This window comes from Schistocerca nitens, chromosome 5 (assembly GCF_023898315.1).
Source record: "Schistocerca nitens isolate TAMUIC-IGC-003100 chromosome 5, iqSchNite1.1, whole genome shotgun sequence".
NCBI lineage: Eukaryota > Metazoa > Arthropoda > Insecta > Orthoptera > Acrididae > Schistocerca > Schistocerca nitens.
In genome coordinates, this window is record NC_064618.1 from 394506103 (window position 1) to 394578191 (window position 72089).

The window sequence follows — 72089 nt, forward strand, 5'->3', positions numbered from 1 at the left end:
GATGTCCGTTCCTCTTCAGTTGTACTGCCCACTGAACCTATTCCTTATTGCTGTATCTGTAGCCTTAGAGAACTTCAAGCGTATCTCGTCATTCCTTAGTACTTCCGTATCCGCTTCTTTGCCTGCTGATTCTTCGTGACTGTTCTCTTCAACTTACTCTTCATCACTACTACATTGTGATCTGAGTCTATTTCTACTGGGTACGCCTAAAAATCCAGTATCTGGTTTCGGAATCTCTTCTAACCATGATTTAATCTAACTGAAATCTACCCATATCACTCGGCCTTTTCCAAGTATATCTCCTCCTCTTGTGATTCTTGAATATAGTATTCGCTATTACTAGCTGAAAATTATTACATAACTCAATTAGTTTCGTCCTGTATTTCCTTGTCATAAACCCACATTCTCCTGTAATCTTTTCTTCTACTCCTTCCCCTACAACTGCAGTCCTGTCTCCTATGTCATCTAGATTTTCATTTCCCTTTACGTACTGTGTTACCCTTTCAATATCCTCATACACTTTCTCTATCTAATCAATTTCGGCTTGCGGCATCAGCGTGTATACTTGAACTATTGTTGTCGGTGTTAGTCTGCTGTCGATTCTGATGAGAACAACCCTGTCACCGATCTGTTCACACCAACTCACTCTCTGCTCTACCTTCCCATTCATAACAAATATTCTCTCGTTATACTGTTTTCTGCAGCTGTTCATATTATCCTATATCGTTTAACCAGACATCCTTGTCTTCCTTCCATTTCACTTCACTTTATCCCAAGGTACTTAGCGTTTACCTTTTCAGCTTTTGTATCTTCCCTACTACCTTCAAACTTCTGACATTAGACGCCACGACTCGTAGAAAATTATCCTTTCGTTAATTATTCAGTCTTTTTCTCACGATCACCTCCCTCTTGTCAGCCCCTTCCGGAGATCCGCATGGGGGACTGTTCCGGAATCTTTTGCCAATGGAGAAATCATCTTGACACTTTTTCGATTACAGGTCACGTGTCCTGTGGATACACGTTATGTGTCTTTAAAGCAGTGGTTGCCATAGCCTTCTGCATCCAGTGCTGATGATTATTGCTGATTCTTCCGCCTTCTACATCTACATCTACATGACTACTCTGCAATTCACATTTAAGTGCTTGGCAGAGGGTTCATCGAACCACAATCATACTACCTCTCTACCATTCCACTCCCGAACAGCGCGCGGGAAAAACGAACACCTAAACCTTTCTGTTCGAGCTCTGATTTCTCTTATTTTATTTTGACGATCATTCCTACCTATGTAGGTTGGACTGAACAAAATATTTTCGCATTCGGAAGAGAAAGTTGGTGACTGAAATTTCGTAAATAGATCTCGCCGTGACGAAAAACGTCTTTGCTGTAATGACTGCCATCCCAATTCGCGTGTCATATCTGCCACACTCTCTCCCCTATTACGTGATGATACAAAACGAGCTGCCCTTTTTTGCACCATTTAGATGTCCTAGTAAGGATCCCACACCGCGCAGCAATATTCTAACAGAGGACGAACGAGTGTAGTGTAAGCTGTCTCTTTAGTGGACTTGTTACATCTTCTAAGTGTCCTTCCAATGAAACTCAACCTTTTGCTCGCCTTCCCCACAATATTATCTATGTGGTCTTCCCAACTGAAGTTGTTCGTAATTTTAACACCCAGGTACTTAGTTGAATAGACAGCCTTGAGAATTGTACTATTTATCGAGTAATCGAATTCCAACGGATATCTTTTGGAACTCATGTGGATCACCTCACACTTTTCGTTATTTAGCGTCAACTGCCACCTGCCACACCATACAGCAATCTTTTCTAAATCGCTTTGCAACTGATACTGGTCTTCGGATGACCTTACTAGACGGTAAATTACAGCATCATCTGCGAACAACCTAAGAGAACTGCTCAGATTGTCACCCAGGTCATTTATATAGATCAGGAACAGCAGGGGTCCCAGGACGCTTCCCTGGGGAACACCTAATATCACTTCAGTTTTACTCGATGATTTGCCGTCTATTACTACGAACTGCGACCTTCCTGACAGGAAATCACGAATCCAGTCGTACAACTGAGACGATACCCCTTAGGCACGCAACTTGATTAGAAGTCGCTTGTGAGGAACGGTGTCAAAAGCCTTCCGGAAATTCAGAAACACGGAATCAACCTGAGATCCCCTGTCGATAGCGGCCATTACTTCGTGCGAATAAAGAGCTAGCTGCGCTGCACAAGAACGATGTTTTCTGAAACCATGCTGATTACATATCAATAGATCGTTCCCTTCGAGGTGATTCATAATGTTGGAATACAGTATACGCTCCGAAACCCTACTGCAAACCGTCGTCAATGATATAGGTCTGTAGTTAGATTGATTACTCCTACTACCCTTCTTAAACACTGGTGCGACCTGTGCAATTTTCCAATCTGTAGGTACAGAACTATCGATGAGCCAGCGGTTGTATATGAGTGCTAAGTAGGGAACTATTGTATCTGCGTAATCTGAAAGGAACCTAATCGGTATACAATCTGAACCTGAAGACTTGCCCGAATCAAGCGTTTTGAGTTGCTTCACAACCCCTAAGGTATCTACTCATGCTCGCAGCTGTTCGTGTTTCAAATTCTGGAATATTCCATTCGTCTTCCTGAGAGGCCAGACAACCATGTGGTTCCTGAAGAGGGACAGCAGCCTTTTCAGTAGTTGCAGGGGCAACAGTCTGGATGATTGACTGATCTGGCCTTATAACATTAACCAAAACGGCCTTGCTGTGCTGGTACTGCGAACGGCTGAAAGCAAGGGGAAACTACAGCCGTAATTTTTCCCGAGGACATGCAGATTTACTGTATGATTAAATGATGATGGCGTCCTCTTGGGTAAAATATTCCGGAGGTAAAATAGTCCCCCATTCGGATCTCCGGGCGGGGACTACTCAAGAGGACGTCGTTATCAGGAGAAAGAAAACTGGCGTTCTACGGATCGGAGCGTGGAATGTCAGATCCCTTAATCGGGCAGGTAGGTTAGAAAATTTAAAAAGGGAAATGGATAGGTTAAAGTTAGATATAGTGGGAATTAGTGAAGTTCGGTGGCAGGAGGAACAAGACTTTTGGTCAGGTGAATATAGGGTTATAAATACAAAATCAAATAGGGGTAATGCAGGAGTAGGTTTAATAATGAATAAAAAAATAGGAGTGCGGGTTAGCTACTATAAACAGCATAGTGAACGCATTATTGTGGCCAAGATAGACACAAAGCCCATGCCTACTACAGTAGTACAAGTTTATATGCCAACTAGCTCTGCAGATGATGAAGAAATTGATGAAATGTATGACGAGATAAAAGAAATTATTCAGATAGTGAAGGGAGACGAAAATTTAATAGTCATTGGTGACTGGAATTCGAGAGTAGGAAAAGGGAGAGAAGGAAACATAGTAGGTGAATATGGATTGGGGGTAAGAAATGAAAGAGGAAGCCGCCTGGTAGAATTTTGCACAGAGCACAACATAATCATAGCTAACACTTGGTTTAAGAATCATGAAAGAAGGTTGTATACATGGAAGAACCCTGGAGATACTAAAAGGTATCAGATAGATTATATAATGGTAAGACAGAGATTTAGGAACCAGGTTTTAAATTGTAAGACATTTCCAGGGGCAGATGTGGATTCTGACCACAATCTATTGGTTATGAACTGCAGATTGTAACTGAAGTAACTGCAAAAAGGTGGGAATTTAAGGAGATGGGACCTGGATAAACTGAAAGAACCAGAGGTTGTAGAGAGTTTCAGGGAGAGCATAAGGGAACAATTGACAGGAATGGGGGAAAGAAATACAGTAGAAGAAGAATGGGTAGCTCTGAGGGATGAAGTAGTGAAGGCAGCAGAGGATCAAGTAGGTAAAAAGACGAGGGCTAATAGAAATCCTTGGGTAACAGAAGAAATATTGAATTTAATTGATGAAAGGAGAAAATATAAAAATGCAGTAAATGAAACAGGCAAAAAGGAAAAATGAGATTGACAGGAAGTGCAAAATGGCTAAGCAGGTATGGCTAGAGGACAAATGTAAGGATGTAGAGGCTTGTCTCACTAGGGGTTAGATAGATACTGCCCACAGAAAAATTAAAGAGACCTTTGGAGAGAAGAGAACCACTTGTATGAATATCAAGAGCTCAGATGGCAACCCAGTTCTAACCAAAGAAGGGAAGGTGGAAGGAGTAAATAGAGGGTTTATACAAGGGCGATGTACTTGAGGACAATATTATGGAAATGGAAGAGGATGTAGATGAAGACGAAATGGGAGATAAGATACTGCGTGAAGAGTTTGACAGAGCACTGAAAGACCTGAGTCGAAACAAGCCCCGGGAGTAGACAACATTCCATTAGAACTACCGATGGCCTTGGGAGAGCCAGTCATGACAAAACTCTACCATCTGGTGAGCAAGATGTATGAGACAGGCGAAATACCCACAGACTTCAAGAAGAATATAATAATTCCAATCCCAAAGAAAGCAGGTGTTGACAGATGTGAAAATTACCGAACTCTCAGTTTAATACGTCACAGCTGCAAAATACTAACGCGAATTATTTACAGACGAATGGAAAAACTGGTAGAAGCCAACCTCGGGGAAGATCAGTTTGGATTCCGTAGAAATGTTGGAACACGTGATGCAATACTAACCTTACGACTTATCTTAGAAGAAAGAGAAAGAAAAGGCAAACCTACGTTTCTAGCATTTGTAGACTTAGAGAAAGCTTTTGACAACGTCAACTGGAATACTCTCTTTCAAATTCTGAAGGTGGCAGGGGTAAAATACAGGGAGCGAAAGGCTATTTACAATTTGTACAGAAACCAGTTGGCAGTTATAAGAGTCGAGGGGCATGAAAGGGAAGCTGTGGTTGGAAAAGGAGTGAGATAGGTTTGTAGCCTCTCTCCGATGTTATTCAATCTGTATATTGAGCAAGCAGTAAAGGAAACAAAAGAAAAATTCGGAGTAGGTGTTAAAATTCATGGAGAAGAAGTAAAAACTTTGAGGTTCGCCGATGACATTGTAATTCTGTCAGAGACAGCAAAGGACTTGGAAGAGCAGTTGAACAGAATGGACAGTGTCTTGAAAGGAGGATATAAGATGAACATCAACAAAAGCAAAACGAGGATAATGGAATGTAGTCAAATTACATCGGGTGATGCTGAGGGGATTAGATTAGGAAATGAGACACTTAAAGTAGTAAAGGAGTTTTGCTATTTAGGGAGCAAAGTAACTGATGATGGTCGAAGTAGAGAGGATATAAAATGTAGACTGGCAATGGCAAGGAAAGCGTTTCTGAAGAAGAGAAATTTGTTAACATCGAGTATAGATTTAAGTGTCAGGAAGTCGTTTCTGAAAGTATTTGTATTGAGTGTAGCCATGTATGGAACTGAAACATGGACGATAACCAGTTTGGACAAGAAGAGAATAGAAGCTTTCGAAATGTGGTGCTACAGAAGAATGCTGAAGATAAGGTGGGTAGATCACGTAACTAATGAGGAGGCATTGAATAGGATTGGGGAGAAGAGAAGTTTGTGGCACAACTTGACTAGAAGAAGGGATCGGTTGGTAGGACATATTTTGAGGCATCAAGGGATCACAAATTTAGCATTGGAGGGCAGCGTGGAGGGTAAAAATCGTAGAGGGAGACCAAGAGATGAATACACTAAGCAGATTCAGAAGGATGTAGGTTGCAGTAGGTACTGGGAGATGAAGAAGCTTGCACAAGATAGAGTAGCATGGAGAGCTGCATCAAACCAGTCTCAGGACTGAAGACCACAACAACAACTACTTCCCTGGTGAAGGAATTTCGGAAAACTGCGTTCAATAACTCCGCTTTAGCGGCACAGTCGTCGGTAACAGTACCATCGGCACTGCGCAGTGAAGGTATTGACTCCGTCTTGCCGCTTGTGTACTTTACATACGACCAGAATTTCTTCGGATTTTCTGCCAAATTTCGAGACAATGTTTCGCTGTGGAACCTATTAAAGGCATCTTTCATTGAAGTTCGTGCCAAATTTAGCGCGTCTGTAAATTTTAGCCAATCTTCGGGATTTCGCGTTCTTCTGAACTTGGCATGCTTTTTCCGTTGCCTCTGCAACAGCGTTCGGACCTGTTTTGTGTACCACGGGGATCAGTTCCATCTCTTACCAATTTATGAGGTATGAATCTCTCAATTGCTGTTGCTACTATATCTTTGAATTTGAGCCACATCTCGTCTACATTTGCATAGTCAGTTCGGAAGAAATGGAGATTGTCTCTTAGGAAGGCTTCTAGTGACACATTATCCGCTTTTTTAAATAAAATTATTTTGCGTTTGTTTCTGGTGGATTTTGAAGAAACGGTATTGAGCCTAGCTACAACGACCTTGTGATCGCCAATCCCTGTATCAGTCAAGATGCTCTCTATTAGCTCTGGATTGTCAAGTGTGTTTTCGCAAACATTTACAATTCGCGTGGGTTCGTGGACTAACTGCTCGAATGACTTGCGCCGTAGGGTGGTGGGGTTTCGGGTTCCGCTGAATAGGTCAGGAGTTCACTGCACTCAGCTGGCGGCTACACGGGTAGCGGAGGCTGTGTGGCGTGGACTGGGCAGTTTGTTACGAGACTCAAATTTTCTCTGAACTGTTCCGCAACTATATCATCGGAGTCTGGGGGTCGGTAGGAGGAGCCAATTATTAACTTAATTCGGCTGTTAAGTATAATCTCCACCCATACCAATCCGCACGGAGTATCTACTTCGACTTCACTACAAGATAAACCACTACTGACAGACACAAACACTCCACCACCAATTCTGCCTAATCTATCTTTCCTGAACACCGTCTGAGACTTCGTAAAAATTTCTGCAGAACTTATTTCAGGCTTTAGCCAGCTTTCTGTACCTATAGCGATTTCAGCTTCTGTGCTTTCTATTAGCGCTTGAAGCTCAGGGACTTTCTCAGCACAACTACAACAATTTACAACTACAATTCCGACTGTTCCTTGATCCAAGCACGCCCTGTATTTGCCATGCACCCTTTGAGATTGCAGCCCACCCCGTACTTTCCCGAGGCCTTCTAACCTAAAAAACCGCCCAGTCCACGCCATACAGCCTCCGCTACCCGTGTAGCCGCCAGCTGAGTGCAGTGAACTCCTGACCTATTCAGCGGAACCCGAAACCCCACCACCCTATGGCGCAAGTCAGTTTTCCACCCCAAGGACAAGAGAGTGCCCTGAACGTTTATCCGCTTTCTGACCTCTTCGACAGCGTTGAATGAGAGTGACTTCTTGTGCAGGAAGTCTTCGTCCCCCACTGCGGATGATATGTACTCAAAATCTAAGCAGTGACGGGGTTCGAAGCCGGGACCAAGGACTTTATAATTACTAATCAAAGTCGCTACCCTTAGACTACTGTTGCAGAAATTCTTTTGAATACTTCTGGGGCTGGTTACTGGTCGCAGTAATAACCAGACAGTATCACGAATGCAAGGCAGGGATAGGATTTGGCGGTGATCGTCGCTGCCAAGGAATTACTAACCAGTTGTTCCAAAGGAAACACAGAACTATTTGTACTCGGTAGAAATCACAATCAATAGTTCATATTGCTCAGACACAAACAGATATGGAGAACTAGTCTACGTCGTCAGAAACAGAAAAAATGATAAGTAAGGCGAGGAATGATGCGTATTCGGATAACAATATTATAATCTAGATGCTTAAGAAAACAGATGAATTCTATTAAGAAAAGTGGCGATCTAAAGTTAACTGCGTTTGGCACACAGAATTTATAAGAATACTGGCTTACCTAGTAGCAATAGGTCTTCGTCTTCGAATGGCTTGCACTAGCTGTAAGTTGAGCTACGTGCTGGTGGCTGTTTTAGAACTTAAGCGCCAACAGGTGTTTATAACATTGGAAGTTTGAAAACAACAAATGTTTTTCATTTTTTAAAATATTTGGTGGCCCCTGTGCAGAACGACGTTGAGCAGCGGAGGTGTTCAAATTTTCAAAGTGATGTTGTTGTTCTGGTCTTCAGTCAGAAGACGGGTTTGATGCAGCTCTCAATGCTACTCTATTCTGTACAAACCTCTTCATATACAAATAACTGATGCAATCTATATCCTTTTGAATCTGCTTGCCGTGTGCATCTTTTGGCCTCCCTCTGCGATTTTTACCGCTAATATTTCCCTCTAGTACTATATTTGTGAACCCTTGATGTCTCAGAATGTCTCGTATCAACCGGCCCCGACTTCTAGTCAGTCTGTGCCACAAATTTCTTTTCTCCACTGTTCTCTTCAGTACCTCCTCATTAGTTACGTGATCTACGCATCCAGTCTTCAGCATTCTTCTGTTGCACCTCATTTTAAAACCTATCCTCTTATTGTCTAAACTGCTTATCGTCCTTGTTTCTCTCCCACACATGGCAACAATTCCAGAAAAGACTTACTGACATATTCAGTGTTAACAAATTTCTCTGCTTCAGAAACGCTTTTCTTGCCTTCACCAGTCTATATTTTATATCCTCTTTACTTCGGCCGTCATCGTTATTTTGCTGCCAAAACAGCAAAACTTGTCTACTACTTTAAGTGTCTCGCTTCCTAAAGTAATTCCCTCAGCATCACCTGATGTAATTCGATTACATTCCATTATTTTGCTTTGCTTTTGTTGTGCCACAAACTTCTCTTCTCCCCAATCCTATTCAATACCTCCTCATTAGTTACGTGATATACCCACCTTATCTTCAGCATTCTTCTGTAGCACCACATTTCGAAAGCTTCTATTCTCTTCTTGTCCAAACTGGTTATCGTCCATGTTTCAGTTCCATACATGGCTACACTCAATACAAATACTTTCAGAAACGACTTCCTGACACTTAAATCTATACTCGATGTTAACAAATTTCTCTTCTTCAGAAACGATTTCCTTGCCATTGCCAGTCTACATTTTATATCCTCTCTACTTCGACCATCATCAGTTACTTTGCTCCCTAAATAGAAAAACTCCTTTACTACTTTAAGTGTCTCATTTCCAAATCTAATCCCCTCAGCATCACCCGATGTAATTTGACTACATTCCATTATCCTCGTTTTGCTTTTGTTGATGTTCATCTTATATTCTCCTTTGAAGACACGGTCCATTCCGTTCAACTGCTCTTCCTAGTCCTTTGCTGTTTCTGACAGAATTACAGTGTCATCGGCAAACCTCAGAGTTTTTATTCCTTCTCCCTGAACTTTAATTCCTATTCCAAATCTGTCTTTGGTTTCCTAAACTGGTTGCTCAGTGTACCGATTGAATAACATATGGGATAGTCTACAACCCTATCTCATTCCATTCTCAACCACTGCTTCCCTTTCATGCCCACTGACTCTTATAACTGCGATATGGTTACTGTGAAAGTTGTAAGTAGCCTTTCGCACTCCGTATTTTGTCCTTTCTACCTTCAGAATTTCAAAGAGAGTATTTCAGTCAAAATTGCCGAAAGCTTTCTGTAAATATACAAATACTATAAACTTCACTTAAACCATGTTCTAAGAGAAGTCATAGCTTCAGTACTACCTCGCGTTTTCCTACATTTCTCCCGAATCCAAACTGATCTTCTTCGATGTCGGTTTCTACCAAGTTTTCCATTCTTCTGTAAATAATTAGTGTTAGTAATTTGCAACCATGAGTTATCAGACTCATAGTTCGGTATATTCACACCCGTCAGCACCTAATTTCTTGTGTTAATTTACAAATAACATCGATAAAACATTATTATGACATTTGAGTGTAAATCTCTTCCACAAATGTGAACGTTAAAATTAGATAAAAGGTATCTTGTTATACAACATGAGCTGCACGTATTTGTTTGTCAGACCGGTATTCTGATATATAGCTCTCGTCGTGTGTTCATGTTATTAATCCTGGTCATTCGGACGCTGGTAGTGTTATGCAGTGAATAGATAACAAGTCGAGCCACAGTGAAATTTCTTGAAAGCAACTTGTATGAAGTTTTAAAAAATTCAAGTGCAGAAAAACAAAACAAAATTGCGAATGGCGAGAGTGGAGTTACGCTTTTCTCGACTAGCAGTGACGGAAAAACCTGTTGTGATTCCATCTCTTCCTTTGGAGTTGAGTCCATTGGTTGTCAGGGGATCTCCAGTCTACTCGTCTTCCGGCCTTTTTCATTCCAGTGTGGGAGTTACGGTCGACGTCTTTCACAATTTCAGATATGTATGTGGTCTTCCTCCAGCTCTTTTCACAATGTTTCATCCTTCTAGTATTGCTTCTAGGAGCCCCTCAGGCTTCAGTAGGTGATTAATAACCTGACGTCTTCTTTTTGCAGTGGCGTTCTGTAAACTGTTGTTGTCTTCCCCTCTCAAGGACACCACCATTCGTGATCTTATCAGTCTATTTGATTGCCAAGCTGTGCTTTTAGCACCACATCTCCAAGAATTCCGTCTTTTCTTTTCCTCAGTTTCCCGATGCACATGTCACAGCCATATAATGTCACACTCCTTGCACAGAGTGTCAAAAAACTTTTCTTGATTTGTAGGATGCTACTTTCGCAGATTAATATATTAGTTTTTATTACAGGATCTTTTGCTTGGACAATTCTGCTTTCCACTTCTTCGCTGCTTCCATCTCTGCTACGCTTGCTTCAAAAAAGTTAATGTTTCAACATGTTGCAGTACCGTCTCAAATGGATGCTTCCTCTCATTTGTCACAAGTCATTCTCTTTTTTTTATGCTTACTTATTTGTATGTTACATCATTTTTCCATAACTTTATCTATTTGATTTAATGCTTCTTCCAAATACGTAAAAGAGAGATGTAATTAAATTGTTAACCTCATTCTGAAGCAAAATTGTTTTCACTTTACAAGAAACAAAATGTAAAAAAGAATTATATATGCAAAATTCACAGAACCATTAGTAATGTCGCTTTGTCAGTAAAAGCGAAACATGTGTGGTATAACAATTCGTAGATAGTACGTTTAAGGCAGGAAAAGAGCAGATAATAATTTTTAGAACGCTACGTTTCTTAAAATACTGTAAGGCGGCTTATAATGTGGGAATGTGAATTTAGAGACGGCCGAAAGGGGTCTTTTATCAGCATTGTCATCGCTGAGGTAAAGCTACGTTGTGCGAAAAATATAATGGAATTGTTGGTGTTACTTTGTTAGCTGCTACTACAAAGCAGGAAATACACGTTTGTGGCTGAAGCGGTGTCGTTTACCATCAGGTGGGCGCTGAAAGTTCAGAGGTCGTGTTGTTGGTCTCAAATTCCAGGAATATATGTCCTCCCGAGGGTGCCGAGTTTCCCCCGTTTCATTCGTGTTTCACAAATCCCCAAGTACAGTTTCAGAAACAAATTCGTACTGCATTGAGAAACAATATGTTTCAGACAATATGTAACAGCTCGGTGGAGGTAATCCGTTGCATGTGAAGCACCTGAATCATAAAACGTCGGACATCTGATCGGACAAGTGAGTGAGTAGTATTCAAATCCTTGCATCCTTTTGACAATTAAAAAGTATAAGTGAAGAACACGCGTTAACATCGAACTGACAGAATTTTACACCCTTATATGCATCTAACATTGAATTTCTTCCAAAAGCCGTTAATGAATACAATTGAAATGTTACGGCGTCACTAGCAGGACACAAACAGCTGCAGTGTGCAAAGTACAAACTCACACACGCTTTCTGGCATATAATGGAATTAGCTCAGGAGCGGTACCGTATTTACATAAACACAGAAACAACTAGTAACGAGTTTACACGTAAGTTCGTAGCGTTTTGTGACTGTGATAGAAGTTTTGTTTGAAATCAAGTGTAATTTATTCTCGAGCGTGAAAACAGTTTCTCTGTTTCGATTGTTTCAGGAATACTGTTGAAGTGAGCTTGGCGAAAGCAACAATAGCTGTATGAGTGAAACTATATATAACAGACTAGAAGTGATGATATATGATTTAGAACACAAAATTTTCGTTGTTTTCGTACAAAATTAAGACAAAATTTTGTTTCCGTGTTGCATTATCTACAACCTATGTCTTGCATATCTCTAAGTGACTTTTCCAAGTAGTAGTAACTGATAAAAAAAAACTAGACTCCTCCCGAACAGGCCATGAAGGCCCAACGAAGCCGACCGGCCGCCGTGTCATCCTAACCCACAGGCATCACTGGATGCCGATATGGAGGGGCATGTGGTCAGCACACCGCTCTCCTGGCCGTATGTCAGTTTACGAGACCGAAGCCGCTACTTCTCAGTCAAATAATTACTCAGTTTTCCTCACAAGGGGTGACTGCATTCCACTTGCCAACGGCGCTCGGCAGACCGTATGGTCACCCGTCCAAGTTCTAGCTCAGCCCGAAAGCGCTCAACTTCGGTGGTCTGACGAGAACCGGTGTTACCACTGCGGCAACGCCGTTGGGTAAAAAGGATCAAAGAATGAATAAATATTATCATTATCTTTTCTACACCTGAAGAAATACGTAAAGGTGTATCAAAAAGAATCATCTGATTTGGCACGTCTATATATCTGAAACTAATGAGCATGTTCAATTAACTATGTTTTTTGATGACCAGGGAACTCAAAAAGTTTAATTGTTTCGCACCTTTTCATAGGGACCGATCCATGGTTCAGTAATCCTTTGATTTAATATTTCCCGCACTGTTGCTACCTAGCGGGAACCATATAAAACTCGAGGGTTTGCTCGTTCCAACAGTACGTTGTTCACGCACATATCTCAAATAACATAATACTTATGATTTTTGTAAATCAAATGATTCTTTTTTATTGACTTGCAGAGGTAGTATCTTCGTTACTGAAGAAAATCCTTACGACAATTTCTGAATAGAGAACGGAATGATTCTGATCACACAGTGTCACGTGTGCTTGGGCGACGCGGAACGACGCTGCCCAAAATGGTAACATCACTGCAGTCGCAATGCCTTGTTACGACAGCGCTTGACGCTGTGTACTCGTTTACTTCTTCTACTGGTGAACATAAAGTGTCTAGGACGAAAAAATGGCTCTGCGCACTATGGGACTTAACATCGGAGGTCATCAGTCCCCTAGAACTTAGAACTACTTAAACCTAACTAACCTAAGGACATCACACACATCCATGCCCGAGGCACGTTTCAAACCTGCGACCATAGCGGTCGCGCGGCTCCAGACTAAAGCGCCTAGAACCGGTCGGCCACTGAGGCCCGCCTGTCCAAGACGATTACAGTAAATAACGAGAGATCTGGTCAGACGCATAACACCATTATCTGTATACGTACGTAGTCTTTATAGGAAGATGCTATTTACTAAGTTTCAATTTTTTTTTTTCGTTTTGGTTTGAGAGACGCATTTTCTGTCGATTTTAGCAATAGAAATGGTTGATGTTGTTTGCGAACGCCTGGCGACTGGTATATAGGGATGAACAAGTAAACACAGTGATTTTTTCTGAATCTCGCTATAGGGACACTGACTTTCGAGCTTATCCATGAAACCGGGAAATTTAATTCGTATTTGAAAACTTCTCAGGCATGCTTTCGAAGGAAGGCTCTGTTTCAAATTCACATGTGACTGATAGTACCTAATGAGAAAGCTGACTGTCACATATCTGGGCAGTAGAGTAACTGAATGATTTTGGGGTACATACAGTATTTTAAATTTGAGATTTACAAGCGGAAAATGTGTGTCTATAACGCCTTCATATTCCAGTCTGAAACAAACTCCTAATTTTGTATAAAACAAGGGAAAATATTATTGGATAGTCTTCAAGACTGGTAGCAAATGAAATGACTTTGACTCAATGGCCACATTTCGTGAGTTACTGACGTACGGGAATTGGTTGGACAAAAATTTGGAAACACTGCGGGAATTCATGCTTGAACATAAACAAAGATTTGTGATTCTTGTCATTGTCATGAAAGGAGACAGCGATCTTAATTTATTAAGCTATTATAATTTATTAAATTGTACAGAAAAACTTTCAATTCTTAGACCACAATTTACAATAGACAATGGAAAGATGATGACTAGTTTCGGTAGTGTATAACACCATCTTCTGATTGTTCAAATCTAAATGCAGGGGGACAGTAACGGTGGTAGTGAGCCTCATGCAAAACATGCATTCGCATTAAAAAAAAATCACCAGATTAAGATACTATTGACGTTAATAGCATTATCAAGGGCGAGCCAGGTGTAACCCTCGATTTTACGAGACGCAAGTAAAAAAGAAGGTGTGGGGGAGGCGGCAGTTGCGTAAGCAAAGTTGCATAAGCAAAGTTGCATCAGTCATCGATTACATGCATTTGTAAAACAGATAATACAGAATTTTGTCACTGTATCACCTTTTTTTACGCGACATTCGAAATGAGTGGTTTTATATTAAAAAAGGTTAGGTAAATAAGTGCATTTGTCTGGAAGGAAAGCCTGTAATGATGTAATGTGATAATGATGTATATGAGCAGCAGTAATAATTTACATCAAGAGCTATGTTTTGTATTTGAATAGAATATTTGTGCTTTTCTCCTTACATTTGTAATTCATTTTATAATCGTGCTAGTTCGTAAGAACATGCATAATTCCTCACGAAATCTTGTATTGCAAATAAGTCTTCTTGTATTCAACAAAAGTTTAAAAATATATAAGCATTACTGTTGGTATTGATACTTTTATTCATACAGAATCGAGTTATCGATACAATTTTAGGTATTGGTATTGACGGTAAACGTACTCTCGAATCTGATATTTGAACATATCAATGTGATCTACTTCTCCTAATTGCCCGCAAAAGCAATGCAGTGTATAGGACATACCCGGAACATATGTTTTGTATTGTATTCATGATTTACCTGAGTGGTGCAACTGTTACTGAGAATTTTTTCAGGCAGTTATGAAATATATGCCAAAGCTTCTGTGACAGTTGTACCTAGTTAGTTCAATGTTTGTTTGGCAGAATGTATTCTGCGTCGGTTGAATCTGTCATGACTTCATAGAAACAGTTTGATACATGTACAGACTTTGATTTCACTTCAAACAGCAGGAAACTTTGCTCTTTTTGTGGAGGTTCAATTTTCTGTCACCTAAAGTGAACGTTAAGTTTATATCTCTTGCAAACTTGCAGCTGCGATTAAAAAAAGTGCTTCAACGATTTTTAATGATCTAAGTTATCGTAATTTAATCAGATAATTAATAAAATAATTTAATAAAATAAAATAAAACAATAAAAAGTTTCGGACACTTGTAACTCAGTAGCTAACTAAAATCTAACAAATTTAGGTTATATGGTATGAGTTGGTATTCATGTGGTATTTTTAGAACTTAAATTTAATGTAATTTTTATCACGTTTCATATTTTTTTGAGAATTGCAATTTTGAATGGAATAGAAACTATGCAGTATTGTCCAGCATTTGATTTAAAAATAATATTATCTAACTTTTGTGCAGTGTCTTGAATGGAGAGCTGCAGAAAAAAGTAAAAGTTAATAGAAACAGCGCAGCACCCAAGACGGGGTCGTTGTCGATCGCCTGCTGTTTAGATTCACGGCAGCACATCACAACCTACGTATAGTGTGATCTAAAATATTTATTATTTGATTATTTGTCCACGCTTTATACAAGGGGCTCCATAAAATTTAAAACTGAAATCAGTGTGTAATAAAAGGAGGTTCAAACCTATGTAAGTTTAATCTTTATGAATATTGCTTGAAGTTTCTCGTATTGAGAAAATGTATGGAACGAGCGGTATTTAACTAGAAAAACTTCTTGTAGCCCTGATCGCATTAAGTAATATATATTACTGGAAACTGGTTTCAACAGATTAGACTGTTACCTTTGGATCTTAAAAAAAATTTCTGTTTTAAATCGTGTCCCATTACGAGTTAATCACTCGTGGCATTTCATCACGATGTTGAATAATGTGCTATATATTCTCCACCATAATGACGACATGGCATGAATAATACACTCATAATGGAACACGATTTATAACCAAAATTTTTTGAAGGTGAAAATGAGACAGTTTCAACTGTTGAAACCGGCCGTCGATAATAAATATTAATTAATGCGATGTTGGCTGTAATTTTTTTTTTCAAGTTGAGAATACTATGTTATGCCTAACACCTAAATAAGAGATTTTTGAAACTTGTATTATTCGCTTGTTATTGTTTTACACTGCCATCAACAACAAATATTCAGCTTCAACACGAATCGTAGTTCACTGAAATCTGATAGAAAGTTCTTGAGTTATACGGCAGACATAGTCGCATTCGGAAAATAACGCAAACTTCCCCAAATTTTAACTCGAAAACTAGTAAACATTTAAGAGAGAACATTATAAAAGTAGTTTTTTTACAGTAACTGACAAATTAAAAAATACGAGGTAAACTTTCTCATTCTTCGTCCGATTGTAAATGGAATAGCTCGAACTGGTATTAGAGAGTTAACGTCCTTCACTATAAAACAGGAAAAATGACTTAGGTTATGGTGTAGAGAATAAGTTTTATTCAGCTATAGAGAGCAGCACTCGTGGGTGGATCTGCAATACTCGCGATTGAATCTATGAGACATGTTGGGAAAGTAAGTTTACTAGATTATTATGTATTTTTAGAAAAAAAATATATTTCGAAAGAAAAAATTTCAGGGTATTGTTGATATACTCTCCCGCTAGCTCCTTCGTCACTTCAGAACCTGTTTCTGCACCGACTCGTCGATTGAAAATTTACCTTTAGGGAGGTGACAAGACGATAACCTGAAGACACCAAAATTCAGAGGAATACAGGGAATGGTTCATAAAATCTCAAGAAATAGTGTCCAAGAACACCTTGGTGGATAAGGCCATGTGAAGATGGACGTTGTACAACAAATATAGTCCTTTGGTCAACATTCCACTCCTTTTTTTGAGTGCTCCTTTTTAGCTTTCTTAGGGTTTCCCCCTGAGGCAGAAATTGGATCAAAATAATGCCTTTCAATCCCAAAACACTGAGGCCATAATTTTTTCCTGAATCTGTGGTTTTAAATTTTTTGGCAAAGGGTAATTGGTGTGACGTCATTGTCACGAACATCTTTTTGTCTCAGACGTGTAATGAGACACACACGGTTCATCTCCAGTCCACAACAGAGCTGACAAAATCCTCACCTAACAATTCGAGTCGCTCAAGAACCTCGCGGGCGCTACTGACCCGATTTTTCTTGTGCTGCTCTGTTATCTCTTTTCGGACCCATCTTCCGTACAGTTCCCGGTATCGCTGCGTTTTCGTGAGTGTCTCATATAATAGAGTTCTGGTAGGTTGTTTCATCCACTGTAAATTGGCGGTCTTCACGAGCAGTTTCCTAGAATTTTTGCACCAACTCATCAGTCAAAATGGGAGGTCTTCCACTCCTCTGCTCGTAATTAACATTTGTTTTGCATCCACTGAAATTCCTACACCACACAAACACACTCGTTCTGTTCACCACACCTTTCGGTAAACCGTTTTGATTCTCGAAGAACTTTCGTTAGATGGTATTGCTTTCGCGAGTAGGAAGCGAGATCACAGCACATAGCTCGTCTCGTACTTTGCAGGATTTCTTACATTCCCGCAGCTGGACGCCACAATCTGTGTTTACGTACTACAGCGTCCCTGCGATGCTTTCTGTGGTCGGATGATTTCCCCTCCCCCCCCCCCCCTCCTCTAGTCTAGCACTCAGTATTGCCAATCCTACAAAAAAAAAAAAAAAAAAAACTGTATGGTCACAGTACACCTACTTTCTGAACACGCCTCGTAGCATGCGTTTTTATTGATCACGACTGGATGTAATCGCATGTTGATCAGTGCGTGCTGAGTGGTTCTGCTCGCTATCTCCTCCCGCTACACGCGGCGCGCCGCACCGCAAGGGAGAAAGCGGCGTTTCGTGACGTGGCGTGCCCCTAGCGCACGCTTGTCGTGGCGAAGCGTCGCGTGCGCAGCCTCGTTGCCTCTGGTTTTTTTCTCGTTTTGTAGCTGCTTTTCCCTGCTCCGCTATGCGCCCGTCGCTGCGCCCGAAACGAGACAACACTTCTGCTTTTTGTTTTCTGTTCGGTGGAGTTAAAAACGCTACGCGAGGACAAACCGTCCGTTCTCTTTATTTTCGGCAAAGGCAGGTGGCTATAAATCTTTGAGTCTGTCTGTGTATTCTTACAACGATAGACTTATGACCGCTGGAAAATGGCCTCGGGGACCGAAAACGGTCCTGGCATCCGACAGAAAAATAAAAATGCAACTGGTGTGTTTATTCTATTTTAAGTCGCTGAAAATATTTTACCGTGCGGTTGAAATATGGTTGTCTTCTTGCATGTGTTACCTGGTAAACTCGCTTATATGCTGCGCAGATGGTTTTTCCTGCGTTTTGTACACCTTTGGGAAGGACTACCCTTGACAGGTGAAGGGGGCGCCACACAAAGGAAGCTACTCGGGTAGCAGAGTACCTGAGGAGCGCACGTGGGGCTTTTCTAGGCTGGGCGGTAGTTTGAGATACTCTGATGAACGCCCGGCTGTCGAGAAGCAGGAAGAGAAATCAGAATGAGTTCAGAATACTGACACTACGACTGTCAAAATTTTATCAGTCAATTGTCGACGTATTCGTAACAAAGTTACCGAATTTACTGCCCTCCAGAAAAGTTCACGCACTCAAGTTGTCCTTGGGACTGAGAGATCGCTGAAACCCAAAGTAGAAAATTTTGAGATATTTAGTACAGTTATGAAACGTACATCGAAAAGACAGATTAGACGCCATAGGAGGAGAAGTGTTCCTTGCAGATGACAATCTATTGTCTCCATTAAGGTCGACGTTGAGTGCGAGAGTAAAGTGCGATAGTGAAGTAGACCAAACCGAGTTAATTGTTGGGTGTTTTCACCGGCCACCCGATTTCGCTGCGACAGTTCTACAGTTTCTGAAAAAACGTCTATGGTCAGTAGCTCGTAAATACCAAGATCACGAAACTCTAATTGGAGGTGACTTTACACTTCGATGGCGAAAGTCGTGGGATAACTTTATGCAAATATACAGATGAAAGTAGTACCGATTATATTAATGTTGAAATGAGTGTGAAATCTTATGGGACTTAACTGCTAAGGTCATCAGTCCCTGAGTTTACGTACTACAGCGTCCCTACGATGCTTTCTGTGGCCGGGTGATTTCCCCTCCCCTCCCCCCTCGTCTAGCACTCAGTATTTCCAATCCTACAAAAAAAAAAAAAAAACTGTATGGTCACAGTACACCTACTTTCTGAACACGCCTCGTAGCGTTCGTTTTTATTGATCACGACTGGATGTAATCGCATGTTGAAAGTCGTGGGATAACTTTATGCAAATATACAGATGAAAGTAGTACCGATTATATTAATGTTGAAATGAGTGTGAAATCTTATGGGACTTAACTGCTAAGGTCATCAGTCCCTACGATGCTTTCTGTGGTCGGGTGGTCGGGTGTCCTAAGGACACACACGCACAGCCATGCCCGAGGGAGAACTCGAAACTCCGCCGGGACCAGCCGCACAGTCCATGACTGCAGCGCCTGAGACCACTAAGCTAATCCCGCGCGGCCTACGGATTATACAAAGTGCGAGTATAAAAGGACAGTGCATTGATGCAGCTGTGATTTGTACTCAGGTGATTCATATGGAAATGCTTTCGAAGTGATTATGGCCGCACGACGGCAATTAACAGACTTTGAACGCGGAACGATAGTTGAAGCTAGACTCTTGGGACATCCCATTTCAGAAATCGTTAGGGAATTCAGTTTCTGAGACGTAGAATGTCAAGAGTGTGCCGAGACTGCCAATTTTGTTGTATTACGCCTCACTGCGGGCAACGTACTGGCCACTGGTCTTCACTAAACGACCGAGGGCAGCGGCGTTTGCGTAGAGTTGTCAGTGCTAACAGACAAGCAATACTGCGTGAAATAAGGGCTGAATTCAGTGTGTCGACCGAAGTGGCCGAGCGGTTCTAGGTGCTTCAGTCTGGAACCGCGCGACCGCTACCGTCGCAGGTTCGAATCCTGCCTCGGTAATGGATGTGTGTTATGTCCTTAGGTTAGTTAGGTTTAGGTAGTTCTAAGTTCTAGGGGACTGATGACCTCAGAAGTTAAGTGCCATAGTGCTCAGAGCCATTTGAATTCAATGTGGGACGTACAACGAATGTATCAGACAGGACAGTGCGGCGAAACATGGCGTTAGTGGGCTACGGCAGCAGACGACCAACGCGAGTGCCTTTGCTAACTGCACGTTATCGCTTACAGCACCTCTCCTGGGCTCGTCGCTATATCGGTTGGTCCCTGAACGGCTGGACGACTGGACGAATCCCGATTTCAACTGGTAAGAGCTGATGGTAGGATTCTAGTGTGGCGCAGAACCTATTAAGTTGTCAACAAGGCACTGTACACGCTGGTTGTGGCTCCATAATGGTGGGGGCTGTGTATACATGGAGTGTACTGAGTTCCGTGGTCCAACTGAAGCGATCATTGACTGGAAATTGTTACTTTTGGCTGCTTAGAGACCATTTGCAGCCATTCGTGGACTTCATGTCCCAAACAACGGTGGAATTTTTATGAATGACAATGTGGCATTTCAGCGGCCGCCAGTTTTTCGTGATTGGATTCAAGAACTGGACAGTTCAAGCAAATGATTTGTCCATCCAGATCGCTTGACATGAATCTCCTCGACAATTCATGGGACATAATCGAGAGGTCAGTTCGTGCACAAAATCCTGCACCGGTAACACTTTCGCAATTGTGGATGTCTATAGAGGTAACGCGGCTCAATTTTCTGCAGGGGATTTTCAGTGACTTGTTGAGTCCATGCCACGTCGAGTTGCTGCACTACGCCGGGCAGAAAGATGTCCGACACGATATTAGGAGGCTCCCATGACTTTTGTCACCTCTGCGTAATTTACCGAGTATAGACTGGGACTTCTGTGGATTCCTTGCGGGTAGTACCGACAGACAGTCTTGCTAAGTACTTTTGAACACGTTTTTTGAAAACTGCCATGAGCAACTAGTTTGGCAACCCATATGAAATGGAAATATCTTATACCTTGTAGCTACGAACAGGCCGGGCCTTATCAACGGTGGTCATGATGTCATCATAGTGACTATGATTACGAAAGTCAAGAGGGCCAGGAGAGTGATTCTGCTAGAAAGCACAGGTAAGCAGTTTCCAGAATGAGATTTTCACTCTGCAGCGGAGTGCGCGCTGATATGAAACTTCCTGACAGATTAAAACCGTGTGCCGGACCGAGACTCGATAAGCAGTTGCAGTTGTTAGCATCTCACTTAGACAATGAATCGACATATTTAGTTCCAGTATGACGGACATAGAGGAATTATGGGTGAAGTTTAAACAGTCTGTAGATCGTGCTCTGGACAAATATGTGCCTGTAACTGCACTAAGGAAGGAAAAAGCCCGCCGTGGCTTAGCAAAGAAATTCGGAAAATCCTCAAGAAGCAAAGGATGTTCCACACTCCGTTCAAAAGAGAACGCGCATATGACGAAAGGCAAATGTCAGTAGAGATATACGCGAAGCTGGTAACAACTACCAACTTCATACCTTAGCTAAAGATATGGCTGAAAAGCCGAGAAAATTGTTTGTTAAATGCTAAGCGATTCTAAGGCTTCCATCCGGTCATTGGTTGACCAGACTGATGTGGCAGTAGAAGACAACAGAACGAAAGCCGAAATTTTAAATTTCGCGTTTAAGAAACCGTTTACGCCGAGTCCCGTATGGACGAATAGCAATAAGCATTCGTAGAATAGAAGAATAAGAGGTGACAACAAATAAGTCTGCAGGTACGGATGGAATCCCAGTTCGGTTTTACAAGGAGTACTCTATGGCACTGGACCCTTACTTACCTTGCATTTATCGCGAATCTCTCGCCCAGCGCAAAGTCCCAAATGACTGGAAAAAAGTATAGCTGATTCCTGTGAATAAGAAGGCTAAAAGAACTAGCCAGAAAAACCACAGAGGTTGTTTTGCTGCAGAATTCTTGAACATATTCTGAGTTCGAATGTAACAAATTTCCTAAAGACCGCCGGCCGAAGTGGCCGTGCGGTTAAAGACGCTGCAGTCTGGAACCGCAAGACCGCTCCGGTCGCAGGTTCGAATCCTGCCTCGGGCATGGTTGTTTGTGATGTCCTTAGGTTAGTTAGGTTTAACTAGTTCTAAGTTCTAGGGGACTAATGACCTCAGCAGTTGAGTCCCATAGTGCTCAGAGCCATTTGAACCATTTTTTTCCTAAAGACCGAAAAGCTTATATCCACGTGTCAACGCGGTTTTAGAAGGCGTCGCTCGTACGAAACTCAGTTTGCATTTTTCTCATTTGATACACTTCTAACTGTCGACGAAGAGAACAGGCAGATTCTGTATTCCTAGATTTACGAAAAGTATTTGACACGGTGCCCCACTGCAGTCTCTTAACGAAGGCACGAATATATGGAAGACGTTCCCAGATATGTGAGTGGATCGAAGACTTCTTAAGTAATAGGACCCAATATGTTGTCCTTGATGGCTAGTGTTAATCACAGTCAAGGGCATCGTCAGCAGTGCCCCAGAGGAGTATGATAGGACCATTATTATTTCTATATACATTCTAAGGAAAAAAAAACCGACGCGCCCCGAAAGAGTTATTCGTAGGAGACGAAAATCGGTATATGTGATGTACATGTACAGACAAGGAAATGATTACAATTTCAGAGAAATTGGTTGATTCACTCAAGCAAAAGAGCTTCACTAATTGAGCAAGTCAATAACGCGTTGGTCCACCTCTGGCCGTTACGCAAGCAGTTAATCGACTTGGCATTGACAGAGTTGTTGGATGCTCCTGAGGGTTATAGTGGCAAATTCTGCTCAACTGGGGCGTACAGATCGTCAAAATCGCGAGTTAATTGAAGGCCCCGCCCATAGTGCTCCAAAAGTTCTCAGTTGGAGAAAGATCCGGCGACATTGTTGGCCAGGGTAGGGTTTGGAAAACACGAGAAATACCTTTAGAACCTCTCGCCTTGTGTGGGCGGGCTTTACCTTGCTGAAATGTAAGCCCAAGATGGTTTGCCATGAAGGACAACAGAAACAGGCATTGGATATCGTCTACGTACAGCGGTGCTGTAAGGAAGGCGCGGATGACAATCAAAGCGGTCCTGTTATGAAAAGAAATAGCATCCCAGATCATCACTCCTAGATGTTGGGTCACAGCGGGCGACAGTCAGGTTGCTATGCCAACGCTGTCCGTGGTGTCCACAGACATATCTTTGCTAGCCATCGAGACTCGGTTCTAAGTGGGACTCATCACAGAAGACAATTCTGCTCTAGTCAATGAGAGACCAGGTCGAATTCGTGTATGGAGACTCACAGGTAGCGGTTGAATACCAACCTGACTCTCGTCCGCCATACAGTGTGACAACCAAGAATGACTGTCTGTGGTGTCATTTATTTTCATAGCAGGACGCTTTTGGCTGTCACCCGTGGCGCCCTTAGAGCACAGCGGAACTTTGTCGATATTCTACGTCCCGTTTTGTTGTCCTTCATGGCAAGCCAACTGGGGCTTACACGTCTGTAAGATAACGCCCGCCCACTCACAATGGGAGCCCCTAATGCTCGTATTCGTGTTTGTCACTTAGCGAGCAAGATCTACTCAGTAATGAAAGTCTGGAGCAGTGTCTTTCAACCAGCTGTTGACAATATAATGCTCCAGTGGGACAGAATTTGGTACCATGTCCCTCAGGATGATATCCAACAACTCTATCAATATCAAGCTGAATAACTGCTTGCGTAAGGGCTAGAGGTGGACCAACGCATTATTGAACTACTCAATTTGTCGTACCATATATATATATATATATATATATATATATATATATATATATATATATATATATATATATGGTACGACAAATTGAGTAGTTCAATAATTAGAAAGGACCTTAAACAAGAAAGTATGAGAGAAGAAATTGAAAAAAAGAGATTAAGATGGTATGGGCATGTTAAAGGGATGCATGGATTGGAAAAGACCTAGAGGACGCCCAAGAACACGGTGAAAAATGGGAGTGTGAATATCTGTGGAAACGAGAGATGTGACCTGGCAGCAAGTGGAGGAGGAAAAGTGGTGGGAGGACCGAGCCAAATGGAGAGGACTCTTCAGCACCCAGACCCGGCAGTAGCTGGAGCGGGATCCGGAGATATATATATATATATATATATATATATATATATGTCACCCGTGGCGCCCTTACAGCACAGCGGAACTTTGTCGATATTCTACGTCCCGTTTTGTTGTCCTTCATGGCAAGCCAACTGGGGCTTACACGCCTGTAAGATAACGCCCGCCCACTCACAATGGGAGCCCCTAATGCTCGTATTCGTGTTTGTCACTTAGCGAGCAAGATCTACTCAGTAATGAAAGTCTGGAGCAGTGTCTTTCAACCAGCTGTTGACAATATATATATATATATATATCTCCGGATCCCGCTCCAGCTACTGCCGGGTCTGGGTGCTGAAGAGTCCTCTCCATTTGGCTCGGTCCTCCCACCACTTTTCCTCCTCCACTTGCTGCCAGGTCACATCTCTCGTTTCCACAGATATTCACACTCCCATTTTTCACCGTGTTCTTGGGCGTCCTCTAGGTCTTTTCCAATCCATGCATCCCTTTAACATGCCCATACCATCTTAATCTCTTTTTTTCAATTTCTTCTCTCATACTTTCTTGTTTAAGGTCCTTTCTAATCTTTACATTCCTTACTCTGTCCATTCTTGTTTTTCCCTTAACTGCTCTGAGAAATTTCATTTCCCCTGCTTGCAGTCTGCTCCAGTCCCTTTCTGTCATTTTCCATGTTTCTCCGCCATAGGTGACAACAGGGAAGTTGATACCCATTTGTGGTGTCACCGCCAGACACCACACTTGCTAGGTGGTAGCTTAAATCGGCCGCGGTCCATTAGTACATGTCGGACCCGCGTGTCGCCACTGTCAGGATCGCAGATCGAGCGCCACCACAAGGCAGGTCTCGAGAGACGTACTAGCACTCGCCCCAGTTGTACGACGACATTGCTAGCGACTACACTGATCGAAGCCTTTCTCTCATTTGCCGAGAGACAGAATAGCCTTCAGCTAAGTTAATGGCTACGACCTAGCAAGGCGCCATTTGTACCATTGCATGTATCTCAAGATAATCTCACTTGTATCACCAAGAATGCTGTATACCAAAGGACGATATAAAAGTTAAGTGTTCTAGTAGCTACGTTCTTTTCTTTATCACATTCATTACGAATCCTGTTCCAGACTTCGCGCCAGTCGGCGTGTGTGTACGTGTGCCCTCTCGGCTACCCGTCACTGTGGACTGGCTGCCTTAACAGTCCACTACACCTTTCTTTTATGAAATTGTAATCTTTTTCTTGTCTGTACATGTACATCACGTCTACTGATTTCCATCCCATTCGGATAATTCCGTCGTGCCGCGTCTTTTTTTATCTTAGGGAGTATATCTAGCGAAGAATGCATCAACGTAAAATTAGAGATATAGTTCATACGGATGCTTACTAGCAGTCTTCTCCCGTGCCCCATTTTCTACTGGAACAGGAAATGGGCCAGCTTAAAATGGTAGACCATACACGGAAAAGTGGCTTTCGGAGTATACATGCCAATGTAGATGTAAGATTTTATACACCAGCGGTTCCATATAGCCCTAAAGGCAAGAAATCCATAAAAGTGAAACTTTTCTGTCGCGTTGAAGCAACTCCCTCTTTCGGAGGAAAGAAGCGTCACCAAAAACTGTAGCAACACATTTCAAATGAATACCAGGTGACGTGTACCATGCTAGAGGCGTGGCAGAAATAAGGCATTACTGGTTGATTTTACACTTTCCCTAGAAGCGCACAGTGAGCTGATTGAATCGTAGACGTGCTCACTCCCGGTCTCAAAGTTTGCCTGCTGCTGTGCTTAGTAATTGGGCTTTCTCACCAACGACTGAGGTGGAAAGTGTACCTACTACATCTGAAGAATTACTGCTTCGCTCCGGCTTCGTGGTCGCTGGTTTGTGTCTTAACAGTCGGTTTTTGTGCTTTTTATACACAGTGAAATTTGGGTTCTCTCTTGCAACACTACCTCTCTTTTAGTGACAACCGCTATTTTGGTCTTAGTTTCCCAATGTGGACCATCATTCACGTTGCCAATACAAGCTCAACCCTATTCGTAAAAGACAAACAGAATTTTGATTTTAGCATTGATTGTTTCATGCAAGTTTTATTTCTGTATTTATTTACCAACGAGACATTAATATTAAAATTGTGTACTCCCGTTTATAGGCCCATATGTTAAAACTTGAACGAATTTAAACTCTATTATTAAAAAAAACCTGTGTTTGTATAACTTAAAAAGTTCTTTGGGCATTTAATGATATGTCATTTTTGTTGTGGAATCTCTTAAATGTTTTAAGGTGGCTTTTTATCGTTTATTGTGGTAGTGTTAAAATGCTGCTGAGGCAAATAAATATTGTTCAGAGACGTTTTAATTTCTGACTCTGCACCTTACCACTCCAAGTTCCATACTCCCTATCATTACAGTTCTATCCTAGAAGTTGTCAGAAAATTTTTAATGTTGATGAGAGACGAGGCTGGTGTACGGGTTTCTGCCACTCTACACATGGCTGTTGCAGCAGCTGGAAACACCACACCGTGCTGTATGCTCCCGCTCATGTACGTAAATTGTCAATTTTGGCTCTGAAGATAGCTATTCAATAGCTGAAATCTACATTTACATTAACAATGCAGATTGGATTTGCGATTGTTTGCAGAATGCCTTTTCCCCATTTTGAAAGATTCCTTTATATTTCATCATTGGGAAAATTGTCCAAAAGCAATGACATTAAGTTAAAAGAAGTTATTAAGTTTGTAACACGAACAGCAAAAAGAGAAAGACCATATAATTAACATTCCACTAAATTTCGCTCGAATTTTTGCGAGAAATATTTGTAATGATCCATGTCGTAAATTTCATAACATTTGTACAGAAATAAATCCTCTGAAATAGAAGACAATTCTCATCCGCTTGTTAGTATCAGCCCTAGGTTCAACCCTAAAATTCACTCATCTGATTTCTAAATTAGTATTCGCAAAAATGTTATACCTTAAATCATCCTTATCTGAGGGACGAAATGATATTTTCTTTCACATACTTCTTCAGTGCAGCAAAAACTTCAATGAAAATACTACAAAGGAGAAAAAAATGCTTCAATGAATCACCTGAAGACAGAATCCAACCATCAGCTGAGCGAGATTTTTTCTAATTTATTTATGTTGGGCCTTTGTAACATTGTGGACGGCCAGCGATGGTTATAACTAGACGGGATTTAACGTAAAACATTGAGTTAAAATAAAACAATAATTGTAGCTTTGTGGATAGTACTGAGGAGATTTACATTACGTACGTCTTTTCTTGCAATGATGGAATATATTATTCAAGATCCTTTGAGTTTGCATACACAGATGCACGTTCGTTTCGTTATAACATGTTTTCTATCATCAGAGTTCCAAGTAAACTACATATAACTGACACTAGTGTCGAAACGTTGCCGAGAGTAAACATAAAATACGAAGCAGTGGCGCCGTATGTCCTATCATAAGGAAGAGAGTGGGAAGTCACGTAGGATTCAAACATAAAACCTTCCATCTAAAGCAGTAGTTTGCAATCTGTCTGAGACCGTTACTCATGAGTCAGTCGGTTAGTGCCGCTCTTGCCCCACCATCATCATCGGCATCATGGCCTAACTATAGAATGAAAAACAATTTTCTTTGAACATGTATATTTATAAGACGACGAAAGATAAATTATGTTTATTTTTTGTAGGTGTTTTATTAAATCATGAACTGATGAGTCAGTGAACAATTGGTACTGCTTATTTGTAACAGCCTTTTTTTTTTAGTAGAATAATGAAGCAATTGCCAGCGCATCGGTAGTGCTGTCTATGACTTCTTCCAGTCCTCTCCCTACCGCCTTTTATTTCGCTTCACCAACACTCTGCATACCCGTTTATTTAAAAGCAGTCAAGTGGAAATCCGTGCACTGTGCTTACAATTTGTAGATCACATGATTGCCGATTCCTTACTTCTGAACCTGCATGAAGTGGAAGATTCAGGCTGCAAATACTTCATGTCTGACCACTCCCACTAACAATACTAATAATGCTAATAACAATAATAATAATAGTACTCTCTAGGCCCTAAGGCCATGCAGTAGCCATTACATGGTTATTCTTGCGTTGTACTGTCAATTAGCTCGTTATCTGTTGCGAAGTGAATAATGAGGCAATAAGCAAGCAATGTCTCGTCCACCTACTACTCGGAGAAGGCATTTCGTGAGATGCTGAAGCGTTTATGCTCTATTTTGCTGTTATAGGTTAGTGGTGCAAAGTACAAAAATTCGTGGACTGTATGAAGAACAAGGAAGACGTTCGTACATTCGTTTCACAAGCTGTAAAGTTAATTGTTATTGCTAGTATCTGAAAAAATGTAAATCTTTGTAGCTCATGTAACCAGTATTACAGTCTTATGAAACAGTGATAATAGTAATAATCTTTTAAAAACAATTTATTTTCGTGACAGAAACACAGTAAAATTCTTTTCTTGAACCCGCCAGAAAATTTCATTTTACCGTTCATAGGGTAATAATCCCCAAGTTGCGGACCACTAGTCTAATGCAATGGTCACGACACGTCTAGCGTAACCAACTGAGGTATCATTTTCTTTTGTTGGTTTTGCATAATCTTGGAGTATTCCGCCATCTGATTGCTGCTTAGTTTCCGCCTCATACGAATATATCCATGTTTTGTCTCCTTTTAATGTTGCATACGTATTTTGCATTTTCTCAGGCGAATATTTTGAGCATTTCATCGGTTGTCACTAAAAGGCTTCTGAGTTCAAGTTACGTTGTATCTTCGGGAAAAGGTCTTCTCCACAGCTGAATCATTCAGACGCGAATGTACTGGTTTCTTCGATATGACTAAGCAAGCATGAACCTCACTATATGCCACACTCCGATCCGCTGCAGTTATAAACCCTCTTGACGAAATTCATCGCTGGCGGAAGAACGACCACCACCGAATTATGAAGGTGACTGAATATCATTTGAACTAAGCGATACGAGGCACTGCCGTTCAGAATCGTAAAAAATCATCCAACGTAAACTTTCGAGTCAAATTTCCATTTTTTTTCACAACGCTGTTGCTTTAAACGCTCACAAAACAAACCTATCGGCCTACTTGTGAGCGATCTTTGTTTTAAGATTAACAAATGACAAAATTTTCAGAATGGCACACAGTCAGCATGCGCCAAGCACTACTGAGGGATTTAGAGTTTAAAGTATCACACTGTCTGGTGATCAGGAGCGAGCGCTCCAGCTAGTCAGTTTTTGTGAATTTTTTGCCGTCAGAATTCCAAGTTCTTTCTCTCGACTGAAATTAGTGCCACCATACCGTAGGTGTTCGCTACATCGAAGTGAAGAAATCTTTATCAGGCGTTTTAACATCACATTGTCACCATTAAAAATAAGTTAATTTTTCGGCGTCATTGAACTAGCAGAATAATTACTGTCAGGTTCAGAGTACATAAACATTTACATTTGTAGAAGTTAATTCAGTTGTATGGTTCAAATGATACTGAGCACTATGGGACTTAACATCTTGGGTCATCAGTCCCCTAGAGTTAGAACTACTTTAACCTAACGAACCTAAGGACATCACACACATCCATGCCTGAGGCAGGATTCGAACCTGCGACAGTAGCAGCAGTGCGGTTCCGAACTGAAGCACCTATAACCGCTCGGCCACAGAGGCCGGCAATTCAGTTGTAAATACATAAATAATGCAGATACTTAAACATTCTCGCGGTCGTTGAAAAAACAAGTGCTTTATATATGAGTTGTGCTACATAAGGCTGACGTGTTATTGGTAACAGCGGCTTACGCGTTTATTTCGTCAGATGCATATAGTGTATAGGTTACGTGGTATAATCGCATCTTTCCGCAGTTCTGTTGTGGTAAAGATAAAAAAGTGACGAAACGCTTTGTAATGATAATTGGCTGGTATTATATCTATACGAAGGAAAGCATCGGGTTTCGAAATGGTAACAGGCTGTTGTCATATTTATTCTAATGAATCTATCGGGCAAGGAGGTTGTGTGGGTGAAAGTGCACCTTTGCATAATTTTATTGGAGATTGGGTACTATATAACAGAGTTTCAAAATGGTGTAAGAACACGCTACAGGGCTTTACCTCAATTGCCTGTTGGTAATCTCACTCGTGTGGGTACTTTGAATATATATGTTGTGTGGACGAAATTATACCATCGCATAATTTTTTTTTTGACACTTACTTCTGGAAAGCACTTTGTAACACGCTGATCTTAGTGTGAAGTGACTGAAGAGAACCAAGCTCTACTTCAACTAGCCCGCCTAAGTGTACTGAATAGGGAATAATTTTTTTTAAAAAAGGATAAAGAAACATCCTTACCGTTGGTAGAACGTGAAATGTAGAAGACTTTAGCAATTTTATGCGTGTAAACTATGGTGAGAAATGCATTTAAAGAAATTGCCTGCTTATGAATAAAGTGCCATCGTAGTGCAGAAACGGAGCTAATTAGGGTGACAATTTTAAAACAGCGCTTACAAACTTATGTTCAGTTTTACGAACTTTGATTCTGGTATCATAATCACCCACGAACTAAATTACTCTGTACCTGTGGCGTTAGTAGTTTTTTGATTCTGTTTATTACATTAATTACATGATTCGTCTATATTAATTGTTTTCGTCAATAGAAACAATCAATGTAGTGAAACAGCGTTTCTCTTACAGTTTTCAAAAGTAGTTTGACGAGTGTATAAACGTTTAACTAATGATACACCGTGAATTTATAACACAGTAATAAGTGTGCCTTACGTCTAAACTACCTTTAAAGCACTTTGGGTAGCGATATTCTGTGTTCTGTGTTCTGTGAAAGGTCAAAATTAACGATGAACAGCAATCAGCAAATCCATCATGTAATAGTGAGTAAGAGTAATAATTGGTTATCACTGTTGCTGCAGGGGCAACAGCCTTGCCCTCAGATCACCGAAGTTAAACATGGTTGGGAGTGGCCGACACTTGGATGGGTCACCAACCGGGCCACCATGCGCTGTTCCAATTTTTTCGGGGTGCCTCAGCCTCGTGATGCCAATTGAAGAGCTACTCGACCGAATAGTAGCGGCTCCGGTCAAAGAAAACCGTCGTAACGGCCGGGAGGATGGTGTGCTGACCACACGCCCCTCCTATCCGCTTTCTCAGCTGAGGATGACACGGCGGTCGGATGGTCCCGATGGGCCATCTGTGGCCTGAAGACTTTTTTACTGTTGCTGCAGTCGCCGTTCATAGCCACAGTTTCACCTTAATGCGGCTCGTACTGAGGCATGCACGGCTTAACTTTGAAACAAGCATGTACGATCTAAGGGACTATCACTGATTTAATGAGCCAATCACGGTTTCACCTTAATGCGACTTTTAATGATACACGCATGACTTAAAGCCGGCCGGGGTGGCCGATCGGTTCCGGGCGCAACAGTCTGGAACCGCGCAACCGCTACGGTCGCAGGTTCGAATCCTGCCTCGGGCATGGATGTGTGTCATGTCCTTAGGTTAGTTAGGTTTAAGTAGTTCTACGTTCTAGGGGACTGATGACCTTAGAAGTTAAGTCCCATTAGTGCTAAGAGCAATTTGAGCCACGCAAGACTTACAGTCACTAAAGTAACGTTATTAAAATAACAGTGACTAAAATAACGTATCAGACGCAGCTGTAGCACTATCGACAAGAAGTAATAGGTAAACATTTCAATCAGGTCAACGAGAAGATAAAAAAAAAGCTGATGTAAACAGTACATAATATTTTTTAACATGCTCATTGAAAGAGCTGTGGTGAACGGAAGTTGTCCGCGATGAGATGAAGTGAATAAATAGAAGAATCAGATGAAGATTCGTTTGCTGGAGCAGAGAGAAGACGCCTCGGACAAAGCGAGCGCAGAGACAAAGTTACAGATTTAGAGACAGCGAAGCAGTGGCGCAAGGCTCGAAGTAATTTCGCGGAGGGTAATGAAAGAAGTTTCTAGTTTGCTGCAATCTCTACTGCGCAGGCAAAGCTTGCCACTATTATGAGAACATTACCGTGCAGAGAGTTGGCTCGTTTGAGCTGAGAAGTGTACAACGGCTTACACAATATACTGTGTCGCATTTAGGCGCAGTATTTAGGTACGCACATGAAACAAATATGGAGACATAAAATGAAAATGATTCCGTAGTTTTATACAGTGCCGGAAAAAATTGCAACACACTCAGTGATAGTACTGAGGGGCTGTAGTGTTAGTGATTCACTTGTCACGGTCATCGGCCGTCACGTGGCGCTCAGGCCTGTCTGTGTACTCTTCAATTTGACTCTGCAGTCAGTAATTGTTACAGGTGAACGATGTTTGCAACACTCACTCTAGGGTACAATCATGCTACACCGACGACCAGGTACTCCTCATGAACAGCTTCAATCATTTAAATGTGGTCGCATTGTGGGCCTGCAGGAATCTGATTGGATTTGTCGACGGGTTGCTGGAAATGCTGCGCACAGAATACCGATGACGTGTCGTTGATTTCAACAGCAGTCTGTGGAAGATTCCTACACACGTAGATCAGATTCTGGACATTTGTGCAGTACAGACGGAGCTGAAGATCGATGCCTTGCGAAAGCATTGGTTGTTGTTGTTGTCGTGGTCTTCAGTCCTGAGACTGGTTTGATGCAGCTCTCCATGCTACTCTATCGTGTGCAAGCTGCTTCATCTCCCAGTACTTACTGCAACCTACATCCTTCTGAATCTGCTTAGTGTATTCATCTCTTGGTCTCCCTCTACGATTTTTACCCTCCACGCTGCCCTCCAGTGCTAAATTTGTGATCCTTTGATGCCTCAGAATATGTCCTACCAACCGCTCCCGTCTTCTTGCCAAGTTGTGCCACAAACTCCTCTTCTCCCCAATTCTATTCAATACCTCCTCATTAGTTATGTGATCTACCCATCTAATCTTCAGCATTCTTCTGTAGCACCACATTTCGAAAGCTTCTATTCTCTTCTTGTCCAAACTATTTATCGTCCATGTTTCACTTCCATACATGGCTACACTCCATACAAATACTTTCAGAAACGACTTCCTAACTCTTAAATCTATACTCGATGTTAACAAATTTCTCTTCTTCAGAAACGCTTTCCTTGCCATTGCCAGTCTGTGTTTTATATCCTCTCTACTTCGACCATCATCAGTTATTTTGCTCCCCAAATAGCAAAACTCCTTTACTACTTTAAGTGTCTCATTACCCAATCTAATTCCCTCAGCATCACCCGACTTAATTCGACTATATTCAATCATCCTCGTTTTGCTTTTGTTGATGTTCATCTTATGCCCTCCTTTCAAGACACCATCCATTCCGTTCAACTGCTCTTCCAAGTCCTTTGCTGTCTCTGGACTTGAGTACCTACTCCGAATTTTTCTTTTGTTTCGTTTACTGCTTGGTCAATATACAGATTGAATAACATCGGGGAGAGGCTACAACCCTCACTCCCTTCCCAACCACTGCTTCCCTTTCATGCCCCTCGACTCTTATAACTGCCGTCTTGTTTCTTTACAAATTGTAAATAGCCTTTCACTCCCTGTATTTTACCCCTAACACCTTTAGAATTTGAAAGAGAGTATTCCAGTCAACATTGTCAAAAGCTTTCTCTAAGTCTACAAATGGTAGAAATACATGTTTGCCTTTCTTTAATCTATTTTCTAAAATAAGTCGTAAGGTCAGTATTGGCTCACGTGTTCCGACATTTCTACGAAATCCAAACTGATCTTCCACGAGGTCGGCTTCTACCAGTTTTTCCATTCGTCTGTAAAGAATTCGCGTTAGTATTTTGCACCTGTGACTTATTAAACTGATAGTTCAGTAATTTTCACGTGTGTCAACACCTGCAATGGTGGCCTACAGAATATTAACCACCGACGAGAGCGGTCACATTTTGAACGTGCTATGTCGTCAAGGACTATTGGGAACTGGCCGTTTGCAGATTAGGTGTGCCTCTGGCCAGATTACCACTGACATCACGTCACTGCCAAGCTTGGGTACTCTGCTATCGTGAAAGAGCAGATTGGAGTGTCGAATCAGACTCTATTTCTTCAGCGATGAGAGTAGGTACCGTCTGTATGCGAGTGATGGACGTACAGGTGTATGCCGTAGATCTTGTGAGTTGATTATTCTGGAATGCGTTCGCCGATGAAACAGAGGTTCCATCCCAAGCTTCCTGGTGTGGAGGGACCGTCAGCTACAGGAGTCTCTGTTGGGTAATGTGACCAGCATTAGCATTACACAGGCTGTTATCCCTGTGCTGCTACCATTTCTTCGAGAGGAAGGTGATGTGCTTTTTCAGCTGGACAATGCAGGTCCGCACATTTCTGCCCCGGCGGGCCAGATCACCTAATCTCTCGCCGATTGAACATGTATGGAACCTGATGAAGAGGGAATTTACTCATTTCCAGGGCTGGATTTCGCACACATGAAGGCGCCTGATGCTCAGGACAGTTTATCGCGAGATGCCATTCGGCATTCTTACGATCGTTTCTATGCGAGAATACACGTCTGCGTTGCAGCCAGAGAGATGTAGACTGTGTATTGATGCAACTTTTTTGACACTCTGTACTCATTACCGTGACGTGTATGCTTCATTTGGTCTGAATTTGCTATCATGTACTCCTACAATGCTGAACTGCCTGACACCTCACTTGTCAATACATCTCCTTTGTTCTTCAGGTTGTTGCAATTTTTTTTCGGCAGTGTACTACTGAAAATAAAGATGTCTACTATCTGACAACCGATTAGCAATGGTCGTAATTCGTGCTACTGCAGTCCCTCCCGCCGGAGGTTTGAGTCCTCCCTCGGGCATGGGTGTGTGTGTTGTTCTTTGTATAAGTTAAAGTAGTGCGTAAATCTAGTGACCGATGACCTCAGCTGTTTGGTATTCACACAGATTTCAAAGTTTCGTGCTAGTGCAATTTCACCTCGTAACTGGGTATTGTACTTTATTGTATTTTCTTACTAATGTTTTTCCTCTGTTCAACTTTACTTCGATGGCAAAACTGCATTCGACAACAATGACACCTGCAGAATTTTAATGATTTTGAACAGTTCCGCTCGTACTATTGAAACGCTAAAATTAGAAGATAATTTTACTGCTGGCTACAAAACTTTTACCATTGACAATCAGCCAGGAACAAAAATACAGGCAGTTTTTGTCGACAGTGGATTGCTACCTTTTAACGACATATGCTCCACTAAGAAAATATAACAGCTGGTCAAGTACAGGGTGATAATTATTGAACTTTGTGAAATTAAATAGTCATAACTTCTGAACAGTTTGCGTTAGGGCGTTCTAACTGCACGATTGACCGTGAGGTGTGATGAGAATTAGTATGCGCATGTATGGTTTGGTTTAGCGGCGAAGCCCACTTTCATTTATATGGGTTCATCAATACGCGAAATTGGGGCACTTGGGGGAATGAGAATCGCATTCCGCGATGGAGAAGTCTCTTCGCCCCCAATAGGCGACTGTGTGGTGTGCAATGTCCAGTCACGTCACGGAATAATCAGTGCAATACTCTTTGATGGCACGGTAACTACCGAACGGTTCATGAAAATTATGCAAGATGATTTCATCCCCATTATCCGAAGTGATCCTGATTTCGACAAGATGTGGTTCATGCAAGACGGAGCTCGACCCCTTCGAACCAGGAGAGTTATATGATGTCCTGGAGGAGCGTTTTGGGGACGGCATGGGCCTCGATTGGCCACCGTATTCTCCGGACCTGAACACGTGTGACTCCTTCTTGTGGGGCTATATTAAAGACACGGTATACAACTATCGTCCTAAAACCATTGCTGACCAGAAAAGAGCCATTCAGAGGTCATCGACTGTATCGATGTTCCGACACTTTAGCGGGTTATGGAGAATTTCGCTATTTGTCTGCGCCACATCACCAATGATGAGAGGCCTATCGAACATGTCAAAGCCTCAATCCAAATATCTGTAGTGACGTTTACATTTTGAATAAAGTGTGTGCACTCCGTCGTTTGTAACTAATTTACGTTTTTTTTCATGTTGTTCGATAATTATCAGCTTGATTGCAATAATACTTCTAAGATAATTTATTTCATTAAACTAGAAAAGTAAGTCTTCATTTAGTATATTGGCTAAAAAAATAATTATTGTTATGATTGGAGTGCACGCCTGACTCATTTTATTTTTGGTTCACTGCTTCTTTTATGTGATCAAAGATGTACGCAAGTAAGTCGCGCCTACAACGTGACGTATTAATACGGCGAGTGATGCTGCAAAAATGGTTCAAATAGTTCTGAGCAATATGGGACTTAACTTCTGAGGTCATCAGTCCCCTAGAACTTAGAACTACTTAAACCTAACTAACCTAAGGACATCACACACATCCATGTCGGAGGCAGGATTCGAACCTGCGACCTTAGCGGGAGCGCGGTTCAAGACTGAAGCGCCTAAAAGTGATGCTGCAGTCTTTAAAACTATCGTTGAAGCTAAATGACTGATGGATCCCTATAATGTAGTAGTTTGAGTGTGTGGGTTTTATTTTTTCAAGTTGCAGAATGGATTGATCCAACAAGTACCCTTTGGCTCCTGCAAGAAAGAATTTCCACCTCACACTACTACAGAAGTCGGACAGACGCTCCTAATGTACCAACAAGAACTGCTTGAAAAACATTCAGCAACAAATATCTTCTGCAGTCGTCCGCTGTAAGGAAAAGACACAAAAATATTCTATATTCTTACGTAACTAGTGGATTGGTTGGGTACTAGAGTATTGCTAGTTAGTATAAGAAAAATATTAAACGAACGGAAAATATTATTTTTTGCAAAAATATTCTGAGAAATCAAGTGAAACTTTTTCTTATAAATTAATAAATATCCGGGTCCTTTTCGGAACAATAGATTGCTTCTTATGCATAGGAATGCTATTAATTTATAAAGTATGGAAAGGTTCTTTTCTCCCTTTTCTTTAAGAATGTTATTTACTCAGCATAATGGCTGAGAGCCGCACCTATACAAATTGAATAATTTTTCTAGGTATGGTCAAGGCTGTCACGTGAGAAATGTAATGGAGTGTACTGTTATGGAGGACAGATGGGGCTCGCATACGCTGTAGCGGACAATATCGTGAGCTGCGACGACTGCTGCCTGCGTCACTCACTGCTGACAAATAACACAACTATCTCTTTCTGTCTGGATTGACCTTCGCCAATCAAACTCTCCCTACGCCTTGATGAAGTCAAGGATTCCTTTCCACTCCTAGGCTAACTATTGGCGTGGTACACTGGTCAGATAACCTGTCCACTGCGATGCCACTCAGTATTCGCTCACAGGCGTTTAACTAGTACTCCGTCCGTGTTCACACTGCACAATAAGTGTGTCGGCCAACACAGTGAACAACGCTTAATCGCGAGCGACTCAATATAGAGTATCACTCCGATTCGCTAACGACAGAGGTGCTCTCCCAGTGAAGTACTGAGGAGAGACTTTGTTCCTCGCTCTTTGCATACACGTACGTGTGCACTCGCTCTCATTACGTGTTGCCGCTCGAAGGGCAACAACGGAACGGTCCCATTTTCTGGAAAAGCTGCAAGGGTATATCATTCACTGTCATCCCTCAATCCTCTGGCTCTTTGCATCAGAAATATTCTGCCAATCAGCGTTGTTGTTTTAAACGGGAGAATGACGTTTCGTTTAAGTCGACCAATGCAGAAAGATGTAGCATCTCCATTAGGTGTATACTGTCCTCCTGTGAGAACTCCCATAACTATGCAGTCGGTCCGTCAAAAAATGCATCTTCTGGGCGCTCCCACACAATGTAGCGGAATTTGGTTTTAAGTCGAACATGGGGGTTGTTATCCTTTCGCGCTGGCAAAAGCTGTCCTCTCTCTGGGTGGTCGTTCCAGCCAAAGTAGGTGTGCGCCTACACACCCCTATGAAGGGATGGGCCTCCCAGCGGGCCGGCCACCTCACTAGAACGAAAATTCTTGTGGCCGTCATGTTGTGTACGCCAGCCTCGACTTTTTCAACCTTGGTGCGCACTTGCGATTTAATTATTAGATTTGCATTTAGCTTATATGAATTCATACAAAATTGACTCTGCCTTATCGAGTTTGGGTTCGAATGAAGCGTCTTGATGTGCAGAACACGATTATGAAGACGGAATGTTCAAGAAATGAAGGTCACGAGACCACGCCACCTTACAGTAGTTTCTTGAAATCAAATATACTGGTGAGCAAAAGTTGCTGACGGAAGTAACTTTTGGATGATATGTCATGCCAAGTGACTCGCTGAAACTTGAACCATGCATAGAAAGAAATATTAGGTGACTGAACCAAATAGGCAATGAGACGAACAGGAACGACATTTTTATTCAAAGACAATAATTACACTGAAGTCTTCGCTATTTATGATGGTTCCCTGTACAATACAAAGGTGTGACATGGTTTTTAATAACGTGTTTTGTCACCGTGGATGGCCATGCATGCTCTTCAACGCGCTTCCATGCTGGTCATGTGGCCAATAAGGAGTTCTTGGGGGCAGGGAGTTTAATTGCTCCACCAGCTTTATTGGCAACTGCTGGATGGTCGCTGCTGCATGCAGAGTAGTTGGTGCAAGTGAACGTGCTGCAAGGAAACCCACACCTGTTTGATTGAATTTAAGTCGTGGAACAGGCAGGCCAATGCATTCGCCGAATATCTCGTTCCAGGAGCTCCTTCTCCTCCTCCTTCTCCTCCTCCTCCTCCTCCTGCCCTGCTCCATGCACCTATAGCCACAGGGACACACGCGCCATGTGATGTCCAGCTGCATGACTTGGAGACTCTGGCAACACGCTCCTGCTGTTCTATTCATTTCTACCAAGTTATGTTTTACAAGTAGTGTGTCTGTAGGGTACTTTATGAGGGAATGTTCGGACGGCACGGATACTAAATGTACACAGACAGAGGTTTAATTCATGTAAGCTCTTACACACAGTCTACACGTAAGCAAATGAGTGATACTTTAATTCATAAAAAGAAAGAAACGTCAGTTCGCTATAACGTAAGTAAGTCACAGATTTTGAAAATTGTGGGAATTCTAGGAAAAACTATCGGCTGATAACTTAGGTTGGAATGTAAATGTAGGATTAATTTTTTGTTTAGCGCAGGTGGAAAATTTGTTCGGGTGAAGAAGTCTATAGGATTCTTCTTCAGATGTGGAATGATGCTGACGTCGATAATGAATGTATTTTTGGCCTGAATGATGATGAATACAACCCTCAGATAGCGAAGAGGAGTAAGACAGTGACATGGAACAGAAAGATACTGAAGACAACGTGATTCATGCTGATGATGATCTAGTAGTAATTAATGACAACACTAAGAAAGATTATTTTAATGAAAAAAATAAAATGTTTTTGTACGAAGAGCGTGTGAAATTTCATCTCATAATATAACTCAAGATAAACCGGGGCCTAAATTGGCATCCCCTAGTTCAATAAAATAAGCCCTAAAACTCCCACTTAGCGGTAGAGGAGACTAACAGAGAAGCAAGGCGAATGTACAACAAGTGAAATGTACATTACCCTAATATTACACCAAATAGCACAAAAAAATGGTTCAAATGGCTCTGAGTACTATGGCACTTAACTTCTGAGGTCATCAGTCCCCTAGAACTTAGAACTACTTAAACCTAACTAACCTAAGGACATCACACACATCCATGCCCGAAGCTGGATTCGAACCTTCGACCGTAGCGGCCACGCGGTTCCAGACTGTAGCGCCTAGAACCGCTCGGCCACCCAAATAGTACACCTGAGCTATTGAAGGAACTAGGTGAGGAAAAGTTACATGCTTACTTTGACTGGCTTATATCTTTTGGAGCTTCAGATCAGGAAAGTCGAACATGGGAGGCCTATTTTTGGGCAACTACTCGCTTAAATAGATTTCAGGTATCACACATCTCCTCGGATTTGACAATAAGCACAGATGGCAGGATTAATGACAAATTAGCTGTATTTAGAGATATCTGAGAAATGATCATTTCAAATTTTGCTTTGATATACAACCCAGGCTTTGACATAACTGTTGATGAGCAGCTTGTTGCATTTCGTGTGAAATGTCTATTTCGATAATGAAAAACAGTTTGCTAAATATGGTACGAAAATGTTGTGGCCTTGCGATTCTAGACCTGCATTTCCATTGAACGTGCAGATTTCCTTGGAGAAACAACCTGGTCAAAACAGATAAGTAAATTGGTGTTCCAGAGTCGTAAAGTATTTACCTACACAATGATTGGCTCTGAGCACTATGGGACTCAACTTCTGAGGTCATTAGTCCCCTAGAACTTAGAACTAGTTAAACCTAACTAACCTAAGGACATCACAAACATCCATGCCCGAGGCAGGACTCGAACCTGCGACCGTAGCGGTCTTGCGGTTCCAGACCTACACAATGATTCATTAAGGGCCATAATATTATAGCGGACCGATTTTTCAGTAGCATACAATTAGTAAGGAACTTGCTGCCAGTGAAAACCACCTACGTTGAAACTCTACATCTACGTGATTACTCTGCTATTCACAATAAAGTGCCCGGCAGAGTGTTCAATGAACCACCTTCAATCTCTCTATCGTTCCAATCTCGAGCGGCAAGCGGGAAGAAATAGCACTTAAATTTTTTCTGTGCGAGCCCTGATTTCTCTTATTTTATCGCGATGATAATTTCTTCCTATGTAGGTGGGTGCCAACAGAATGTTTTCGCAATCGGAGGAGAAAACTGGTGATGGAAATTTCATGAGAAGATCCAGTCGCAACGAAAAACGCCTTTGTTTTAATGATTGATACTCCAATTCACGTATCATGTCTGTGACACTATATCCCCTATTTCGCGATAACACAAAACAAGCTGGCCTTCTTTGTATTTTTTCGATGTCACCCGTCAGTCCCACCTGAGGTGAATCCCACACCGCACAGCAATACTCCAGAATACGGCGGACAAGCGTGGTGTAAGCAGTCCCTTTAGTAGACCTGTTGCACGTTCTAAGTTTTCTGCCAATGAATCGCAGTCTTTGGGTTGCTCTACCCACCTTATTATCTTTGTGATCGTTCCAATTCAGGTTAATTGTAATTGTAATCCTTAAGTATTTAGTTGAATTTACAGACTTCAGATTTGAGTACTTATCGCGTAATCGAAATTTAGCTGATTTCTTTTAGTACTCATGTGAATAACTTCACACTTTTCCTTATTCGGGGTCAATTGTCACTTTTCGCGCCATACAAATATGTTATCTAAATTATTTTGTAATTCGTTTTGGTCATCTGATAACTTTACAAGACGATAAATGACAGCACTCCGCCTTGAGGCCACGAGTGGCCTACCGGGACCATCCGACCGCCGTGTCATCCTCATAGTAGTATGCGGATAGGAGGGGCGCGGGGTCAGCACACCGCTCTCCCGGTCGTTATGATGCTATTCTTGACCGAAGCCGCTACTAATCGAAATGACAGCATCATCTGCAAACAATCTAAGACGGCTACTCAGACTGTCTTCTTAGTCAATATAGATTAGGAACAATAGAGGGCCTGTAACACTTGCTTGGGGAACGCCGAGTATTACTTCTGTGTTACTCGATGACTTTCCGTCTATTACTAGGAACTGTGACGTTTCTGACTGGAAATCACGAATCCAGTCGCACAGCTGAGGCGATACTCCGTAGGTACGCAGTTTGGTTAGAAGACGCTTGTGAGGAACTGTGTCGAAAGCCTTCTGGAAATCTAAAAATATGGAATCAATTTTACATCCCCTGTCGATAGCACTTATTACTTCATGAGTATAAAGAGCTCGTTGCGTTTCACAAGAACGATATTTTCTGAAACCGTGCTCACTATGTGTCAATAAATCGTTTTCTTCGAGGTACTTCATAATGTTCGAATACAGTATATGTTCCAAAATCCTACTGCAGATCGACGTTAGTGATATAGGCCTGTAGTTCAGCGGATTACTCCTACTTCCCTTTTTGGGTGTTGGGGTGACTTGATCAATTTTCCAGTCTCTAGGTAGGGATCTTTCTGTGAGCGAGTGGTTGTATATAATTGCTAAATATGGAGCTATTTTATCAGCATACTCTGAGAGGTACCTGACTGGTATACAATCTGGACCGGAGGCCTTGCATTTATTAAGTGATTTAAGCTGCTTCGTTACTCGGAGGATATCTACTTCTATGTTTCTCATCTTCGCAGTTGTTCTTGATTGGAATTCAGGAATATTTACTTCGTCTTCTTTGGTGAAGGAGTTTCGTTGAAACTCTAAGGAAAGACAAGATTTCCAAAGAAGATGCGGCCACAACGTTCAGATTCTCATCACTAGAAATCAGCAGCATTTATGTTTGTCTCCCCTCACCTATCAAGAAACGTCGTTCGTAATTCAAAGAAGCCAGAGGTAATTGAGTATCGCAATGAACACAAGACGGGTGTCGACACCATGGATCAACTTGTGGGCACCTACAACGTGAAACACATCAAGAGTTGGCTTCTTGTACTCCTGTACAATATGACTGGCATTGTTGGTATCGCTGCAATGATTTTATGGTTGTATCACCTCCCACAAAGCCTGTCTCCATACCAGAAGTGGTGGCAATTCCTGTTGCAGTTGGACGTGCATCCTCACATCAGTTGAAGATTACGCGATAGGAAGTGGCTTCAGAAGGAAGCAAAATGTGGTCTCCTTGGCCTTTGATACAGCGATGAGCCTAAAGGACACAGCGCAACTGTGAATCACAAACCCATCAACAAAAGACAAAGATATTCTTTGTGTCCAAGAAATCAAGACAAAAAAACTGAAAACAATTTGCAGTAACTGTGGAAAATTTGTCGGCAGTTCCCGTTCCAGCCCAGTTGTGAAGTGCTTAGGAAATGATAAATACGAGTAATTGTGTTGTGCTGGCATGACCATTCCTAAGCACTGAAGTTTTTCATTTTTGTTACGATCACTATAGATATAACAAAACCTAACAATAGCATGTCAGTTGTACAAGAAAAAAAAAGTTATTGTAACAAAAAGCAATGGAAAACAAACTGTTGTAGCATATATGGTGCTTAATTTTGTTCTATACCACATAAATCACAAATTTTCACTTCATGTATATGACAGAAATTTAAATAACATGTCTATGGAGCGCAACGATCTGATGCTATATTTAGGTAATTGTTTCGGCTTATATTAAAGCCAACTTCAGAATGTCTGGCCCCCTGTGGCTGGTGGTGGTAATACCACGAGAAGCCGCCAGCACCAGCCATAGAATTAGCTGTACTCTCGCCGACATGTTTATACAGAGGACCTGCCGAATCGTAGTACTGTTTCTCTGAAGAAGTGTAGAAGACCTTAAAACTCTATCTGTAGCAGTTACCTTTAATCGTTACATCTCTACCTCCAATAGTCTGCTCTCACTGCACACTATTTGCCACAACGATGACTAATTCTTCGTGTCCTTAATGGTACCTTTTTGTGCTTCTCGTCCAAGAAACGCCATTAAAGTCCACGCTATCCAAGCTGACACTCGGAGTAGTGGCTTATGGGAGCGACCGTAAAGGCATTTCCCATTTACGAGCGTTCCCATCATCAGCACGCCGAGTGTCAGTTCGGATTGAGCGGACAGTACTTACCTCTCTCATTCAACTGTCCTTTAACTGCCCCCTTGCCCGTTCCTCTGATTTTGCATTCAGGTTATTTCCTCCTGGCGTAGTACTTATTCAATAGAAGATATGGTTCAAATGGCTCTGAGCACTATGGGACTTAACATCTATGGTCATCAGTCCCCTAGAACTTAGAACTACTTAAACCTAACTAACCTAAGAACATCACACAACACCCAGTCATCACGAGGCAGAGAAAATCCCTGACCCCGCCGGGAATCGAACCCGGGAACTCGGGCGCGGGAAATAGAAGATATAACAGTGTATTATTTTATATATTACTTTACATTTGTTGTACACAACGAAGATGGAATAAATGAAGTAAAAAGAAAACAATAAGTAATTAACCAAGTTAAATTCGTCACAGTCTTCTGAACTCACATAACTGTACATATGAATATACTGTCACGTAGAAGAGCGCGGAGCGAACTGCCTTCGGCCAGAACACATACAGTACATATACAGATACAGAATATTCCAGTACAACGCTTCTTGACACTTGTGGATACTTCTAGAATGTACTCGAACCGAATATAGAAATTAGAATGGTACAGTCCAGGTGAATTTTGAACTCACGACCCTCCAATCAACAGTTTAGTATCATAACCACTACAACACGGTCCTATTCAGCTTTTTCTGCGACAATATATATGGGCTATTTGACCTGACAAGGTTAATAGGATCTCCATTCGCGGAAAAACGGTAGAAAGAGGGTAACAACGATATAAGAGGTGGCGTGTCAGCGAGAGAAGGGCACTTATCTGGTGGCGGCTAAACCAACATGAAATGAAATACGCAACTGTTTTTTAGATCACCATGATACTCTCTACTACCCTACCTAGTAGGTGTCATAACTCAAAAATCGATCTAACGAGGTTTTTGAAAGTTACACAATATACGGATGACTTCATCTTTCCTTTGGATTCTCTCGTTTTCGGTATCTGGCTTCTCGGAACTAGTTCCAGCTGATAGTTTCACTTTAAATTCTTGCGGGTGCGTGCTCCTAATCATGGTTGTTACTGCAGTGATTGACTGACAGTCGTGCAGCCGAAGAGTAATGAGGCTTTCGGCATATATACGCGCAATACGTTTCATTTGTTTACAGTCGAGGTCAGTCGTCAAACTAAGCGTCGATGCTCTACAGGTTTTCTTGCATTTCGTTACAGTTTTCTAATATCGCGACTTCCCGCGAAATGCTTTTGCAGCTTCCGACACTATCTTCAGTGCACTGTCTTTTTTTCGCGTGCAACAGGACATCTTCGGAAAATTGATCACAGTCGCCGGAAGGATTGTGTACAGGCGCGTGGGTAGAAGACGATGACGATGGGAATTGAGGTGTAAGGTAAGTCTGCATACCAGAAAAACTTGTGCCTAAAAATTGTTTTTAAAAGGTTATGACAGTTGTAGACAGGTACCGGGTGGTTATAACTAAAATTTCCCTACTTAACATGCTACAACACGGAAATTAATTACCGTACGAGTACCCAACTTGGTAACACTAATATCAAGGACATGGGGAAAAGAAATAATGCAGAATCAGTTCAATTGAAACACTTTTAATGTGCTGCTACGGTACATCATAGCATTACATACCGGTACCATTACTGCTACAAAAGTGGCTGAATATAGCGCCCATCAGCGTCCAGAGGACTCTGAAAGCGCAGGATTTCATTCTGCAGAGCAGAACGAAGCATATTCGTAGGTACGCTGGCTACTTCTCTTGATACGCTGCGTTCAGATCAGCACATGTGTGAATATTCTCGTGGTAAACCCTGTGCTTCAGGTATACCCACAACCAGAAGTCACAGGGAGTCAGGTCAGGTAATCGTACCGGCCAAGCATTTGGAAACTACCGGCTGATAATTCGATCGTTTCCAAATGTGTTTCGAAGAAGAAGTCGAATTTCACGAGCGATAAGCGGTGGGGTTCCATCATGCATGAAAACTGTTGAGTTCCATGCGTCTCTGTCCTGTAGGGCGGGTATGACATGCTGGCGAAGCGTATCACAGTAACGCTGGCCAGTCACACTGCACGTCTTTGGTCCTTGAGCGCCAACCTGTTCAAAAATGGATGGGTCTATGACGAACGCAGTCGTGAAGCCACACAATATGATGACACGATCACCATACAGAGGAACTTCATGTTCACTGACTGGAGGTGAAGATCCTCGCACTCGGCAGTTCTGTGTGTTCACCTCACGCCAGCTTCGTCTGGCCATAGGATGGCCAGCCCTCGTCAACTTCAATCATTGCGAGAAAGTGGAGAGGGAAGTCAACACGTCGTTGTGCGTCCTGTGGTGCAAGCTGCTGTACGATATGGACCTTGTGTACGGATACCATTTGAGAATGGTTCGAAGCACCTTCCGTACGGTGGACCCCGGGATGTCCAACTGTCGAAACACAGCAAACGAACTGCCTGACGGTCGGGAATTGCGCGCAGCGTTGTGTGCCATAGCTTCAGCGATTTCATCAACTATTTGTGGTACAACCGGGCGTCGGCCTCTTCCCGAAGCGCCACCCAGTTCTCCAGTTTATTCGAACTTCTTCATCATGCTCCACACAGCAGGTGATGAAAGAGGATCCTTCCGTAATCCTTTCACCCAGCGATATTCTTGAAGTCCAACTGCAGCACTCCTGTTCTTTCCATAATAGAGCTTCACCAGTAATGCCCTGCTTCTATTGTCCAAGCTCATGTTGACACGTCAACAAGTGCACTGCGACTGGTCAGCTGTGTGAGACTATGAATCACGATGACTGATCACGGCACCTGGTGGCCATAGCGGGAACAGGACGGTGGCGCTGTGATGCGTGGAAATCATGCACCCCCATACTCTGAACACTAATGCTATCAAGTTTGGTACTCGTACAGTTATTAATTTCCGTGTTATAACGTGTTAAATAGAGAAAGTTTAATTATAAGCTCCCGGTGTTTTGCAGTCTTGTTTGAATCGTACTTCAGGGGTAGACTGTATGTGCACTGAACTAAAAGGGTGTCACTTTAAGAGAGCAGAGCGCAATCTTTAACTGCGCGACCTTGAGCTGCCAGAGCTCGGCTCTGCGTTCTGCGGGTCTCTCAGCGACGGCCGCGGGGGTCTGTCTGCCGGCTGCTGCTGCGGCTGGACCGCCTGTATCTGGGCTCGGACGCGGAGCGCAATTGGCCGCATCCGCTGCCAGAAGCGACCCCGACTGCGCAACCAGGCTGCGGCAGACGCACTAAAGGGGCACCGCGCCCGCTGACCAACCCGGCCACCCAGTACGTACACAGTAGTTCATTAAGTCCAGACTACAGGGTGGTCCATTGATAGTGCCCGGGCCAAATATCTCACGAAATAAGCATCAAACGAAAAAACTACAAAGAACGAAACTCGCCTAGCTTGAAGGGGGAAACCAGATGGCGCTATGGTTGGCCCGCTATATGGTACTGCCATAGGTCAAACGAACATCAACTGCGCTTTTTTTAAATAGGAACCCTCATTTTTTATTACATATTCGTGCAGTACGTAAAAAAATATGAATATTATAGTTGGACCACTTTTTTCGCTTTGTGATAGATGGCGCTGTAATAGCCACGAACGTGGAAGTATGTGGTATAACGTAACATTCCGCCAGTGCGCACGGTATTTACGTCGTGATACATTACCCGTGTTAAAATGGACCGCTTACCAATTGCGGAAAAGGTCGATATCGTGTTGATGTATGGCTATTGTGATCAAAAGGCCCGACGGGCGTGTGCTATGTATGATGCTAGGTATCCTGGACGACATCATCCAAGTTCAAATGGCTCTGAGCACTATGGGACTTAACATCTATGGTCATCAGTCCCCTAGAACTTAGAACTACTTAAACCTAACTAACCTAAGGACATCACACAACACCCAGCCATCATCATCCAAGTGACCGGCCCGTTTACCGGATAGTTACATTATTTAAGGAAACAGGTTCAGCCACATGTGAAACGTCAGCCACGACCTGCAACAAATGATGATGCCCAAGCAGGTGTTTTAGCTGCTATCGCGGCTAATCCGCACATCAGTAGCAGACAAATTGCGCGAGAATCGGGAATCTCAAAAACGTCGGTGTTGAGAATGCTACATCAACACCGATTGCACCCGTACCATATTTCTATGCACCAGGAATTGCATGGTGACGACTTTGAACGTCGTGTACAGTTCTGTCACTGGGCGCAAGAGAAATTACGGGACCATGACAGATGTTTTGCACGCGTTCTATTTAGCGTCGAAGCGTCATTCACCAACGGCATTAACGTAAACCGGCATAATACGCACTATTGGCCAACGGAAAATTCACGATGGCTGCGACAAGTGGAACATCAAATGGTTCAAATGGCTCTGAGCACTATGGGACTTAACTTCTATGGTCATCAGTCCCCTAGAACTTAGAACTAATTGAACCTAACTAACCTAAGGACATCACACAACACCCAGCCGTCACGAGACAGAGAAAATCCCTGACCCCGCCGGGAATCGAACCCGGGAACCCGGGCGTGGGAAGCGAGTACGCTACCGCACGACCACGAGATGCGGGCAAGTGGAAAATCAGCCACCTTGGAGGGTTAATGTATGGTGCGGCATTATGGGAGGAAGAATAATTGGCCCCCATTTTATCGATGGCAATCTAAATGGTACAATGTATACTGATTTCCTACGTAATGTTCTACCGATGTTACTACAAGATGTTTCACTCCATGACAGAATGACGATGTACTTCCAACATGATGGATGTACAGCACATAGCTCGCGTGTGGTTGAAGCGGTACTGAATAGGATATTTCATGACAGATGGATTGGTCGTCGAAGCACCATACCATGGCCCGCACGTTCACCGGATCTGACGTCCCCGTATTTCTCTCTGTGCGGAAAGTTGAAGGATATTTGCTATCGTGATCCACCGACAACGCCTGACAACATGCGTCACCGCATGCGCGAACATTACGGAAGGCGAACTACTCGCTGTGGAGAGGAATGTCGTTACACGTATTGCCAAATGCATTGAGGTTGATGGACATCATTTTGAGGATTTATTGCATTGCATTAATGTGGTATTTACAGGTAATCACGCTGTAGCAGCATTATAAGTTCACAAAGGTACATGTATCACATTGGAACAACCGAAATAATATGTTCAAACGTACCTACGTTTTGTATTTTAATTTAAAAAACGTACCTGTTACCAACTGTTTGTCTAAAATTGTGAGCCATATGTTTGCGACTCTTACAGCTCCATCTATCACAAAGCGAAAAAAGTGGTACAACTAAAACATTCATATTTCTTTACGTACTGCACGAATATGTAATAAAAAATGGGGGTTCCTAATTAAAAGAACGCAGTTTATATCCGTTTGACCTATGGCAGCGCCATATAGTGAACCATAGCGCCATCTGGTTTCCCCCTTCAAGCTAGACGTTTCGTTCTTTGTAGTTTTTTCGCTTGACGCTTATTTCGTGAGATATTTGGCCCGGTCACGATCAATGGACCATCCTGTATAATACTCTCATTACCTGTTTTGGCAGTTTACTGCCATCTTCAGATGTGATGATTTATCCACTAGCATCTTCGTCAAGGTAAATAAGAATTCAAGTTATGAATTCTGAGCATGATAAACTGGTGAAAAATAACAAATTGTACGTCTCATCGTCACTTGATATTTAGAGCATATAACTTGAATTTTTTATATAATGACAAAGATAATCGTAGATAAATTGTATCTTAAGATGGCAAAAAATTGCCGAAGATGGGAATGTGAATATTATAGTAACTAGGCGACCTTAAATAATTAATTAGTACATGAAACTTCCTGGCGGATTAAAACTGTGTGCCGGACAGAGACTCGAACTCGGGACCTTTGCATTTCGCGGGCAAGTGCTCTACCATCTGAGCTACCGAAGCACGACTCACGCCCGGTACTCACAGCTTTACTTCTGCCAGTATCTCGTCTCCTACCTTCCAATCTTTACAGAAGCTCTCCTGCGAAACTAGCAGAACTAGGACTCCTGAAAGAAAGGATATTGCGGTGACATGGCTTAGCCACAGCCTGGGGGAGGTTTCCAGCTTTACAGAAGCTCGCAGGAGAGTTTCTGTAAAGTTTGGAAGGTAGGAGACGAGATACTGGCAGAAGTAAAGCTGTGAGTACCGGGCGTGAGTCGTGCTTCGGTAGCTCAGATGGTAGAGCACTTGCCCGCGAAAGGCAAAGGTCCCGAGTTCGAGTCTCGGTCGGGCACACAGTTTTAATCTGCCAGGAAGTTTCATATGAGCGCACACTCCGCTGCAGAGTGAAAATCTCATTCTGAAATTAGTACATGGTGATCTTAATTAAATTTACTGTTCCGAAGCGCTGCAGAAAGAAAAACATTGTTCAGAATGTCGAGAAATTTGTACAGAATATTATTGACGCAGGTGAAAGCGTCATGAAACAATAAAAAAATGACTAGTGGAATTACCAGTAGATGACCCGTAAGTGTCTTAACGTAAATGTGGGCGGCTATAGATGACAGATGAATCGCAATACGATGGCTATGGCTTGACTTACACACTACACCATCCGTACTATTCAATGCGCACGACTGCACAAGTTCGGCGATCGCAGTTGTGGCACTGTTAGTCAGGTAAGCCCATCCACCACGGCAAGGTCGTACCACATCGAATGGGAAAAGCCGGTTTTTGTTCTAGGGCCAAAAACCGCATAGAAAACAAAATGACTTCGATTTCTAGTTGTGGTAAGATTGTAGAAAGATATTCTCAATATCCCCCTCCCCCCACCCCCCCCCCCCCCCCCCCCCCATAAACCATGGACCTTGCCGTTGATGGGGAGGCTTGCGTCCCTCAGCGATGCAGATAGCCGTACCGCAGGTGCAACAACAAAAAATGGTTCAAATGGCTCTGAGCACTATGGGACTTAACTGCTGAGGTCATCAGTCCCCTAGAACATAGAACTACTTAAACCTAACTGACCTAAGGACATCACACACATCCATGCTCGAGGCAGGATTCGAACCTGCGACCGTAGCGGTCGCGCGGCTCCAGACTGAAGCGCCTAGAACCGCTCGGCCACACGGGCCGGCGCAACAACAAGGGAGGGGTATCTGTTGAGACCCCAGACACAAGTGTTGTCCTTGAAGAGGATCAGCAGCCTTTTCGATAATTGCAGGGGCATCGATCTGTTGATTGACTGATCTGACTTTTAACGTCATCCAAAACGGTCTTGCTGTACTGGTACTGCGAACAACTGAAAGCAAGAGGAAACTACAGCCGTAACTTTTCCCGAGGGCATGCAGCTCTACTATATGATTAAATGATGATGGCACCCTCTTGGGTAAAGTATTTAAACTAAACTCCGTCCGAACAGGCCATAAAAGCCCAACGGTACCGACCGGCCGCCGTGTCAGCATCAGCCCACAGGTGTTACTGGATGTATGTGGTCAGCACACCGCTCTCCTGGCCGTATGTCAGCTTACGAGACCATGGGTAAAATATTCCGGAGGTAAAATAGTCTCCAGTTCGGATCTCCAGGCGGGGACTACTCAGGAGGACACCGTTATCAAGAGAGACGAAACTGGCCTTCTACGGATCAGAGCATGGAATGTTAGACGTTTTAAACGGGCAGGCAGGTTACAAAAACTTAGAAAGGAAAATGGATAGGTTGAAGTTAGATACAGTGGGACTTGATGAAGTTCGGTCTGCAGCTCGTGGTTTTGCGGTAGCGTTATCGTTTCCCGCAAATGGGGTCCCGGGTTCGATTCCCGCCGGGGTTGGGGATTTTTCATGCCTCGAGATGACTGGTTGCTGGTGTGTCATCTTCATCATCATCATTAATCCCCATTAAGGTCTGAGGAAGGTAATGGAAAACCACCTCCACTAGGACCTTGCCTAGTACAGTGGTGCGGACTTCCCGCATCTTCCCCTACGATCCTTGGAATATGGGACCTCATCATCATCATCAATGAAGTTCGGTGGCAGGAGGGACAGAACTTCGGATCTGGTGAATATAGGATTATGAATAAAGAATCAAATAGGGATATTGCAGGAGTAGGTTTAATAATGAATAAGAAAATAGGAACGAGGGTAAGCTACTACGAACAGCATACTGAACGCATTATTATAGGTACTGAATACAGTTGGGGAGAAGAGAAATTTGTCGTACAACGTGACCGGAAGAAGAGTTCGATTAGTTGGACACATTCTGATGCATCAATGGATCACCAATTTAGTATTGCAGGGAAGCGTGGGGGGTAAAAATCGTAGAGGGAGACCAAGAGATGAAAACTGTAAGAAAATTCAGAAGGATGTAGGTTGTAGTAGGTTTTCGGAGATTAAGAGTTTTGCACAGGACAAAGTAGCATGGAGAGCTGCATGAAGCCAATCTTTCGACAGAAGACCACAACAAAAACAACATGTTCAATATACTACCATTTTCTGCCACAAGCTGAAATCGAGAAACAGCATGTTCCACAGCAGGTCAAAGTATCTCGGGGGTCACATTCAGCCTTAAATTATGCTATGTTCGTAGTTGGAGAACTGACGACAACATCTTTCAGATAATCCCACAACCAGAAGTCACACGGGTTAAGATCAAGTGATCTGGACGGCCAGACTATAGGAAAATGACGGATGATGATTCTAGAATTACCGATATGGCTCTGCAGCAGCCGCTTGACTGGCTGTGCAATGTAGGGAGTTCTATCCAGTATAAAAATGATAGTACTCACATATCCACGCTGTTGAAGAGATGGACTGACGTTGATGCACAAAAGACTCTAGCGTTAATTAGTTACGGTACAGGTAACAGGACCCGCAGGACTCATCTCCTCGAAAAATACGGCCCAACGATAAACGACGCCGGCAACCCACTCCACACAGTCACCTTAGCAGAATGAAGTGGCTTCGGATGATGTGCATGAGGAATTTTTTGCCCACACTCTGCAGTTCTGCGTATTAACGTATCCTTGGGCTTCGTCTGTCCACAGACAATTCCATGGTGATTCACTGTCCACATCCACGCGAGCAAGAAAAGCGAACATTTGTCTTGCTAGTAGTTCAGCAGGAAGGAACTACTAAACATGGGTGATTTCGCATGGATAACAATGCAGAATGTTTCCTATGATTTTATGCACAGTAGTCGCAGGATGTACAATGTTCGGGCAGTTCCTCGTCCACTGCATGTCTGCGACTCCACTTCCATTGCTGTGACCACATCTTCGACAGATGTCGGATCAACTGCTTTCTTCCTTCTGCCACAGCCGGCCGGGGTGGCCGAGCGGTTCTAAGCGCTACAGTCTGGAACCGCGCGACCGCTACTGTCGCAGGTTCGAATCCTGCCTCGGGCATGGATGTGTGTGATGTCCTTAGGCTAGTTAGGTTTAAGTAGTTCTAAGTTCTAGGGGACTGATGACCTTAGAAGTTAAGTCCCATAGTGCTCAGAGCCATTTGAACCACTTGAACCTTCTGCCACATTGCATTCAAAAGAACCGTGTTTTCGAATTATGTAATCATTTTCTCCAAACCTTAAGCAGACATCGGACCAATACCTTTTTTCATGTCCTCGAATGTCCGGAACTTCTGCTGGTCCACTGGTATACCGTTATCGTTCTTGTAAAAGAGGTTTACCAGAAGAGCGCGACCCTCCATGCAGATAGTCATGTTGGGCGTCTCAGACGCAAACTGAGGAACAACCGAGTGTTGTATGTCGATGCTGAGCGTATTCTGACACTTACAGTGCCATCTATTGGTGAAATGTTCTTTAAATTTTTTTTTATTTCATGAAATTTCCCCCTACGTCAATAATATGCTGTTAAAATTTGACGTCATTCCGATAAGTGGTTCTCGTTCTACAGGGTATGGATACACTGCACATAAACATCTATAAGGTCGCATGTTTCCGTTTTTTCATGTCACAATTCTTAGAAAAAAATGTATTGCACTGACTAGATGGCAGTCACCAGACGCAAACCTGACATCGTGCGGTACGATACTAAGAAGAATACAGTTTGCATTTTTTTTTACGAAGTAAATCTACCTCACATATTAGCACACGATTAAAGTTCTTCTTCGTCTTTTCTTCATCAGTTGGCTTTCCAGGTTGTAGGCTACGAAAAGATTGTTCGACATACATATATTCTTGAACTGGAAACCGATTTTGGTTGATTGGCTGGTTAGCGGGGATGACCGTAGGTTACATATTTTTAGTATACACTATACGGTGTATAAATAAATACACTACTGGCCATTAAAATTGCTACACCACGAAGATGACGTGCTACAGACGCGAAATTTAACCGACAGGAAAAAGATGCTGTTATATGCAAATGATTAGTTTTTCAGAGCATTCACACAAGGTTGGCGCCGGTGGCGACACCTACAAAAGTGCTGACATGACGAAAGTTTCCAACCGATTTCTCATACACAAACAGCAGTTGACCGGCTTTGGCTGGTGAAACGTTGTTGTAATGCCTCATGTAGGGAGGAGAAATGAGTACCATCACGTTTCCGACTTTGATAAAGGTCGGATTGTAGTCTATCGCGATTGCGGTTTATCGTATCGCGACATTGCTGCTCGCGTTGGTCGAGATCCAATGACTGTTAGCAGAATACAGAATCGGTGTGTTCAGGAGGGTAATACGGAACGCCGTGCTGGATCCCAACGGCCTCGAATCAATATCAGTCGAGATGACAGGCATCTTATCCGCATGGCTGTAACGGATCGTGCAGATACGTCTCGATCCCTGAGTCAACAGATGGGGACGTTTGCAAGACAACAATCATCTGCACGAACAGTTCGACGACGTTTGCAGCAGCATGGACTATTATCTCGGAGACCATGCCTGCGGTTACCCTTGACGCTGCATCACAGACAGGAGCGCCTGCGATGGTGTACTCAACGACGAACCTGGGTGCTCGAATGGCAAAACGTCATTTTTTCGATGGATCCAGGTTCTGTTTACAGCGTCATGATGGTCGCATCCGTGTTTGGCGACATCGCGGTGAACGCACATTGGAAGCGTGTATTCGTCATCGCCATACTGGTGTATCACCCGGCGTGATGGCATGGGGTGCCATTGGTTACACGTCTCGGTCACCTCTTGTTCGCACTGACGGAGCTTTGAACTGTGGACGTTACATTTCAGATGTGTTACGACCCGTGGCTCTACCCTTCATTCGAACCCTGTGAAACCCTACACTTCAGGAGAATAATGCACGACCGCACGTTGCAGGTCCTGTACAGGGCTTTCTGGATACAGAAAATGTTCGACTGCTGCCCTGGCCAGGACATTCTCCAGATCTCTCACCAATTGAAAACATCTAGTCAATGGTGGCCGAGCAACTGGCTCGTCACAATTCGCCATTCACTACTCTTGATGAACTGTGGTATCGTGTTGAAGCTGCATGGGCAGCTGTACCTGTACACGCCATCTAAGCTCTGTTTGATTCAGTGCCCAGGCGTATCGAGGCCGTTATTAAGGCCAGAGGTGGTTGTTCTGGGTACTGATTTCTCAGGATCTATGCACCCAAATTGCGTGAAAATGTAATCACATGTCAGTTCTAATGTAATATATTTGTCCAATGAATACCCGTTTATCATCTGCATTTCTTCTCGGTGTAACAGTTTTAATGGACAGTAGTGTATATACAATACACTAAGAGAAATCATTGGCAGCAAAAATCTCTAAAAGTTCTTGTCTGCTTTATTTCGAATTTTTAAGCGATACTGTAAAACGTTCTAAAGGTTTTGACTGAATGAGGTTAAACTTTTATTATGCCATGTTGTGCTGTGAAAATGTGCTGTTTTGCTTTCTTTTATGCTGTCAGTATTAATCCGTTAGACAAATTGTTTATTCCATATATATTATTTCTTCTTCTATGTAATTTTAAACAAAAATACGCTGTTTCGTTTACTTCTTCACAGTTGGTTTTCAAAGAAAATAGGAAAGTTATATTTATGGCTTATCGTCTTATAATTAGAATACTACTACTACATCTAATCGTCCGAAGCTTTGTATTCCTGACCGGTTGCTGATTAAAACTATAGGAAATATTGTCCTGACAGATCCAAAAGTAGGAGGTATCTCATATTCCTCATACCAATGATACCAGCTGATTTACTTTAACCGACTTCAGTTCCAATTCAAGTTTCCGTAGGCTGCAACAATACATGAGGTTCAAGATTGGCGGGAGGAGGGAAGAGGTGATAAGCAGGGGCAGGGGGGGGGGGGACGGAAGAAGTGAACATTAGAGAGAGGGAGTGAAGGAGAAGATATAGGGGAGGGGAGAGGAAATGGAGAGAGATAGCTGGAGGAGGAGATAGAGGAGGTGATGGACAGAGAAAGGGAGGAGAAGGAGATCAGAATGAATATCCAGTTCCCAGGCATTATTGGCAATTGCGAAGCATTTCTGGAAGCGTTAGTTATCTTGTATGAATTACTATCTTAATATCGCATTATCAGACTTAAGAAAACAAATGTATACACCTGTGTAGAGAATTTCAGTGTACTGAAGGTGTCGTACAACCTGCTTTATCCACTCAGGAGGGCAAGTTTTTATGATTATATTACGTAAATAATAAATACCATAAGGTAAGACGGAGACGTCTATGTTTTACCTTTTTAAAGTACACTTCTGGCCATTAAAATTGCTACACCACGAAGATGACGTGCTACAGTTTCCAACCGATTTCTCATACACAAACAGCAGTTGACCGGCGTTGCCTGGTGAAACGTTGTTGTGATGCCTCATGTTGTTGTGATGCCTCATGTAAGGAGGAGAAATGCGTACCATGATGTTTCCGACTTTGATAAAGGTCGGATTGTAGCCTGTCGCGATTTCGATCTATCGTATCGCGACATCGCTGTTCGCGTTGGTCGAGATCCAATGAATGTTAGCATAATATAGAATCGGTGTGTTCAGGAGGGTAATACGGAACGCCGTGCTGGATCCCAACGGCCTCGTATCTGTAGCAGTCGAGATGACAGGCATCTTATCCGCATGGCTGTAACGGATCGTGCAGCCACGTCTCGATCCCTGAGTCAACAGATGGGGACGTTTGCAAGACAACAATCATCTGCACGAACAGTTCGACGACGTTTGCAGCAGCATGGACTACTATCTCGGAGACCATGCCTGCGGTTACACTTGACGCTGCATCACAGACAGGAGCGCCTGCGATGGTGTACTCAACGACGAACCAGGGTGCACGAATATCAAAACGCCATTTTTTCGGATGAATCCAGGTTCTGTTTACAGCATCATGATGGTCGCATCCGTGTTTGGCGTCATCGCGGTGAACGCACATTGGAAGCGTGTATTCGTCTTCGCCATACTGGTGTATCACCCGGCGTGATGGCATGGGGTGCCATTGGTTACACGTCTCGGTCACCTCTTGTTCACATTGACGGCACTTTGAACAGTGGTCGCTACATCTCAAATGTGTTACGACCCGTGGCTCTACCCTTCATTCGATCCCTCCGAAACCCTACATTTCAGCAGGATAATGCACAACTGCATGTTGAAGGTCCTGTACGGGCCTTTCTGGATACAGAAAATGTTCGACTGCTGCCCTGGCCAGGACATTCTCCAGATCTCTCACCAATTGAATACGTCTGGTCAATGGTGGCCGAGCAACTGGCTCGTCACAATTCGCCAGTCACTACTCTTGATGAACTGTGGTATCGTGTTGAAGCTGCATGGGCAGCTGTACCTGTACACGCCATCCAAGCTCTGTTTGACTGAATGCCCAGGTGTATCAAGGCCGTTATTACGGTCAGAGGTGGTTGTTCTGGGTACTGATATCTCAGGATCTATGCACCCAAATTGCGTGAAAATGTAATCACGTGTCAGTTCTAGTATATTATATTTGTCCAATGAATACCCGTTATCGTCTGCATTTCTTATTGGTGTAGCAATTTTGATGGCCAGTAGTGTAATATAGCCTTTTTCAAAAATTGTTTGTGTATTTCATGTGAGGATTAGCCTTCTCTTGAAACGCGTCGTATGAGCTATGTGGTTGAGACAGATTTTAATATGCCACTAAGGTATAGTTCCAGAAATGATAGGACCTTAGAAGGCGTTCTTCCTTGCCGTTAGAAGCGAATCGGGACGACTACGACGAGGTACAGATTGGTGGCAGGGAAGGCGCACCGCGAGCTGCTGCTGGCGCTTTTGCTCACCGCTCTCACGAATGGCAGAGCCAGGTCGCGCCTAACGACTCTGCTTCCGCTACCGGCGCGGCTCTGCAGGTATGAATGCCGAGCTGCTGCCGGCGTGATTTCACCGCACGGCGGCTCCGCCACTGCCGCTGACGTCACTGACTGGCGCGGGTTGTAATACTAGCACACCGCCCAAGCCGGCGACCTGCGCAGCCAAGCTTTCTTGGCGTAGTCAAGGATTGGAACACGCGATAAGAGTATTACATAACAATTTTATTTAACTTATTTGCAGAAATAACAATAACGAAAGGAAAGGTGTCTGTACATACGACAAAATACTTTCATTGCTCTGCAACCCGATCTCTTGCTTGTTTATTTGGTTGGGACTGTGGTGCATGAACGGGAACAGCTCTTTCTGAGCAAGTTTGCATCCTATTTCTGATTATTGTTAACTTCTATTATTTAAGATAACTTCTTACTGCTTGCTGGGGCTCTTGATACCAGGATATTTTGTTAAAATCGGCCAGATTTGAACGACTTAATTACTGATACAGAATGAGTTTCGTAATCTCAGTTAATAAAATGCGCAACGTTAATGCTCCCTGAAGTTTTCATGAACCGGCGCAGTCAGTGCAGGGGGGGTAGGGGTTTCTTTATGTTCACAAGCTACTCAAGAACAATTCATGTCCAATTATTACTCTCAATTAAATTTCTTTAACGTGTTAATATATTCACTTTTCACAACTGTTTTTGATTACGGAAAATTGTGCATTGTCTGGGTAGAGGGGGGGGGGGGGAGGGGAGATTACCATTTCAACAGCAACAGGTGATTCTTTAGCCGCACAAAAATTTTACTATGCCATTAGCAATTTCCGTACCAGGTTCATTTACTCTTTCTGATGATTCATAATTACCAGTACGGATTCCCAGCTGGAATTACTTTTGATCTCTTACGGGTATAATAAAGGTATGCCGCACTTTGAGATAGCGGGAAGATGTTATTGCATGTGATTTTGTATCAGCAAGCAACGTCACATTCACACTGGCGTGCCAAAATACACGCTAATCTCCGTAACTACTGCATTGTGTGAATGTACTATCGCATGTGGTAGCAAAGCAAAGCGTAACAGAGATAATCAGGCGGTGTATAAACTATGTACTGACTGGTGTCTAAGAAAACCTTTATCATAATCAACAGCTACTGTGTCAGTCATCATTCAATTAGAGAATGGATGGAGGCGTCAGTCAATAGAAAACTTGGTATTAAGGGCACCTGAATGAATTCAACATCCAGCAAACAAGTGAAAGACCCCTTTGAATATGGATGATGGCTGTAAGATCTGAATCATGAAATACTTCCCTTTGCTTATTACTATTAATTGAAATTACTAAAATTATCTCGTCAAATGTGGCTGATGGTCGTTAAAAATTTACTGTGGCGTTCTGCACAATCAACTAGCGCAAAGTCGTGTTTCGATTCAAATTATTTGCTGTGCCACCATGTCAAGATTTCAGTGAGATCCAAACCAATAAAAATGAAGAAAAATTCCTCACACATACAAAAATAGTTTCATAGATATTTGTAGCAGCTTTAAAATTCATTGAGTCATTTTATCAAATTATAAAGCCCCTTAAGATGTACAAAGAAATCATATTTATAGGTGGTTGACCATATGGCTCCTCTATCAATCACAAAGGAATCAACTATTCATTATAAATCAATAAAGCCACTCTCACTGAACTTTTATTTCCCTCTGCCTATAAATCAATAAATCCATTCTCACTGAATTTCTATTTCCCTTTGCAATTGTTTAACGTAAGGAAAACACACAGCAAACCGTGGTTACTAGTCGCTACATGCTACTTCCCAAAAAGTGGCTCGTAACGTGTGGTTACACGTAAAGCACAAAGACACTAAATACTCAAAATATCACAGAAAAATTACTTTAACCCAGTCTATATTCCCTACAGCAAATATTCAAGAAAGATAAGCCTGCATAATATCATGAATTTTATGAAGGTTAAACCTTACACAATTGACGCTAACTAATGTTTACCACCAAATCCAGTGCTACAAAACTCCTAAAATGACTCCATAAAAACATCCTAATCAATTTTTTATTAATAACAACAATCATTAAAAAATCGATCAACACTCGCGAATTTCAAATTTCAGTTGCTTAAGGCTCATTTACACCTTCGGCGCGAACGTATGCGCGGTACTAAGACACAAAGAACTGACCAATAAAATTAAATAAAATTCACAAAAACCCTACGTAAAAATTCGTAATATCGTCCGTTCTGTCAACTGAAGTAGATTTCAGCTACTAATATTCACAAACAAGCTGATGGCCAGCATCAAGTTCTAACATTTGTGACCACATCTACTTGAAACAATAAATTTCGAGAAGGATGGGCGATAATATAACTCATTTGATACCTTTTTTCTCACCATACCAGCACACCTGTCATGGAAATATCCTCACTCCACGTCCCCCTACCAAATAGCGCCTAAATATGGCGCACCGCCGGCCAGTGTGGCCGAGCGTTTCTAGGCGCTTCAGTCTGGAACCGCGCGACCGCTACGGTCGAAGGTTCGAATCCTGCCTCAGGCATGGATGTGTGTGATGTCTTTAGGTTAGTTAGGTTTAAGTAGTTCTAAGTTCTAGGGGACTGATGACCTTAGATGTTAAGTACCATAGTGCTCAGAGCCAGCCATATGGCGCAACAAGAGCTAATATCTCCGAGTTCAAACCATTTGGTGGTGATGGTGGTGGGGAGAGGGTGGGGGGGGGGGGGGGAGGAAGTCTCCCATTGGTTCAAATGGTGCAAATGGCTCTGAGCACTATGGGACTCAACAGCTGAGTTCATCAGTCCCCTAGAACTTAGAACTACTTAAACCTAACTAACCTAAGGACATCACACACATCCATGCCCGAGGCAGGATTCGAACCTGCGACCGTAGCAGTCGCGCGGTTCCGGACTGCGCGCCTAGAACCGCGAGACCCCCGCGGCCGGCAGTCTCCTATTGACTGAGAAGCCTGATGCCCCGTACACGTGAAAACCTCTTTGCTTAGGCTTGTCCACTGATTTCTTTTAGCGAAACCATCACCGTCTACGAATGTCCGGTTAGTCCTATCCTCCAATTATGCAGGCATTCATACTTTATTCAGTCATACTCTCATGGAGGGGTAAAGAGGGGACGTAGAAAGTGCGACCAATGAAAATAAAACACAGTTGTAATTATTCTCAGATCCAATGGCTGTAGTATGTGAAAATTAAGTTGAGTAGCTTTTCCTCGTGCTACACAAAACTCAGATTATCAGCACGGTGATCCTCTCATGATATTAGCCAGCAAGGCTTAAAAGGAGTGTACTAACAACACCGCTACAATTCGGCTGTTACTGCTGTAGCAGACCGAATGCGTCAAACCACACTATTGATACATTTAAAGCAGGAAAGTCTTTGTGCCAAGGCCATGGACACATTAGATTTCTCGTTTTCTTCTGTAAAGTTGAACAATTCCGTGAATGTGACGGCAACTTCTTCTGCAAGTAAAGACTTTGTGGTAACAGACAAACGCTTTTAGTAGCCATGCCAGAGAGAACAACTTACAAGGTGCCGGTCGGACTCCATCTGGTCGGTTTTAATGGCTCTTCCTGTCTGGAGTATCAAAAATCAGAGCGCGCCCCATGCGCTCAGATATGAAATTTAAAATCTATCACAAGAAATAACGCAGAAAGACCCTCGCAAATAAACCGTGGGTACCGGTCTTGCAATAACTGTTAAAGTGGTCGGGACGCTGGGATTTTCCAGCTACTGAAGTGATAGAATGATTCGCTCAGTTTAATGAGCGATATGGAAAAAACAATAAGATAGTAGTCACACAGGACAGAGAAAGATAATAATTAATGAACACGGCAAAAAAGCCACCTGGGTCATACATTTATTGCTTATCGTTAGTACGATATTGCAGCGCCTGTGTAGCTATGAAGTACGATGTAATGTTCCGTCTAACATGCATGGATGAGCAGAGGAACATTTCATCGTTCGTCTTAACAACACAGGCACTGCAATATTATATTTCTCCGCCGATACCAGGCAGCGACATTTATGTTAAAATGGCCTTCCCTGTACGGGAATTACAGAATGTGTGTACGAGGTTACAAATTTTGACGCAGGAACGACGAGATATGAAAGTTTTATCCGGCCGTGAGTCGTGCACGAATAGCTAAAGCTGTTAAAGCGACCGCTCGCGTGCAGCGGGAAATACGGGTTCGAGTCCCCGTTCAGCATAAACTGTCATTGTTGGCATTCCCTTACAAAGGTGCGAATACATTTCATATATGAGTACTTCATAACGGTTGTAGTCGCCGCAGTACCTGCGGAAATCATCAAGGAACCCGCGTTTTGTTTCACTTTTGGAATGTAAACTCTTCTAGAAGTTGGAAACAATGTGCAGCAAGACTCATACGACCAAATAACTATCCTCCGGTCCTCCATTGTCCATGTTTTGTGACTTCGGCACCATGTTCTCCTTTTTACGAATTTGCCTCACTGATGTAAGGTTTGGGAAATCTAACTGGTTCTGAAACTCCCTGTTAATGAAGTTCCCTTCGTGTTGTTTTGATGCTGTCGGGATTCGTGAGTGCCACTGCCACGTTAAATATGTGTAGAAGTTTCTGGAGTTTATCGTTTCTGTTTGCCAGCGGAACTGCATTGTCCGCTTAACAAATGATTTTTATTTTTTCTTTCACCATTCTATAACCATTACCAGTCAATACTTTCTTTATCACCTCGTCCATGACTGTATTAAAATGTAACGGGCTCAAAGAGCCACCTTGTCTAATACCACTATTGCTATGAAGGTAGTTATCCCGGAACTAATTTTTGTCGGAATGTAATTGTCGGAATATATGTATTTAATTGAAGGGCTTATTTCAATAGTGGTACAAGTCCATTACTTCTACTTTTCTGTTTATAATGCTTCTGAAATTAATGGTCCAAACAAACAGAAAGAAAGGTTCATCTCTAGCAAGAAGCCATATGCTTGAATATTTCTGATATCTCAACTGCATGTTTTTCAGCGCTCATTTAACTTTAGGACTCTGTATCTCAGAATGAACAAAAATGGATTTGTACCACTATTGAAATAAGCCCTTCAATTGTTTTTACTAAGTTGGAAGAAATTTCCCTATTGTGGAGCACATTTAAAATATCTGTTAACTGAATATTCTCGAAAGCCTTCTACAGATCAATAAAACAAAGATAAGCTGGTCTGTTGTATTCAGCAGACTTATACTGTATCTGTGCATGACCTATCGGATCAAAAACCATACTGCTCCTATGCCCTACATGCAGTTTGTTTTTCCTCAGTAAGATTGTGTATAACAGCAGGATAATGCAACGTGTCATACAGATCTCAATGTACGTGCGTGTTCAAAGAGAATCGGGGTGGATTTACCGTGCTCCCCTGGCCACTAAACTCCATGGATTTAAACCGAATCGAGAATATGTGGGACCATCTCGATCGGGCTGTTCGTGCGATGTATCCTCAACCGAGAAAATTAACGCAGCCGGCCAAAGCGCTGGAGTCGACATGGTTCCAAATCTCTCTTGGTATGTTCCAGAACCGTACTGACACTCTTCCTTCATATTTCGCATCGGTCCGCGCTGCAAAAGGTGTTCATTAAGGCTTTTGACGGTTACTCACATTGTTACTGGACAACGTAAATGGTGTGTGATTGTGACTGTGAATGAAGTTATTATTAATGTGCTAACAAATTTCGCTTTTTCAGAAAATCTGTTCTTACTATAATCATTCGGCATTTTATATCATCACTACCTGACCGTCGTCAGTTATCTGGCTGTCCAAATAGCAAAACTCATCGACTGGTTTTAATTTCTCTCTTCCTAATATCATTCTTTCAGGATCACCTGATTTAAATCATCTACACTTGTTGTAGTTGGGATTCACAGCCATAAAAAACGTTTTTAAAGGACATCATCTTTACGCCAGTGACTGTCATAAGCTTTTATTACACACTATTGCAATTTCAGCCTTTGGCCATTATCAAGTGCTGCTGAAAAATACAGAATTTTTAAAAAATTATTTTGCAAAAAAATGGTTCAAATGGCTCTGAGCACTATGGGACTCAACTGCTGAGGTTATTAGTCCCCTAGAACTTAGAACTAGTTAAACCTAACTAACCTAAGGACATCACAAACATCCATGCCCGAGGCAGGATTCGAACCTGCGACCGTAGCGGTCTTGCGGTTCCAGACTGCAGCGCCTTTAACCGCACGGCCACTTCGGCCGGCAATTATTTTACAGATTCATTATGTATCCCGACGCTATGCCGATTATACGCAACATTTTAACTATGTAGCTGTGTTACTTACATATTACGGCTTTAAGCCATATCAACGTAATGTAATCTGACACATTTGCATGTCGTTGTCAGTCCTGTTAAATACATTCGTGTCGTTGTTACACAGTGCGTATTCAAACATCGTAAAACAACATAATCTATAAATGCACATGTTAGTTAACCTATCACTAGTCACACATGTATTAGACCACATCTGAAGACTACTGTTTTCAGGCTACTAACAACCGTTTTGGCGCGTAAACGAATTACAGATATTGTTTCACTATATGTGGAGTTCCACTGCAGTCCAACGACTGTATTAGGAAGCAAAGGGTATGCCCTCGTTGCACAACTATGAAGTCTGCTATAAAACCTTACGAGACATTCTTGATAATGGCCTAAGGCCGAAATTGCAATAGAGTGTAGTAAAAACTCATACCAGTCAATGATGTTCCAAGTCCTTTGCTGTCCCTATCAGAATGACAATGTCAACAATAAACCTAAAAGTTTTTATACAGGGTGTAACAAAAAGGTACGGCCAAACTTTCAGGAAACATTCCTCACACACAAAGAAAGAAAATATGTTATGTGGACATCTGTCCGGTAACACTTACTTTCCATGTTAGAGCTCATTTTATTACTTCTCTTCAAATCACATTAATCATGGAATGGAAACACACAGCAACAGAACGTACCAGCGTGACTTCAAACACTTTGTTACAGGAAATGTTCCAAATGTCCTCCGTCGCATGGAATCCCTGATGCGCTGATGCAGCCCTGGATGGTTCAAATGGCTCTGAGCACTATGGGACTTAACTTCTTTGGTCATCAGTCCCCTAGAACTTAGAACTACTTAAACCTAACTAACCTAAGGACATCACACACATCCATGCCCGAGGCAGGTTTCGAACCTGCGACCGTAGCGGTCTCGCGGTTCCAGACTGTAGCGCCTAGAAACGCTCGGCCACTTCGGCCGGCGATGCAGCCCTGGAAAATGGCGTATTGTATCACAGCCGTCCACAATACGAGCACGAAGAGTCTCTACATTTGGTACCGGGGTTGCGTAGACAAGAGCTTTCAAATACCCCCATAAATGAAAGTCAAGAGGGTTGAGGTCAGGACAGCGTGGTGGCCATGGAATTGGTCCGCCTCTACCAATCCATCGGTCACCGAATCTGTTGTTGAGAAGCGTACGAACACTTCGCCTGAAATGTGCAGGAGCTCCATCGTGCATGAACCACATGTTGTGTCGTACTTGTAAAGGCACATGTTCTAGCAGCACAGGTAGAGTATCCCGTATGAAATCATGGCGGTGAATCGAGGAAGTACAGTACAAAAAAATGGTTCAAATGGCTCTGTGCACTATGGGACTCAACATCTTAGGTCATAAGTCCCCTAGAACTTAGAACTACTTAAACCTAACTAACCTAAGGACATCACACACACCCATGCCCGAGGCAGGATTCGAACCTGCGACCGTAGCAGTCCCGCGGTTCCGGACTGCAGCGCCAGAACCGCTAGACCACCGCGGCCGGCAAGTACAGTACATACTGACGAAACTAAAATGAGCTCTAACATGGAAATTAAGCGTTTCCGGATACATGTCCATATAACATCTTTTCTTTATTTATGTATGAGGAATGTTTCCTGAAAGTTTGGCCATACCTTTTTGTAACACCCTGTATAATCTTCTTGAACTTTAATTATCTTTCCACGCTTCTCCTTGGTATCCGTTACTGCGTACACAATATACAGGTTAACTAACACTGGGGAGAGTGTACAATCCTGGCTTATCCCCTGCTCAACTACTACTTCCTTTTCGTCTCCTTCGACACTGTCAACAGCAGTCTGGTTTCTGTACAAGCTGCTGATATCGTTTTGGTCTCTATATTTTATCTTTGAAAAATTTGGAATTACAAAAAGAGAATTCCAGTCAACATTTTCAAAAGCTTTCTCTAAATCTACAAACGTTATAATGTAGATTTGCCATTACGTAATCTGCCCTCTAATATAAACCCTATTGCTTCGCTTTGTTCCTTTATTTCTCCGGAATGCAAACTGCTCTTCTCCGATCTCTGCTTCTTCCAGTTTTGCAGCTTTTCTGTAAATGGTTGGAGTCCGTATTTTTCAACCGTTATTTACCAATTCGATGCTTCACTAACATTAACACATCATAATCTACCTTCTTTGGAACAGGAATTATCACATTCTTCTTTAAATATGAGGCATTTCGCCTGTTTCATATAACCTGAATATCAAGTGGAACACAAGGCTTTAATCTATAGTAAAAAAGAAGATGAAGTGCCCAGAGTTGGACAAATGTTACAGTATGAATAAAAATGATTATGTAGAACATCTTCACAATTACTACTTCTAAGATTACAATATCGTGACGAGTTATTGCAGGTGAGAAAGATTTTCTTCTGTGTCCTATAGTGACACAAATAAATGGTTATATATGCAGAGGAATTTTTGACTTCCACTATTTATCACGTTCGGTGTAAGGTTCTTGGCGTTCATTGCTGTGTGTTAGACTGCTGTTGTATACAAAATTTATAAGGCTTTCGTGGCCACTTGTTGACAAACTGCCTATTGGCTTCTGTCTCGGGTTCTTCGGCCGATGTTCATATAATGATTTTACTGACGTTTCACCAGCACGAGTGGCTGGCAGTGTCAAAACTTCACCCTCCATTGCCGGTGTTGAACTGGAGCCGAGCTCGCGGCCGCAGACTAAATGTACCTGGCACGCCAACGTCCGAGGGCTTCTCCGCGGTCATTTCCGGTGCGGTTCTCCTCTTGCTACCTGCGACGGTCGTTCGCTGCAGTACGGGAAGCCAGGATCCGTTTAGCTGAAGGCTTTCCTCTTTCTTGTTGAAGCTGTTCGCGTGTGTTTGTATTTCTACAGCTTCTCTGATCAAGCGCGTGTGATAGTGCTTCTCTACAGCCAGAACTTCCATGTCAGCGAACTTTATTACGTGGTCGGTCTCACTCAGTGCGTGCTCTGCAACGGCCGATTTCTCCACCTGCCCCAACCTGCAATGTCGCTTATGTTCTTTGATCCTGGTGTTGATTGATCGTCCAGTCATTCCGACATAAACTTTTCCACATGTGCATGGTATACGGTATATTCCCGAAATTGCAAGTGGGTCCCTTTTCTTCTTTGCCGATCTAAGACACTCTTTGATCTTCCTTGTCGGTTTGAAAATCGTCTTTACGCGATGTTTGCGCAATATACGGCCGATTCTGTCCGTCACTCTGGGAATGTATGGCAGAAAGGCCGTACCCGACATTTCTTTTTGTGATTCCTTACTTCGCCGAGTGTTTGGCTTTGTTACACTTCTAATACCGGGTGTTCAAAAAGTTAGTATAAATTTGAAAACTTAATAAACCACGGAATAATGTAGATAGAGAGGTAAAAATTAATACACATGCTTGGAATGACATGGGGTTTTATTAGAACAAAAAGACCACCCCATATTGCTAGACGCGTGAAAGATCTCTTGCGCGCGTCGTTTGGTGATGATCATGTGCTCAGCCGCCACTTTCGTCATGCTTTGCCTCCCAGGTCCCCAGACCTCAGTCCGTGAGATTATTGGCTTTGGGGTTGCCTGAAGTCGCAAGTGTATCGTGATCGACCGACATCTCTAGGGACACTGAAAAAGAACATCCAACTCCAATGCCTCACCATAACTCCAGACATGCTTTACAGTGCTGTTCACAACATTATTCCCCGACTACAGCTTTTGTTGAGGAATGATGGTGGACATTTTGAGCATTTCCTGTAAAGAACATCATCTTTGCTTTGTCTTACTTTGTCATGCTAATTATTGCTATTCTGATCAGATGAAGCGCCATGTGTCGGACATTTTTTGAACGTTTGTATTTTTTTGGTCCTAATAAAACCCCATGACATTCCAAACATGTGTGTCAATTTGTACCTCTCTATCTACATTATTCCGTGATTAATTCAGTTTTCAAATTTATACTGACTTTTTGATCACCCGGTACTCATTGCTCCTCAGAACACTTTTCAGGTGTTGCATTTCGCGTCTGAGGTGCTGCGGCTCACATATTCGTCCTGCTCGCGTTACGAGCGTATTAATCATGCCTCTTTTTTTGGCTCGGGTGGTGGTTTGACAGTTTGGGCAGGTATCGGTCCGTGTGTGTCGATTTTCTATACACGCTGTATCCCAGGTTTTCGCCATCCCTTGTGACCAGCACGTCTAGAAATGGTTGTTTTTTGTCTTTTGTATACTTTACGTCCACTTCCTAAAAAGTGATGTTGTTTCATTTCTAAAGGTGGTGATGTCGATGGTACGTTCAAATCTAGCCTGTGCTCCAAACCTAGCCTGGACTCGCAAACGCAGGAACGTATGCAGATGTACCACATTGTTCATAGCTCGGTGATTACAGTGTAGTTAAGCTGTAGTTGGATAATTATACTTGTAGTCTGTGGCGTCAAACGAAAGTGCGCTAACTGCTTAAGTGCGATAGTATTGTGTTCGCGTGCAATACTGGAGGTAGAAGGCTTTTGTGGGAGAGCGGCAGGGGACGTGGGCGGCAGTCGACGAATGGAAGGGGGGGTGGAGAGGGGGAGAGAGGGGGGGGGGAGACGGTGGGTATTCACGGCTGGACGGGCGTTCCCTGCAGTAATTGAGCTGGACAAGGGACTGGGCCGTGGGGGACTCGCTTCCGTCCGGCTGCCGGCACGTGCTCCGCGCACATACCTTTCTCTCGCAACAGCTCGTGTCTTTTACGTGCCTGAGGCAGTCACGTAATCTCTGATGGGCCAGAGATACAAGTTAGCACGAACCACCAGCTTTCTTTGTAGATACAATAGAAGCTTATAATTACATAAATAGGACACCACTTCAGTAGATACTACGGCTGAAACCTCTGGCAGGAATCGTAAAAATTTATGAGAGCGGAAAGATTATGAGTGAGAAACAGTCGATCTCATCGAAAGAAATAACTGATAGCTAAGAAATGAAATGGTGACATCACTTCTGGTATTGTGAGCTTTGCACTGTTTGCTATGTAATCCACTGACAGTTTTTATATATATTTTATATTTGTTACTAAATTATACGTGATATTACGCTGTACTAGATTAAAATAGAGCTCGTCATCGTGTTATATAGATAATAACTACATGCCACTTACGGTGTCTTTATGGTTCCACCTTGCAGCCCTTCTCAATCTTCTCGAGTTTAAACATGGAGTTTGGTCCGAAACTTTTGTATAATGAGTCAATATGTAACACTTATCGTGAAACAGACCAGTACTCAGAAAACTGACTTAATACATTGAACCATAACCTAGACCTCGAACTCCTCAGCACACATCAGTTGATCATTGAAGATTCATTACTATATGAGACTCTCTACACTCGCATGTAGTAAAGTCACACAACACCGTTTTGAAATTTTTAATCTCTATGAACCAAGAATTTATTACTGTAACCTTAATAGTTTATCACTTAATGTGGCTGGTAATGATGACCGTAATACAGATATAGCATACAGTAATAATATTTTTGTAATATTTTGGACGTATATATTTCGAAAACCAGGTATATAATCCTTTCACTTTTATAAAATTTTGTATGTATAAAGAATATAAAAATTAAAAAGTCAAATTGTTAAAATAATATTTGGAACACGTAAATGTATGTCATAGAAAACTGCTCTCATGCCAAGTTTCCTATCAGATGTCAACAAGGACACAACATGAAAAAATTTTGTACACGTATTTTATTTGTAACTGTTGTGCACTTTTCGCACAGCTGTTCTCTTATTGTGTGACGATGCTATGGAGTGTCGTCTCTATATGGTATGTTTACTTTGAGTCTGTATGCATTTTATGTTGGTTTGACGTCAGAATTTTCCATAATTGTACCTTTACGTACATTACAGCTGTATCATATTAATGTGAACAGTAGACGAAGTGGACTGGCCTCGTAAAATTTTTTTCTGCAGAAATGATCTGAAGATGGCGGTTTAATTTCGCTGAAACTAGTAACCATTGTGTATTTTTATGCGATATGTGCGAAAAAAAAGCTAATTAGAGGAACAATCGTGTTTAGATTCTGGTGTGGATTTTCGTTGACACTTTTTTGACCTATATGTATATCGACCATATTAGACAAAGGAAATCAACGACTGGCACGAGAGTTACGATAAACAGAACCGCGCCATAGCTGCTTGCTGTTTACTTATCATACAGTAGTTACTGACTTACTGAGTATCTACTGGACTGAAAGAAAAAAAAAAAAAAAAAAAAAAAGAAATTATGAATGGGGGGGGGGGGGGGGGCGTCTGATAAATCAAAATGATTCTTCTCACAACTGTTCTCTGGATGCGCTAGAAATGGTAAGTTTACGTCATCCATAATCCTGAGTTAATAACGAGCATCAAAAAAGGATACAGGGATTAGTGAATACAGGGTTGCCGTAGAGAGACTGAATATTGTAACCCCCAAACCCTCCAAAAATAAACGAAAAATATACCTACTCAGAAACGAAGATAAAAATTTACTTGATGCCTTCCTGAGGGAGAACCTGCACTCCTTTCAAATGAACAATACAAGTGTAGACCAGATGTGGCTTGAATTCAAAGAAATAGTGTCGGCAGCAATCAACTAATGACGGAGCTGATCTACCTTGATACACAAAATGGGTCAGAACAGTGTTGCAGAAACAACGAAAAAAACATGCCAAATTTAAATAGACGCAAAATCTCCAAGACTGCCGATCTTTTACAGAAACTCGAAATTTAGCGCGGACTTCAATGTGAGATGCTGGTAATAAATTGCCTATTGGCTTCTGTCTCGGGTTCTTCGGCCGACGTTCATCTAATGATTTTTCTGACGTTTCGCCAGCACGAGTGGCTGGCATTGTCAAAGCTTCACCCTCCATTGCCGGTGGTGAACTGGAGGCGAGCTCGCGGCCGCAGACTATATGTACCTGGCGCGCCAACGTCCGAGGGCTTCTCCGCGGTCATTTCCGGTGCCGTTCTCCTCTTGCTACCTGCGACGGTCGTTCGCTGCAGTACGGGAAGCCAGGATCCGTTTACCTTAAGGCTTTCCTCTTTCTTGTGGAAACTGTTCGCGTGTTTTTGGATTTCTACAGCTTCTCTGAACAAGCGCGTGTGATAGTGCTTCTCTACAGCCAGAACTTCCGTGTCGGCGAATTTTATTACGTGGTCGGTCTCATTCAGTGCGTGCTCTGCCACGGCCGATTTCTCCACCTGCCCCAACCTGCAATGTCGCTTCTGCTCTTTGATCCTGGTGTTAATGGATCGTCCAGTCATTCCGACATAAACTTTTCCGCATGTGCAAGGTATACGGTATATTCCCGACTTTGCAAGTGGGTCTCTTCTCTCCTTCGCCGATCTAAGACAATCTTTGATCTTTCTTGTCGGTTTGAAAATCGTCTTTACGCCGTGTTTGCGCAATATACGGCCGATTCTGTCCGTCACTCTGGGAATGTATGGCAGAAAGGCCGTACCCGACATTTCTTTTTCTGGTTCCTTACTTCGCCGAGTGTTTGGCTCTGTTACACTTCTAATGTAATTTGTGGAGTACCCATTGCTCCTCAGAACAGTTTCCAGGTGTTGCATTTCTCGTTTGAGGTGTTGAGGCTCACATATTCGTCCTGCTCTCGTTACGAGCGTACTAATCATGCCTCTTTTCTGGCTCGGGTGGTGGTTTGACAGTTTGTGCAGGTATCGGTCCGTGTGTGTCGGTTTTCGATACACG